We start from the raw sequence: 71,466 nt of genomic DNA on the forward strand, positions 1-71,466 counted from the left end.
AAGTTCAAGCTTTATCAAATGGATCTGAAGACTGCATTCTTGAACGGGTTTCTTAAAGAAGATGTCTATGTTACTCAACCTAAACGATTCATTGATCCACACTTTCTGGATCATGTGTTGTACCTCAAGAAGGCTCTCTATGGACTTGCAAGCACCCAGTGCTTGGTATGACTGGCTTACACAATACCTGGTCTCACATGGTTTCACAAGAGAACAAGCTGATCAAACTCTTTTTATCAAAAGGGAGAATGGTGAGTTGATAGTTGCTCAAGTCTATATTGATGATATCATCTTTGGGTCTACAAAGGATGAGCTTGCTCATGACTTTTCGAAGCTTATGCCTGAGTTCTAGATGAGCACGATTAGAGAGTTGAATCACTTCCTTGGATTGCAGATTCATCAACAAGAGTTAGGTATATTTATATCTCAATGTAAATATGCTAAAATTCTTGCGAAAAAGTTTGGTTTGGAATCTGCTAGTCCTATTAGAACTCCCATTGGTTTCCTTATCAGAATACAATCCCCACAAGCATGATCCTGTTTAACTGAGGAAACTTATTCTAAAGGATTTGCAATCTCTAATATCTATGGATTGTTGGGTGGATTTGATTTTGAAAATAAAGAAGAATCTAGAACTTTGGTAGGGGTGGTTTCAAATGCAACAATATCCCACTCCAAATTTGAATTTTGAATAGGACTCAAAAAGTTCGAAAAATTTGGCCCTATCAATTGTTTTGGGTTTTCTAGTTGTTCCTGAATAGTTTCAATGTTAGCTCTTGCGGTCATCAAAACAGTTGAAGGTTGATGGTGAATGATAATTTGTCGAGCAACCTCGTCGCCTTCATCAGACCCTTGAGCGTCCTCCTTATCATCCTCACTAAGTTTGGACTGGCCAGGGCTTCCTTTTCTTTGTGCAGTTTTTGGAGCAATTGCAGACATCCAAGGACCAAATTGAAGTTCACCCTCATTTGTTGAAAGACAGCCTTTATGTACCTTTCGACACTCCCGATCCTGATGACCAAGTATACCACATCCATAAGGTGGGAAGCCTTTCATACTTAAAGAAAACCCAACATTCTTCTGCTCCTTCAACATGAATCATTTTTCCTCTCATAAGAGGTTTGGTGACATCAATATCCACCCAAATCCTATGGAAAGGATGCCAAGCTAAACCACTTTTCGGAGCATCAATCAAAATTGGCACACCAATCTCATTGGCAATCCTAGTACCAACGACGGAATTCATACTTTTGATGGGGATATTGAAAACCCGGATCCAAAAAGAGGAGTATTGGAAGGAAACATTACCTGGACTGAGATCACCATTGAATTGCTTCATTAAAATCAATCTCTTGTCAAAGGACCAAGGACTTCTATCTAAGACCTCGGTCATGTCTTCTTCACTTGTAAAAATAGCCAAAAGGAGATTATTGCCAACCTCTTTAGTGGTAACACCATGTGACCCCTACCAAAGTTTCTGGATTGTAGATTTAAACACCTCCCTATTCAATTCTTTATTGATTTGTAACTTGAATAAGATACTGAATTTTGCTTGATGTTTAGATTTGATACATCTTGGGAGCTCACGGCCAAAACACCTTTTTCCTCTTCCGATAGCTTAAACTTTTTCCACATCTCCTCCATCACCATATCCATTGGGAAAGAAATTGTAGTAACAGAGTGAAAGAAAGAATTAATAGAAAGGAATTGCAAGACCAGAAAGGATAAGAAGAGAAGAAAGTAAGAGAAGAGAATCCCCTACTACAGTCAACAATGCAGACCGGAGAGGTTTAGATCTTGCGTTAGGGAACGCAAGTTTGTTCCTTTTACTTTCCAAGACTACAGAGAGCCAAGGAAAGAAAAGTTTACAATTGATAACATTTAAGTTACAACTTAAAGCACCAATATGAGAGAGAGAGCTTAACACCTTTTTTGTATTTTTGGCAAAATTATTTATTACAGGGAGAAGAGGACATGAGGAAGCCCCATATCCATCTTTAAAAAAGTACTTTTAAAAAGGTTGTCCTCTAATTTACGATCCAAGATTACAGAGTATAATTTTGTCCAATATATCACAATTATTATAAAGCAGAGAGCAATATCTACAGATGAATTGAACATACACTTGTCACCCCCCAAGTTCAAACAAGAACAATGGGATCAAGCACAACTCTAAAATGTATTGAACAAACTATACAATAACTCTGCATAAAGCCTTGCCACTTCCGATGAAAATACATAAAAACTGCACACATGTATATAATATATATCATACTCACAGTAGTACTAAAACACACTATCTGCAATTCCTCATCAGATGGGATTTGGGGCTTGAAAAGCTTTTAGCACTTGTGTTCTCAGGAAATTTCTTGTTGTCTGTACCCTTCCCAGGCGTCCCACATCCACTGAAATCGAGAACACGTTGCTCCGTCTGTGTGTTTACAAAACAAATATATATATATATATATATATATATATATAATAAATGTAAGGAATTGGAAATAGTAGATTCATTAAGAAACAACATGAAAAGGAAGGGCAGGCACGGCAGTTTATACTAAAACCTGCTCTACTAACTGATCCAAGGCACTCAATTTAGAAGGGGGTGTCTGCAAATATGGTTCAAATAACATCCTGTAATAATTGTGAGGAATGTCCATTTTATTTTGACCAGAATTAGTCCAGCACACATTAGTAGAAATGCCAATGGAAAAGACTTGTACACAACAAGGTATAAAAGCTACAAAAGAAGTGCTGATGGTAAATAAAGGAGCCCACACACACACGCACACGCACACGCACACTGCATTCCTTAGAAATGTTCCTTACCAAGAAACCGGGAGGCATATTCTCCTGGTTGTTATGAAGAAAACAATTGTCCAGGTCAGATAAATTCTTGTCGCTGGAGCAAAATGTCTTTGAGGGCATTTCAGGATCATCATTTGTCAAAACATCCAAGGCATTGGCATATGTAGCTGCAGTATCCTCACTTAGGTGTCTCATCAACCCAATGGCATCATAGCACCTCATCCCAGGGCTCAAGAAGTATCCCAAATCCTGCTGAGGTAATTTAATACGCCATACAGTTTACAGTCAGAAAATACAACACAATCAAGCATGACAAAAACAAAAACAAAAAAAACCAAAAAATAAAAATAAATAAAAACCCCATAAATTTACACAAAAAGTTACATTTTCTTTAATCAGGCGATCAGAATTCTCAACAATGAGATCCATAGTTCTGACCACTTTAATTTTTTTTTCCCCTTTTTTTTTCTCTTTTGGTAAAGTATGCTATTCACAACTCATATAGAATATGCATGTGCCATGTGATATTCAGATCATGTGTTGTGCTAAGAATATACTCATCAAACTGCATGAGCAAGAGATTCATGAGTAAAACAGATTTGTTTTTTTAAAATTGTTTCTTGGCCTGAAGTAAGCTGTTCCAAAACCAAGAAATTAGACCAGTAGATTCAGTGATTTGAGCGATTTTTGAACTTTTTTTTTTCCAATAAAATTTACAAAAGCGTTCCCATCCCAGTCAAGTTTTAGTCCAAATGACAACAATCTACTTTGCATTAGAGGTGCCCGATCATATAAATCTACATTAATTTTTTTCAAGATTTCATTCTCTGATTCTTTGGCTTTAGTTGCAAGGATTCCAATTTCAAGATTTTGGCCATATATATTGTGCTCCAAATTTTATGAGAAGCTAGGATTTATGGCTACAAGTTTGCTTAGTTCTCAGTGTACAGCTTGATGTCCACAGGGCTTAAAACAATTGTGCATTATAGGTTCTCAGATGTTATTTAACATCTTCTCAGAAAAAAAAAAAAAAAAGAAGTTATTTAACATGTTACCAAAATTCAGAAAACAAAAAGGAAATGAGGGAGGGGAGGGGAGTGTATGAGCAACTATTGGGCTTTAAATTACCTCAAGTGTCATGTCTGCATCAACTCTTGGTGGGAGAAAAGTACTTAAAAACCAAGGAGACTTCCATGCTGATGGAGATTCAATTCCTCTTTTTCTATCTGGAGTCTCATCAAATCTAAAAATTGAGGAATAGAAAATAGTAAAGAACAAAGAAATCTGATCAGGATCTCAGAATGTAACAAAGAAGAAATTTGTGCTGACAGAACTACAGGTTTACTCAAAAAGAGATAATAGAGCACATTAACTAATTTCAAGACTTTCAACCAATGAGACTGAAAAATCCATAGTCACAGAATGTTAGGGTTCTCTATTGTTCAACACTAGTGGAATGATTTTATAAAAGAATAAAAAATAGAAAATTAAAGGGTACAATAAATTGAGATTACATGCATACATATAAGCAAACATACATATGGGCTTAAAGATATACCCAAAATTAAATAAACTATATGTGAACAAGTTAAGATGGCAAGTCCTGCTCCATGCTTGATGTCAAAGTTCATGAAAATGTAATTCATGTAGATTTTCATGACCATACATGTGCAAGCACTTTTCTTCTTATGAAAGTGGACGGCAATTGCTCCAAAACTGTTTCACTAATATGTGCTTTGTATGGTTCATCAAAAAAATATGTGCTTTGTATGTTACAACAGCTAGAAAGGAAGCTAACCGAATTGCTTAATTTTACTCGTTATGCATATATCCAAAAAACCTATAACAATGTGCTCTGCTCGATTAAGAAAATTTCAGAAAGTACAAGTTTCTGAATTCTGCAACAATGATTTATCATTGCCTTGTATCTAATAATGGATCAAAGAATAAATGATATATAAAATATCGGTCCTATGAAAAGCCATAAGAATGTAACTTACGTGCTAAAGCTTTGAATATCAGCATTGTTCCCATAATTTCCACTGGTTTCTAGAGGCCTTAATGATGGTGCACATTCTGAAGATGTAGCTGGAACTATACACTTTTCATTTTTCAGAGAGGATGACTCTATATTGTCACCCTGGTATGACTTGGTGTCCAACCTTATAACATATTGGCCTTTGGGACTCAAAATTGCCATACTCAAGGCTCTAGTTGTTTGATGTTCATCTGTATCCGGAGAAAAGACCAGCTGATCATCTAAATTACGCTCAACAGGCAGTCCTGTAGGCTGTAGAAGCATTAAAATGATCCATATAAACCAGGAAGTTAGTAAACAAAACAAACATGGATCAACAACTAAGAGATGTCGCAGACCAGAAGCTAACCATTTGGTGATTTGAAACCTACATGTTTCTATAATACAAGTGAAAATTAAATTTACATGGTATTATTTCCAACTCAAAAGTTATAGGATCAATTGATAATTAATAGTACCATATGATGCACAAAAGAGTTTCTCCACTTAAGTTATACAAGAGAATGTATAAAATTGTAAAAAAAAAATTAGTATCTTACATAATGTGGGCTAAGAAAAATGAAATAATCGAGCTGATTACAAGACAAGAGGAACAGGATAAAGTGGAAAATGTGCCAAACGCCAAAGGTTTCACAGTTCAAGGCTAAACACCAAATAGTATAAACACCACTAGGGTCAAGCTCTTCCAAAAACATTTAACTATTCTTGGAATTGCATCTAACTAAAAAACAGATTTGTAGTAAAAAAAAAAGACCCTAATGCAATGAAAAAAAAATGATAAAACAACTCATGATTAAATTATCCAAAACAAAAACTAATGATTATGAAAGTTGTGTCAGCATCTACCTTGGCCTTAGGATCAATATTCAAGGTACCCTTCTTAATCTTCTCTAGAGAATTAGTGATTCCAACATCTTTCTCTAATATTCTATTTTCCTTTGCAATGCTCTCTTTATTCTCCTCAAAAGCATGGTCTGTATTAGCTTTATCATGCATTGATTCTGCAGTGTTCACTTTCTGGTCAACTACACAATCGAGCATCTCCTCAATAGAAGATATGGACATTGCCAAAGCCCCATTCTCATCTAAAATAGATTCCAGGGAAGAAAAAGGACTTGTCAAGCTAAATTTCTTCATGTTTTTGTCCTTTCCCAGTTTTTTGTCTCCCTTTGTTTCTTCAACTGGTGACAAAAAATCACGCAGTCTCTTTTTCATGATGGTTGGCGTACATGTAAAGCTCTTACTGGCATTCTTTAATATAGCTTCTGGAGTACTTTTGTGACTTGGTGAATCCCATAAGCTGCATGGTGAGGACAAGTTCATTGGACGCATGAGTAGTTGACGAATCCCAAGAGGGCTATATGCTTGCTGTATATCACCACCAGATGCTATGGGATCAAAGTTGAGAGAAGGAATATCTAAGCTTGGAAAACAAGGAGGCTCATAACACAGAGATCCTGAACCCCTTCTGTCTTTATATGCAGTAGCTCCATTCTCATCCATTGAGGGAAGGAGTTGCATAGAATCTGAGTTCACTGAACCAAACAAATCTGCAGGAGCCAGCTTTGAAGTAACCATTGCTTCATCTGACTTTGAAATTTGTTTTGCATTCTCATCATTGGAGGAAAATTTTCGCATAGAATCTGAGACCACTGCACTAAAAATATCAACAGGAACGAGCTTTGGATTATTCTTTGCCTCATCTATTTTCATAGGGTCATCTTTTTCATCTAAATCAATATCAGGAGAATCAACATAGATGAAGTCATCTCTTGAACTTGTAATGGCCTCGAATTCTGAAGTTCCTCCTTGTACATCCTTTAGAGGGTCACATGACTCCATAGCAAAGATTCTGGTGTTTGCAGAGTTCTGAGATTCAGATTGGCAAATCACTGAATTTTTTCCCACATCCAGGTTATTTGATCGTTCTGTCACATTGCCATCAAAAAAGAATCCAGGAATTCTTGTATCTGAGAATGTATTCTCAAAAAAATCACTCTCAGATATCAATAGGTTCATGTTTTCCATTGTAGCAGAAGTGTTGAATCCCACAGAACTCTGTGATAGAATAGAATGTTTGTCACAGATTTCATTTACACAATTGCTATGTTCAGATGTTCCAAAACCTGATGATTCATGCAAGTCATCCACAAAGATGTTGGGCAGATTATGGGAACTAAAGTGGTAATCCTCATGTCCAGGAGTTTCAGCTTCCAGTAATGAATATTTCTCCATAGTATGCCCCTTTCTACAACCTGTTTCCGCAGTCCTAAGATTCTGGGCTGCAATTTCTGTTCCAGAATCAAATTGAGAGCAAATGACAGCTATTGATCCTTGACTACAATCTGAATTTTCATCTTCAACCATATCTACTTGACACTGCTGCACACCCACAGAGGATGAACTTGGATTTCCTACATAAGGCAGACCTTGAAACTGTTCAAGTAATCCTGATGCCAAATAAGATTGCAATTTCTTTTTCACAGAGCTGTTCCAGTGATTTTTTATTGCATTGTCCGTCCTGATGCAAACAAGCACAATGATGTTTCAGAACCATTCTCATTTTTGTCAACATATATTTCTGAATTCATCGTAATATATATGCAATCTAAATTTACCTTCAATTGTGATAAAGTAGCAACACATTTCCACATAGATACAATGAAAATGTATTAAGCATTATGATTATCTAAAGAGATGCCTACCTTCCAGGCAAGAATTTTGATAACTCAGCCCACTTGTTCCCATAAATTTGATGAGCACGAATTAGAGCCAGCTCCTCTTCCTCTGTCCACGGTTCCTTGCTTATGTTAGGATTAAGATGGTTATGCCACCTGAAAAAGAAAAAAGAAAAAGGATTATATAAAACTAACCTACAATGGAGCACTGATTAAGGCCTATGCTTCAGTTGTTCTCCTAAACTAGTAGCTTCTTCTGTTATGATAATGGATTAGTTTGAAGTATTCGACTTTTATGCTTCTGTATGCTAGGTGTAAATAAGCCTTCATGAAAGAGTTCCAGTATACATAGTTCACTTATATTAAGATTATGTCATGAAAAAGACATATAAAAGGAAGCAACCTAGTATAATTCAATTCTTGCAAACATGAAGATAAAAATGTGCTAATGAAGGTCCTTACCTTAAAGATTTTGAAGAGAATGAGTAAAATGAATGAGCAAATTAATGATCATACCTTTCTCGACACTGCTTTCCAATACGTCCAGGCAATGCTTCTGCAATGGTTGACCACTTCTTTGACCCATATCTATTCACCAACTCGATTATTTTTTCATCCTCCTGTTTATGATGCAATGAAATCAGCCACTTATACAGTGTCACTATCTACAAACGAGCACTTTGAAGGTGGAACTGTAAAGCATTCTGACAATGTCGAAAGCAACTCACCTCTTTAGACCATGGACCTTTGAAGAGTTCAGGATTCAAGACCTTCTGCCACCTGTGCAGGCACTGCACATCTGTCCGATCTTTAAAACATTCCGCTGCATATTACACAATATCTCGCATGAAAAAATTATCTTTGCAATGGAACTATCTTTACATTAAAATTCAATGGCTAAGAAAGCTCCACTTCGTTTATCAGGGAAAGAAAATAACATATATTTGAATTTTATTTCGAGCTTCTTCGAGTTGATTATTTAAATTTATCAGAAGCAGTGGCAAAAGAGAGATAATTAATGGATGTGAAAGCATAAAAGTGATGAAGTGAGAACAAGCAACATTTACAGGAGTGTTGTCATGTTTCATATTACCTATTCTTTTCCAACTTTTTCCTTTATAATGTTCAACTGCCCTCCGCAATAGCTCATCCTGTATATAAAGATACAAACCGTTGTGATAAGTTGCTTATAAACGAAAGGACACATGTAAACCAAAATTTTCATCCCAAAAGTACCTCTTCGGCAGTCCATTTTCCCATTGTTGAGCGTCTTGTGGGGCCACTAGTCCTCCTAAAATACACATTTTTAGTACTCCATAAGAACCAATTTCTAAAACAAATGAAGCAATTCATTTCCTAGAGAGAAAGAGGGACATACAACCACTAGAAAGACGAGTATATTTCAATACCTAAACCCTCCCAACTAAAAAGTAATAAGAAAATGTAAATTTAATCATTTAAACCATAGTTTAACACTCACTTCACATGTGGGTCCATACTCCCAATTAAAAAGTACTCAAGTCAAAATCACTTACTTTGATACCATAATAAACTACCACTAACCCAAAAAAACTTAAGCCAATAAAAAGGAGTGAATTTAATTTAATCATTTAACCATTATACTTACAATTATAACATGGGTTACAAAACTACAAACTACAAAATTGATTAGGGAACAGTTTAAATTACCCAATAATAGGCCTCATTTTCTGAGAAGCATCAGTTTCTCGACCAGGGGCAGTAGTAACAGGAGGTCGAACTCGCTTACAACTTGTAGTACTAAACCTTGACATTGTTCTTTCCCAATGAAAGAGTGAAACCAATCCCCAAGAACATTATAATCCTTTCTAGAAGGTTCTAGTTGTGCAAACACCGTGACCAAATCACAGGCTGAAATGGGCAATGAAAAAGCAATTAACTTGGTTAATCAAAACAACCAAAAGTAATTCTTTGTTGAAATTAAGAACCCTAAGTAATTTGACTTGGTTAGTAAAGTGTAAACAGAAAATCCAAATTCTCAAATGAAATAGAAGAATTTTCAAAGGAAATGACTTTAATTTTTTTTTAAGTGACGGAAATGAAATGCAACTCCCAAAATTCAAATTCCCAAAAGAATTGGTACGGTATATACTCACCAAACAGTGTTTCAGAATACACAGAGAGACAGAGAGTAATTGTGTCTTTGGGTGCAATTTGCAGATCCTATCTACGAAACGGTGAAGAAGGACCTGCAAATGCACTAATAGTTCTTCACTGTGAGAGAGAGAAAGAGAGAGAGAGAGAGAGAGAGAGAGAGAGAGAAACGGTCGAGAAGAATTTGAAAAATGGAAGTGTATGATGATGAAGAAGGAGAACTTATATATGTGGGTTAAATGTCGAGCAAGTTGCGCAGCATCGAACGGTGGAAAATCGAGGGTGAAGTCTGGAGTCAAAGATGACTCCTACCCTTATATTTTAAATCCTAACGGCTCCTTCACCGGCCTTAGCCGGTAATGTATGTTTTCTATTTTCTCTTCTTATGTTTTTTTGGGGGGTTTTAACCTCTCACTTAAATCCCTTCATTAGTAATTGAGATTCAATTTTTTTGAGTATCTTTTCACTTATATTCTTACTAAAGTAATTGAGATTCGATGACGACAAAAACACTTTACTGATTAACATAATCAATTGCTACAATTTTTTTATTTGGTATAAAATTGGGTCTAATTTACATTTACACCATTTCATCAAGCCAAAAAGTATCATAATTGACCTCAAGAAGTTGGCTTAGTGATTCCAAAGAGCACTCATAGTAGTGGTGCTAAAAAGCCATATTGGTATATTTTAACTCCTCACACACAAAAAACTTGCTCCAATAGTGGAGCTATACTTATCTATAGATGTGCACTATAGCTTAGAGTTAAATATATATATATATATATATATATATATTAATTTTTTATTCTTGCCCCCATTAAAATATTAGCTCTCTCTCTCTCTCTCTCTCATTGCTGCCAACCCACCCCCACGCTGCCGACCCACGCCACTAGCTCACGTCGTAGACCCCGCCGCCGATCCACGCCGCCAACCCATCTTGCCCTTACTTGGTTTTTTTTTTTTTTGGCTGTGGGCTGTGGTGTGGTGGTGGTTGCGATTGTGTGGGTAGATCGGCGTCGGTGGGTGGTTGGGTTCGTCAACATCAGTGGGTTGTGGTTGGGTTTGTCGACATCAATGGGTGGCTCGGGTGGGTTTCGTGGTGGTGGGTGTGGGTGTTGCCGCCAATCAGCCTTAGACCCACGCCGCCATCCGCCTTAGACCCACGCCGCCAATCAGAGTGCTTGCTCGCCGATTGGGTGGGTTTCTGGTGATTTTTTTATTTTGTTTGGTCTAGGTTGAGGAAAAAAAATTGGAGATTTGGGTTTTTTTTTTTTTTTTTTTTTTTTTTTTTTTTTTTTTTTTAACCTGCTGTGGACTGTTGGTGGTGGTGGTGGTGTTGGTGTTGGTAGTGGTTGTGGCTATGGCTGTGGCTAATGGTAAAGGTGGTTGTGGCTGGTGCTGTGTATGTTTTTTGGGTAGTGAGATATATTATTTTATTGTGATGTTTATATTATTTTATTGTATTGAAAGATAAAATAAATTCACTGCTACAGCATGTGTGTAGATAAAATAGATAAAGTAACTTTTAGTGGAGCTAAAAAGCTAAATTTTTAGCTCCACTGTTGTGGATGCTCTAATACCTTATGATATCCATAAGTTTCTGGGATTGAAATTTCTTGCCAGCATCTTGGGGCTATCGTGGGATTCATTCTTCTCTGTAATAATCTGGTGTGATGGGGGGACTACATATACTTAAGGGAATAGTCAGATATTCGAAAAGGTCTAGAAAAGTTTAAAAATAATCTTGTTTTTCAAAAAAAAAAATATCATAATTATTTCAATTATTTTCTATCTTAAAGCTTGGACAAAGAAAAGTTTAAATCCAGTGATCTTTTAACGACAGAAAAATTTGCACCCACTAATAGTTTGTCTTTATGTTGTAGTAATTCCTCTCTTCCTTTTTCATTTGGGAGGTTTGATTCAGAAATGTATCCTTTGTTTCTTATTAATGAAAATTTTCATTTAGCCAAAAAAATAATAAAAAAGAAATCCTGTCGAGGACTTTGCAAACAATTTCTTCGTGAACATTTTGTCTACAATTCGGTTTTGCCAAATTAGAACAGGTAGCTATAATAGTGGTTAATTTTAAGCAATTTGGACAAAAAGCTTTGGACTCTAGCATATATGAATATATTTTGTTGAACTTCCAGTATAGTTGCACGAGTTAACGACTAGTATACTATAAAACTGAAGCCTTTGACCAATATTTAACTTTTTTTAGAGTTACCACATTTTTACACATCAGCATTATTTAAAAAAAAAGAAAAAACTATTTCTAACTAAATTGTGAAAATCAAACCCAATGCCAAAAAAAAAAAAAATCATCAAACCCAATACCCAAAACCTCAGTAATTTCCACATAAAACCTCTGATGGTGAGTTGATTTAAGTCAGATTCATCCATGTTAGCCATCCATAACTAGACCACGTCCAGACCACAAGGGGGACCAATGAAGAGAATCTTAAAAATGAATAAGGTTCAACTACAAAATTATGATCGTCCATGATAACCTGATCGTCCATGTCATACGAGGCTACAAACGATTGAGTAACACTTAGTAAATTTTTGGGTGTTTTTCTACAAGTTCTATGTAACTAGACCACAATCTATTGTTCTAGAACATGGGAAAAGTTCCTCATAATTTGCTCCATTTTCTCCATTAACTTTACACATCTCCCATGATGATAGTGGATCCGAACAAGTAGACCCACTTAAAACTCTCTATAAAAGGATCAAGTCTCATTCTACCGAGGTAAGTTCTACTATTCATAATTCACCATCCTTGTGTTCTAGAGAGAAAACTAACTTAATCGTTCGGAGGGTCCTTAGTCGATTCACACCGGTCACCCTTGACATTCTTTTTCTCTTCAGGTACTCAAACCATCACTGTAGTTCGGAGTATTCAGCCTATTGATTTTCATGCATCATCAACCTCAATATTTATTTTTTAGAAAAAAACTATTTTTTGTTTCTTATTTCTTTGCTTGATTTCTGTCCGACTATTCGCGTAAAGCTTCTCTCAATCTCTCGATTATTGTCATCCGTTTGGGGAGAGAAACAAAACCCATATTTCTCAGGTTCACTTTCCCTCATTGTAGTCTAAACTATATCCCTCACGATCCCAGTTTTTGGCCAATATCTTCGAGCTAAAAGATGACCACTTGGGACCAATGCCCAGTTTTGGTCTTTTCTTGGAGATTATGAGAAGAAAGAGACAGATTTTACAAATAAGATAACCAAAAATTATCCCACAATAATGGTTAATACAAGGAATTTCTGGTTCCAAAAAATGCCAACCCGATCCGATGTTTCGGGCGAGATTTCGGTGTTCTGGACGAAATTGATGTTCCGGACCGAAATTCCCTTTCGTCTTTGTTTGAAGTTGAGAAAAAAAAAAATGATGGATTTGAACCCTTCTTTGTTCTATGTTCTAATTGTTTCTCTTATGCAAACATAGGAGGAGAGAAAATAAGATAATGAACAAGATGAAGAAAAACATTGAAGCATAGAGAGGTGAGGAAGGAGAAGGGAGGATTAAGTTTCCATTTGGCAAAAATTATTTTTGTCAACTTATTTACTATTCAACTTATTTTTGTTACTATTCATGAGCCTCACTGCACTTTTTGGTACTATTCATAGGTCTCATCGTATTATTTTAGCAAACTTTTATTTTTATCTACAATACGTTCAGCAAAAAGTTTTCAATTTCAGTAAAATAAGCAGATTCCAAATAGATCATTGGAAAAGGCAAGAAGGCAATCATGTGGGAATATAAAAAGTGGGCCAGTAGGAAACTTCCAAGAAGGTTCATATTTTTCATTTACCCAACATGCTTTGCTTATTTACCAAAGGACCATACGGGATTTTTTTTTTTTTTTTAATTAAAAACTATTTTCTTTTTGCATTTCCTGTTTTTAACTTTATTTAATGTAGGACTCTTATATACAATAAAGTTAAAAACAAAGTAGAAGTCGTAAATATAATACTTGGTATAATCTTATAAGTTTTTTTTTTTTTTTTTTTTTTGAAATATAAAGCAATTTGTAGTTCTTAGTTTTGTATATTATGTCAAATTTATTATTTTCTCTAATGATTTACTAATTCTTTAACATACATCATTATTGTAAGTGATTTTTCACCTTATTAATGATTTTGTTAACTAAACATTTATTGAAAATTTTTGGATAATTTGTGTTGAAAATTATGTTATATGTTTCTTTAGTATAGAAAAAGTGGTGCATGGTATACAAATTACATTATATTGATACAAAATTTTCTTTTTATAGATGAAACCATAATTTATATGATTATTTAATATATAAATTTACTATCAATGTATTTTTTTTTTTTTCAATAGTGTCTATAAGGTGTTTGACAATAGGTCTCAGTGAGGATTCTGGGTATGGAGTGAAACTATGGAGGATTGTTTGGTAAATATGATGGGACATTAATTAAGAAATAATTGGGTACCTGAAGAACAAAAAGGTAAAGAATCTATAGAGAGCACCGGTGGGGTTCTAGCCAAAAACCCTCAGAAAATTAAGTCAGTAATAGAAGAATCTCAAGGACACAAGGGCTAAGAGAATTTCAATGTACCTTAGGTATGAGGAGGCTTGGTACTTATATAGTGGCAGAGGGCTGACCCCAAGATCCCATGAACGTAGGATTTTTTCTTGTATGGAGGATACAGAGTTAATGCTCCAAGATCTCAGGGCCTTACTTCCCATATTGGGAAGACACAAACATGGATCAGAGTCTTTAGGCATGGTGTGCAAATTATTTCTATGCAGGGGTTTATGAGTGGAGAACACGCAAAGGTTTATGGGGCCCAACATATCCAGCTATCGGGTTCACACAAACCCATCCGTCGGTCTAGGCATCATTCCCCTTTAGTGCTGTACGTCGCACCTATCTATTAGCTTTTGTGCGCTTACCACTCGTCAAAACCAACTGCTAGGTAACCGACGGATCAATCTCCATGAGGCTAACGGATCTTGCGAAGGTGGAATAGGAACTCTGTCCTGATGAACCATCGGCGAGGTGTTTTCGTCTTGACAGGTCAAAGTTCCTAAAAAATACTTATGTTGAAAATATCCTTATCAACTACCTCCTCCTTTCTTATTATTATGTCTTGAAGGAAAACAACAATTCTCAACTTTCCTATTATTTCTCGTTAATTTTATATATAAAAATAGCCAATGCTCTAAAGAAATAGTAAAAAGCTAACAATAGATTTGCTATGATTTTTTCAATTTTTCACTGTACAGTATAATAAAATATATTAATACAACAAATTAGCACAATATTTTCAAAATTGTTAAGGTGTCCTTACAAGTCAAAATAAAATAATAAAATCTTATTCTAGAACTAATCACAACTAAAAATAAAGGTATTGTGAAAAAAGAAGTGTTATATCCATAACATTTTTCATAACACTTTCGTAACAAATTATAGATGGTAATTGTTATTGGTTCTAATTTAAATTTTCCAATAAAATTATTTTTTTGTCCACCAATAACAACTTGTAACTTACTTATAATTTGTTGTGAAAATGTCATGTATATAGCATTTCTTTTGTGAAAATGTTAAGATATCTTGTTGCCTTCACAATATTTTTAAAACTACTAAGCTGTCAATTCTTTACAAGTCAAAATAAAATTTAACAAATTTATAAAGGTATTATAAAAATATTGTGCTATTCTGTTTTGTCAACTTTGTTGAGTCAAAATTTACTATTTCACATACAGTTTTCTTGGGTTTACTTTTTGTTTTTTTTGTTTTTTTCTTTACACACCATTTTAAGTAAAACCACATAGTTTTACACACAAAAACAAAAACTTAGGATAAAAACACTTTTCATTATTTATGATTGGGGTTGTTTACAATTTCTCCTTAAACTTTAAATTCAAGCAATTTTTCCCTTAACATTTGGAAAAGAGCATATAAGTCATATGTTATTCTCTCAGTTAAACCCTAATGAAAACTTATATTTCTTAAAATATTTTATTGTATAATGTCTAAAATACTCCCACTAAATTTTAACATCCCAAAAATTTTCTTCACATATTTTGAGTTTAAGATGGTAGTAATGCTTGGAAAGTTGGAATGATGATATAAGGTGTTTTATTTGTTTCTAAAGAACATTGATTTTATTGATTTAAATTTTTGAAACTTATAATTTATCTAATGGAAAATTCGATGACACATGCATTTTGTTTTTTTTTTTTTTCTTTTGCTTTCTTTTCTTAGTAAAACTCAATTGTTTATTGTTGGAAGATGATAATATTCATTATCATTTTTAGAAGTTTTTAGTGAGTGGATATTTTGCCTTTATCAAATAGGAACTAAAAAACTATTATATTAAAATAGATATTTATATGTTAAATAGTTATCTTAACTTTATGTGTGATCAAAATTCTTATACGAATGAGATTAACTTTTTATGATATAATTATCAAAATTCTTAAAATTAATGTCTCTTTTGATAAATGTAAATCTCTATGTACTTTAAAAATCAAATGATTTATATCTTTGTTTTGTGATGTAAATAAAATTTAGAATTAACTTTAATCACTATTCTTGTTCCACGGCAAGCACGTGCCTTGCACATGTTGCCCTAACTAGTCTAAACAAAATGCGTGAATTTATTAACTTAGCTTTCAAATAGAAGTTATAGTTCAACTTTTAAATTTCAAACAAGTATTAGGACCATATGTTATTTTTTATTTTATTTTATTTTATTTTTGCTGAATAAGGACCATGAATGGTGTTCACCACTGCAAGCTGAAGTTGCAGCTGTGCTCTGGGTAATCCAACTAGTTCTAAGTGAAAACTGGTAGCATATCATCATCGAAGGAGATGCTAAGTCCTGTTTTGACCCCTTAACCACATCTAAATTGTAGCCTAATTGGTCCATTGCTACTATTATTAATAATATACTTGATCTTCGTAAATTCTTGCTGAATTGTAATTTTAGTTGGGTTAGAAGATGTTGCAATACTGCTGCCCATGGGTTGCAAAGTATGCAATCAAATTTTGTAGAGCAATTTGTTTCAATAAGTGTAGTCTTCTTGTAGCAATTGCAGATGCTTGTAAGGCTGTCAGCCATTGTTTTTGCTGTTGATTGATAATGTTGTTGTCTAGCAAAAAAAAAAAAAAAAAAAAAAAGGACCATATGTTATTTATGTTAACAACGAAAAGAGTAAACATAAAAGTGGTGAGGATTCTAATGGCATTTATGACAAACAACAAAAGTTTAAAAAAAAAATTAATTAAATTAAACTTAAAAAAATTAAATTAAAAATAAATAAATAAATAAAGCATTGCAATGCTAGCTGCAAGAGTCCTGTGACTGCATTTAAAAATGACATTTGGGTAGCTTGGCAATTTTATGCTACCCAGTACAGTAGTACCCCACTGACTAATGTACGTAGTAAACTTCGTGAAAGGTGAATCTCGTATTAATAGTTTATGAGCAAAACTTTCCTCTGCTACTCCGGGACATTATATTAAGATACGAGATTTTAGAACATGTATATATATATATATATATATATATATTGATATATTGTATCCATTGTGTTTCAGGGCCGGTTAAACCATATAAGTAATTGATGCAATCGCCTAAGGCCCCCAAATAAAAAAAGGCAGCTATTTGTAAAAAAAAAAAAAAAAAAAAAATTATATATATAATATTTATCTATATATTTTAATTAAAAAAAATTAGGTATTTTTATTGGTCAATAAAATGTATTAAGAAAGCCATATTGTATCCTAAAATGCAGAATACTACACAATAATAATGCACATAACTTGATAGGACAAGACTGCACAATGCACATAGTATTGTCTTGTCCACAAGCCCCAACACATCACAAGACCTAAGTTAAGCTAGCCCCCACACGACCCCACAGTAATTAATAAGTTATCACATTTTTTTTTAATGCAAACTCTTAGTTTATCAATTATTATAAATTACCACACCAATTAATAATTTGATGTATATTATATCAACTCATTTGTATTATAGTCATACTAATTTATTGAATCATGTAATAAATTGATTTTTATTTGTACAAATTTAGACTTTAAAGGTTTTTTTTTTTTTTTTTAAATCCACTTACAATTTTCGCCTAAGGCCGCCTAAATTGTTGAGCCGGCCTGTGTTTAGTATACAAAAGCACTAAATAAAATATAATTCTAAACCCAAAATTATTATATATTTTTAGAAATAAGAAAATTTTGATAATTTTGGACAGAACCTGCTAGATGCTTTCGTATTCATTCGCAAAGAATATATGTTTGATTCTTGAAATTTGATCAATTTTTATTTTATAATCACTAAACTGTAAAAGATTAATTTTTTTTTTCTTGCCTTAAAATGTTCAAATGCACCAAGTTATTAGCCATTATATTCCCCTCCATCGATCCCCCCCTTCCCAACATGTTACGTATATATATATTTTTTCCTTTCAAAAAAATAAAATCCATACAGGTATCTGTTATGGTTTGAATTCGAGGCTTTTGCAAACAACTACTTTCTTGTACATATATGCATTATGATTCTGACAGACTGACATGGAATTGCATTTAATTCCCATGAGTTCTATACATTATGGGATGTGAGGGTGGATTGACTCCATAAGTAAATGTTGGTAACCAATAAGTGAAAACTTGAAAACGATAGGACAGATGATGTCCGGCTAGTTAGTAAAGATGTACTTGCAAAGTAGGGTATTTATGGATGGAGGTTTATTAATGTTGTGTCCAATTCCTTTTAAGATTCAAAATGTATATTACTACACACCCTTAAAATGATGATCATTTCGCTTGTAGGATGTAAGGGATAAGGGCTGAGACATAAGTCTTCCGAAGAGAGTTTTCACACACATATATATTTAGATTAGGTTAGAATAGGATTTCTATCTTGTAAAAAAAAAAATCAAATTGTATGGCCTATAATAAAAAATAAATTGCTAGTTCCATTTTGTTCTTTGAAAACATTCCAACTTTTAGGTATGTTATCTTTTTGTTTAGTTGAAAAGAAACAGGGGTTCATAAAAATAAAAATAAAAATAAAGGAGCCAGTAGACAGCACTTAATATATTTCTTTTCGTTTGGCCTGATAAACAATTTAATTGAAAATGATACGAATCAGTGGAATTTTTTTTTTTTTTTTTTAAATTATATACAAATTACAAAATGAGGACTGTAACAACTGCCGCTTCGGCAAGTCACATGGCTTCGGATTGAGCAACTCCTACCTTAACTCCACCATAGACCTATCCCAAATGATATAATATAAATATATATATATATATATATATATATATATATATATATATATTTGAAGTTTGATGATTTCATTCCAAAACTCACGCCATAATCTCTCTCACATTTATTAACTTTATAAGAGCATTCGCACTGGGCATGCTAAATGCCAAATGTAAGCATATTTTAGCATTTAAGCCCAAAATCCTCACTCCATCAGAATTTGTAAAATCCAAGTATTACAAAAAAAAATTGGGATTGTGCTATAGCCCATGGCCCACAGACCGACCTAGAAACCCGACAGCCCACTGGGCTAATGGGCGGCCCGGTCCGTTGTTATTGAGGCCCATGGGTAGCCTACTAGCCCAGTGGGTCAGGCCGTGGGCTAGTTTTTATGCCCATGGGTACCCGGTGGGCTAGCCCAGTAGCCCAATCCGTTGGCCTAACCCGTTGGCCCAGCCCAATAACTCATAATTCATAATAAAAATATATATGAAGTGTATGAAGAATCAATCTTGAGATATTATAGAGGAATTTCTTAAGAGAACTCCCTCAACCACTAAGATACTCAAAGTAATTGTGCTAAACTTAGTTTACTAAATATATATTTTTCTAGTAGTCTAGCAAATTTGAATTAACCATTTGACATTTTTTTTATTAACGATAAAAATAAAAAACTATTTAAAGCCTTAATAAAAAAAAACTTAAATACGTTTCCTTCAACAAAACAAAAAATTAAATAGATTTGATTGTAAAAAAATTTGTAATTAAGTATTAAATTCAAATAGATTGATTATTCCCTTATAAAAAAATTGATTCTTTCCTTATAAAAATAATAAAATAATATGCTAATACAAGTCCATAGGTAGCCCATTAAGCCCAACTCGATAGCCCAGCTCGCTAAAGACAAAATGGGCATTGCCCATGAGCAAGGTCATGGGCTGAGGTTTTCTCTTTTAGCCCAGCCCGACTCGGCCCATTAACTAGTTAATAGCCCATTATGCCCAGCCCATTGTGCCCATGGACCAAGTAAAAATGGGCTAGGCCGGCCCATTGACGACCCTTAGCTACAGTGCAATTCCAAAGGTAGAATTGCACTATAGCACTATTGTAAAACCAAAATATATTATTTTATGCTCACAGTGTTTCTCATTTCCTCTCTCTCTCTCTCTTCTCACATCTCTCTTTCTCGTTCAAGGCTTGCACTAGAGTTGGGTTGGGTTCGTGGTTTGATTTGGGCATGGTGGTGGGTTGGGATCGGTTGATGGTGGGTTTGGATCGGCGGGCTGGGTTTGCTGGTGATGGCTCTGATGATTTGGATCTGTGTGGATCGGTGATTTTTTTTTTTTTAATGGGTTTGCTGGTGATGGCTCCGATGGCTTTGATTTGGAGCTTCGATGGCTCCGATAGTGATTTTTTTTTAATGGGTTAATCGTTGGGTTTGATGATTTGATGGGTTTACTAATTGATTTTGGCCCTGGGTTTGGGGCTGAGTTTCAATGGTGGATCGTGGTGGCATCAGTGTGGTGGGCCGTGGGTTGTGGTGGCACGGTGGTTCTGGGGCTGAGTTTGGTGGATTTGCATGGTAGGTCAGGTAGATCGACGTGTGTTGTTGCAGGTGGATTAATGGGTTTTTTTTTTTTTTGGATTTTTGATAAACTGTGTTGATGGTGGATCAATGAGGTTTTTTTTTTTTTTTTTTTTTTTTGATAAATTGTGTTGGGTTTTTGGGTCTTTACAGTGGTGACGGTGGTGATAGAGGTGATGAGAGAGAGAGAGAGAGATATTTTATTGTGTAGAAATATTATTTTAATGAGTAAAATAGGAAAATAAAAGTTGGGATGTTGGGAGTGTTGAAAAATGGTATGGTATAAATGATAAAGTGAGTTTTGAGATGGTAAAATAGATTTTTTTGTAAATTCCGGATGCGAATGCTCTAAGGCACAAGCATGATTTAAGTCAATAGCTTACTGATTAAAATCTAATGTATATATTCATTTAAAAAAAAAAAATCTATATAGATTATTCCTGTTTACAATGTCTCATTTCTTGTTAAAACCTCAATTTATATTTTCTTAATTGGTTTCCCAAAAATTGGACCCATTTGTGTGCTAAAAAATTTAAAGCAAATGTAGCATATAGCATAAACACACACATATATAATATAGGAAAAAAGCTTAGGTATAGTACCTTAGGTGTTGTTCTTTAGGCTTCCCTATTAAAATTCTGTCATGTGGCTACTTAATTAAAAACTACACTTTCATCCCATGAGAAAGAATCTACATGACAGAATCTTAAAAGGGTAATTTAAGGAACAGTACCTAAGTACTATACCTAAGTCTTGCTCTATAATATACATATACTATATACTGGTTTTTTTTTTTTTTTTTTTTTTAATTATATAAAAATTAGTTCATATGTGATTACATCTATTGGTAACAATCCTTCCTACATTTGGAGAAGTATAACGACAGTTCAAAATGTGGTAAAATAGGAGATGAAATGATAGGTGGGAAATGGTTTTGATATTCGGGTGTGGGAGGATAAGAGGCTCAATTCTCACTTTTCATAACTCAATTCCCAAATTTCGTAGGCCCACCCCAAGGCAGCTTGTTTGGTTTAGTTTTTATTTTCAATTATCATCACTCAAAAATCTGAGTTAGAGTGATGGAAACTGAAAAAATAAATAAATAAATAAATAAATAAAAATAATAAAAAAAATTGAGTTTTCAAGTTTTGAGAAATGAATTATAGTAGCAATATTGTAAAACTAGCCAAATTTGTTGGCCCCGTTTCATGACCTATCACCATCAAGTCAGACCACAGTTACTCCACACACACGACGACTTTTTTCTCCTTCCTTTCTTTTTTTTGTTTTTGTTTTTGTTTTTGCTGAATCTCCTTCCTGTTTTTTGAGTTCCATTAGTACGACTCTCACAATAGCAGTAGAAAACCCCAACAGCTCTTTGATTTTTATTTTATTGAACAATTTCTTGGCATCCAAACAGATATCAATTACAAGATATGAACATTTTTTTCTCCTAATTGATAACCCAAAAAATCCCCTTTCACTAACCCAGGAAAAATCCCTTTTACAAACCCAAAAATCCCTTCTTAACTCATAGAAAACCAATCGTAAATAAGCCAACAACAATTTTGATAAAGTCTTTCAAATTTATCAAAAACCCAAAACAAATATAGCAAACCTATCTTATATTCAATCCCGAGAGAAAGAGAGAGAGACAGAGAGATGAGAAGTAAGGAAGGAGAGCAAAACATGGGCCTTAAGATTTACCTGGACTTGGTGGGGTGTTGTGGCTATGACCGGAACTAATGACATTAGTTACAGCAGGTGAAGGTTGGTGGTCGTGGGGTGGGATGGGTCAGTGGTTGTGGGTGTAGGGTTGGTTGGTGGATTCGATCTACCCTCTCTCTCTAGGCTCTCTTCTTTGCTTCTCATCTTCAACCAAAGGTCCCAAACACCAGCCAAGCCTCCATGGCTAGATCTATCATAGCCACCATCAGAGGTGGTTTGACCACAATCTCTATTTCTTTTCTTTTTTTCCCTTGTTTTTTCTTTACCTTTGGCTGAAAATCCCTCTCCCTCTTGTTGGTTATTTGTGGGTTTTGGGATTTGGAAATTGGAATTTTGATTTGGGTATTTGTGGGTTGTTTGTATATTTGTCTCCTTCATTTGTATGTTTGTTTCCTTCATTTGTATTTGTCTCCTTCATTTGTGTTTCCATATAAAGATAGATTGATCTTCTACTTTTTGGTGTTCTTGAATTGTTTTTGTTGATGTGTGTACATGAGAAATCTCTATGTTTATAAGCTGGGTACTTAGGTTTGATTTAGCTTCTTTCTTTTGATGCATGGGGGAGAGAGAAATGAAAGAGGAAGATGACACTTTCTGAGAAAAATGAAAGAGGAGTGAGGACTGCGGGTTGTGGTTGTTACTGTTTTGAATAAACAATAATGTGGGCCCCCACAAATTTTCAGTTGAAGTTGAGTTTTAAGCCAAAAACAAAACCCAAATATTTGAGCCAAACAATCTTGAGTGAGTTAAGAAAAAAAAAAAAAGTAGAGAGTAAAATATGAGATATGAGAATCAGTTTTGGGTGATGAAAATCAAGATATGAGAAGTGAGATATGAGTGATGTGAGAACCAAACAGGCTATAAGCGGCTACCAAATTCTTCTACTTATAAGGTGGTTTCTCCTAGAAATAATGCATCTCCAGATCTTTGAGTTTCTGAGTTGATTGATTCAACTAATGTTTGCTAGAATTCAGTGCTACTTGATTAGGTCTTTTTGCCTTTTGAGGTTTGATGCTATCAAGAGCATTTCCTTGAGCTTACAATTGCTAGCTGATAAATTGATATGGGCAGAGCCTCTATTTAATGTCAGAAGTGCATATAAGGTAGCTTTAGAGTTATCAACAGCCTCCTCTTCGGGCTCTAGTTTAGATGATAGCAATTTGAAAAGATTTTGGAAGCATATATGGAAAATACGGGTGCCTTATTTTGGTCTTGTTTAAGAGCTCAAAGAGTTTGGACCTGTTTTAGAATTTTTCAATCTAGCTTTGTTGGTTTATTCCATGCATTCCTGGACTTGCTTTGGAGATTGATGATGACTGATGATTGTGAGCAAGATAGTATTGCTTTCATGGTCACTATTGCAAGGAGCATTTGGGGTAATTGTAATGAAGTCCGAAATGGGGGAAAAAGAAAAGTGAAATGAAGTTGGAACATGGGGCAAGAGTTTTTCTGCAGGAATGTACTACTGCAAATTTGGTTTCTGCTAAGCCAGGCCAGAATCTAATAGTGTTGGTCCCCGCTGTTGACGGCCAGGCCTCGAACGGCTGGAACATCGCTGTCAGGCCTTCGTTCAACCACCCACCATGTCGACGCTCTCGCACGCGCGAGGCTCGTTGGAGGCCCCTCTCGATAATCGGTATGGTTCACGTGGAGTTTCGGGTGCTCTCTCTCTCTCTCTCTTGGTGGAGGAAGGTATTTGTCTACCTTTGGAGGTACGGCAAGGAATCTTGGACAAATTTTAAGGGAATTACCAAAGGTAAGTGAAGTCTCCACCAATCATTGGGTTTTTCTAAGGTGTGATTGGTCACCTATTTCTAGTTGATTTTATTACCAATCCTAGGCTAAGAAAAAAGAGCATTTTTCCTAATCTAATATAGATGGAAAAAAATCTTGATTCTTGAATCCAGAAGTTTGGTTACGTGTGGGGAAGTTGTTAGGCACCCCACAACTCCTATCCAAGGACAATCCTTTGTTTTGATAAAACCTTAATTTTAGGAAATTGGGAGTAAAAAACATGATTTTGGCACTGACTTTCAGAGCTTTGAGTTTTGGCTTTTGAATGGGTGTGGACCAATCTATGCTTTCCTAAGGCATTCGAGCATAGTACCAAATTTCCACGATGAAAATCCGACAACATGTCACCTTACTTTCGTGGTGGAAATTAGGCATCGCTTTGCCTTAGGTGACATGGATTGTGACAATCACATCAAAAAGGGCGAGCAGGTATATATATATATATATATATATACACACACACATCATGCACAATGCAAGCACACAGAGCAGAAAAGTAAATGCCAACATCCCTAGAGCATGCCCCAAAATATAGGTGTAGGAAAGTAAACAGGGGTTGCTATACTCTAGAGATGAGGACAATGGTACATGGCATGATATACCTAATACAACCCTTCTAAGAGAGAAAGGGGGGCGGGGGGGAGGAAGAAAGGGGGTTAAAAGAGTACATAACCAAATGGGAGAGGCTAGACCCCTAAATATACTAAACATAACTGCTTGGCTCATATCTACATGCTTGCATCCACGCCCTTTTTGCTTACGCTTGGGAGACCATGCCCTAGCTCCGTGCGTCCTCACTCCATCTATGTCTATGCAAAGGCAAAGACAAAAAACCAGCAGACAAGCAATGGAAAGAAAGAGATGCGTAAATAATGCGCAATGGGCACAAAGCAAACAAGCATGCAAAAGAAGCAAGCATAGCATATGGCAGGAGACATGACAAGCAACAACATAAGCAAGCGTACCAAAAGGCAAACAAACAAGGAAGCAAGCAAACAAGCAAACAAGAAAGAAGACAAACAAAAGATGGTGTCCGCGGGGAGACAAATGTAGGTTTGGATCGAATGTCTATGACTTCATTGTGTTGAAGTATGGACAACACATTAGCAAGCAAGACTCATGCATGAACATGTAAGCAAGCGTGTAAAGATGCATAAAGAGCCAATGGGTAGCACAAACAAGCATGGTAAGCAAAGCGTTGCGCAGAGCAGAAAATGGAAGGGTAAGCATAGAGTAACCCGACATCCGGAGATGCCTCCCCAAATGGTTACATCCGAACAAGGCCTCATGGGCGTTGGATGTAACCACACAAGGTCAAGCTCATGAAGGGCGCCAGACATGGCAAAGGCTAGAACAAGAGAGGTTAGCACAAGCATAAAACATAGAAGCAAGCAAGCATAGACATGCGAATAGGGATGATCCAAACCTTTGATGTGGGCCTTGGTGTATGGACGATGACAAAGACCATAGGGTCTAGATCGGGTCCTAACCATTAGGCCAAAACATAAGAAAATGCGATAAAATGAACAAAAGGGCTACAATAGAACATGGTATGACAAAACAAGGTCTAGGCCTAAGCACATAAACATGGCATAAAGCAGGCAAGCACATAGATGATGGCATAAAGTATGTATAGAACATCAATCTAAGCATGTAAACACACCGATCTACACATATAAGCATGGAAATGCGCATGTAGGCATATGGGTATACATCTAAGCATGTAGATATAAAAACATAAAGGCATAGGAGAATGCAAACCCAAGCATACAAGCATGTGAAGGCATAGATATAGGCATAGGAGCATAGAACATGCATACAAACATGTAGATCTAAGCAAGGGATAGCTGGAGACATAATATCAAGCATGTGAACATACAGTCCCAAACATCAACACATAGGAAAAAAAGGATCTAACATGGAAAACATGGCACAAAGCATAAAACATGTAAGAAAAGGGTAACTAACATGTAAAAAAACATGGAAGCACATGGAAAAAAAAAAAAAAACCAAGAACAAGCTAGAAGTAAGGTAAAGTAAGAAACATACTAGACAAAGCAATAAATCATGTTATTAAGGCAAGAGAAAGCAAGATAAATGCTAGGGAAAGATGTAGAGAGCTAGGGGTGTGGATAGTAGCTAAAAATATACATCCACACCCCTAAACCCCAACTCCAAAGTGTAGAACCAAGGAGAAGAAGAAGATTGGGTATAAGAACAATACCTTGTATTTTTGGTGAAGAAGGAAGAATCAAGAGGCTTGGATGTGTTTTTTATGTGTTTTTATTTGTAAAGATGTGTTTGGGGGAGAGGAAAAATGTGCAAAAAACATCCAAGCAAAGAGCAAAACCTAGAAAAGTTCCTCTTTTTTCTGGTCTAGAGGTGTTTGGGGCCTTTTATAGCCCCAGCACGGATTACGAGGTAGTGACCCTTCAAGGGCTGCGACCTTCAAAAGGTCTTGGATCAGGTTGATCTTGACACCCCTGGATATATCTTGACTTCCTGTTTCTAAAAAGGTATGGAACTTGAAATTCCAACCATCGGATCAAAAGTTATGGCTCTCGGAAGTTAATGGTGCATCGATCGGTGCGTTAACCAGTTTTCATGATATCTCGGCCGTTCTAACTCCGATTTCGACCCATGAATAGTCGTTGGAATGAGAATTTGATTGTCTTCACAATGGCATTGGTCTCAACCTGTTTTGACGACCGGGTCAAGATTAGGATTTCCGAGCCCCATCGGGAGTCAACTCTGAGTTAAACTTGGTCAAAGTTGATAAAAATATCCAAGTAGCTCAGGTTTGATATAAAACCATGAAAAATGTTGTTTTGTGATGATTTTGACATTGTCAACCCAAGGTTGACCAAGGGCATTTTGGTCATTTTGGCTGAAAAATGCACTTTGAGCGCTCCAGTGTCCGAATGGGTTACGCCACACCATTATATATGTTCTCGTGACCCCATGGAGAGAAAATGATATTTTTGGGTTTTTTAGGGTTTGACACACAAATCTAGGGCAGATAAAATACGGTATTAACACCTACCCCCAAGAAATTTGTACATGGTTAATGTTGATGAGGCAGTTTTTTGGCACAAAAGGAATCAGATATTGGAATTCTTATCAGGAATGAAGGTAGTTTGGTTGTGGCTACGATGAGTAAGAAGGTAAAAGCGCCGCTTGGTCCTTTGGAAATTGAGGTAAAAGCTTTTAAAGCTGGTCTACAGTTTGCAAAGGATGTGGGATTACAAGAATTTATTTAAGAGGGTGACTTTCTAAATGTCTATCGTGCTCTTGCTGGATTCTCTCCTCCCTTTGCTGTGGCGGCTCCTCTTGTTTATGGAATTCTTGACTCTTGCCAAGAGGTTCGTTGTGTAAGGTTCGCTCATGTGCATAGAGAATGAAATAAACCAACTCATCTTTTAGCTAAACATGTTGTTGGCATTGTTGATTATTTAGTGTAGATGGAAGAGAGTCCTTATTTTTTAGAACGAGCTCTTCATCATGATGTATTGTCCTTTGTTAATTAATGAAATGTCTAGTCTTCCTATAAATAAATAAAGTCTATAAAGAAGGCATAACCCTCCTAAAAAGTTGTATGTTTCATAAGGTGTAAAGGATGCACATTAAAGACCTAAATATAGTTCAAATCCTAGAATCATTTGTTTGAAATTTAATTATTAAACTATATAAATATTCATATTTATCCTAGATAATTTTAAATAAAACAAATAAATTTTTTTACAAAATAATTAGTATGGGGGTGAAAGGCCAGGGAGCCCATATCTATGTATATATTGGGCCAGGAGCCCAATCCGAGGACGTTAAATAATCCGAGGACGGGTAAATACTTTCAGAAGGGTCTGTGTTAGTAAGTGAAGAAATGAAATCCGATTAGAGCCACCCCGAGGGTGGTCTGAGGAAGAACCCCTCCTTTGCTGGGCAAGGCCGAGGATAGAGGGTATAGTTTGCCATCAAGAGCAACATTCCAGACCATTCCATGGAAGATGATAGGTATTAAGAAGGAACAGGACAAAGGAAGGCCTTGAAATATCTAAGAGAAAGCTGCTACCATCGCATTGAATGCTCTGCAGCTAACTGAACTGTGCTTTTCAACCTTACAGCTACTCCCAAAGACTTTAGGGAGTGGCTGATGGGACTAGTATCAACACTATCAATCTAAATCTACAAGTGGACGATGGAAATGAAAGAAGGAGGATAGTATAAAATAGAGGAGAAACCCTGATAGTGGAGGATCGAATAATAAAAGAAAAAAAAAACACCATAACAACCTGGGAACCAGACCTGTAACAAAGCTTTAAGAGCAATATTTAAGAATCAGTCTCCTAGGACTAATCCGAGGACATTTTTCATTAATAAACTTATGTTATCTTTCTCTCTTTGTCATCAAAATCTATTGGACTGTTATCTGATTCACTAAAGCCCAGTTTTCCAACTCATTCTCTACAAATTTATTGTTTTGGGCTTTTTTGGGCTTAAGTCCATATACTCGTCGGGCTAGGAGCTTAAATCAGGTCCTTACAATTGGCGTGGTCTGTGGAAAATTTGATGTTTTAGCGAGTTTAACGCTCAACATACCGAGGCGATGCAGCGGGATATCAATCATTGGTGGAGGAGACCATTTTGGCAATGGTGCATGCTACGCGGAGGATTGCCATGTGGGGTACAATATTAGGAGCTTTTTGTATCAAATACATGCCTCGCGCCTCTATGAGGGGTGAAGTCCTCACTGATCTGGTGGCTGAGTTCGCTGAAATCCCATTCTTAAAAAAAAAAAAAAAAAGTCGATAGACAAAACATGGATGGAAAATTAGTTGGCATGGTCTCACTGCACAGGACCCTTTGTCCAGAAGGGTATATGTTGATGGCACTACAAATCAAAGGGGATCTGGAGTGGGGCTAGTTCTAGTATCTCCTAATAAAGTGATTAAACAGAACCTAAGGCATGCCTAGGTCCTCGGACCAGATGCTTGGGGGAAATTAACACTATGACATCTCTATAAAGTGATTAAACTGAACCTAAGGCATGCCTAGGTCCTTGGACTAGATCCTTGGGGGAAATTAATACTATGACATCTCTATAAATTGATTAAACAGAACTTAAGTTATGCCTAGGTCCTCGGACCAGATGCTTGGGGGAAATTAACACTATGACATCTCTATAAGTGATTAAACAGAACCTAAGGCATGCCTAGGTCCTTGGACCAGATGCTTGGGGGAAATTAATACTATGACATCTTTATAAATGTTGAACAGAACCTTAATACATGATAGTCCCCTCGGATCACTTGCTTTGGATTTAGCATTCTCTGATGGTTGCACAGTTCGTAGTATAAGCACATGGTCATTTTCCTTATTATTTCTATGTAGTTAATTTATTTAAGTTAGCAGCCGTGCGCCACTATTGGCTTTGATAAAGTCAAGGTGACAACTTTTCATTACTGTCAACAACATCAATTCTAACTCCCATTAGAGGGAAAAATAACAACACCACCATTCATAAAATAGTTATTGTAGAGAAAGGAAAGATTCATAAAGTAAAAAGTGCAGTCCTTTTTTATTAAATAAAGGAAAGGTACATTATACATAACGACAAACTTCCACTACAGAAGGAGAAGGTCAGGGTGATGAAAAGAAAGAGAAATCACTCATTGAGACCCCTTTTTTCTCCTAACTACAAGATGTTCTACTATCAAGGTTGAAAAATAGGAGACCTACCTACCATTTTTCTCCTAACTACAAGATGTTCTGCTATCAAGGTTGAAAAACAAGAAACCTATCTATCCTTGTTCTTGTTGATTTGCTTGATCAATCTTGGATCGTTTTTACATTTGTGCACACATGATATATGTTGCTAGGTGAAACCCAAACTTTGTTGCACCAAAAATCTAATGCGATCTACATTTGCCTTGGGCCTTGGCTGGAGGATGAGGGTTTTCTTTCTTGCTCGGTTGAAAGGTAGGAGCATCTTTGGCCTCTGCTTCCTTCGCCTTGATTGCATCATCCTGGGCCTTGGCGGCATCCTTGGTTTCTGAGAAGGGCTTGGTTTCCTTGCCCTTGCCTTTATCCTTGGCCACCTCATTCCCTAGGCCTTGATCACCATCTTAGCTGGGTCCTTTGGAAGCCCTGAAGGGTTGAGAACTTGATATTTCTAAAGAACTCAAAGATCTGTAAAGTGAGGAAGAATGATAGGTATTAAGAAGGAAGACAAAGGAAGGCCTTGAAATATCTAAGAGAAAGCTGCTACCATCGCATTGAATGCTCTACAGCTAATTGAACTGTGCTTTACAGCTAACTGAACCGTGCTTTTCAGTTTTACAGCTACTCCCAAAGACTTTAGAGAGGGGCTAATAGGACAAGTATCAGCACTATTAATCTAAATCTACATGTGGACGGTGGAAATGAAAGGAGGATAGTATAAAATAGAGGAGAAACCTTGATAGCGGGGGATAGAACAATAAAAGAAAAGAAAAGTAAAAAGAAAAAAAAAACACCATAGCAACCTGGGAACTAGACCTGTAACAAAGCTTTAAGAGCAATATTTAAGAATCAATCTCCTCGAACTAATCCAAGGACGTTTTTCCTTAATAAACTTCTGTTATCTTTCTCTTTTTGTCATCAAAATCTATTGGTCTGTTATCTGATTCACTAAAACTCAGTTTTCCAACTTATTCTTTACAAATTTATTGTTTTGGGCTTTTTTGGGGTTAAGTCCATATACCCGTCGGGCTAGGAGCTTAAATCAGGTCCTTACAATTAGCTACAAATTATCTAATTTCAAAACTATATTCTTTCTATTATTAATAATTACAAGAGACTAGCTGGACCAATTAATATAATTAATTATTTGGGGGGTGGGGGGTGGGGAGTACCCCAATTTTAGTTGGTTGGTTGCATTACTACCCCTAAAAAAATTAAAATTAAAAATTAAAACTTCAAGCTGTAAATATTAATGAAGAAACGATCCAAACACTCCCTTACCAAAAATAACAATAATAATAGTAATAATAAATAAATAAAAAGTGATAACTGATAAACTTAACTACCACGACTAAGAGGTAGTTTTCTGATCAAAGCCATCAAGGAGAAAGCGCTCCTCTCCTCGGACCTGTGCCACATTTTGAAAGATATCCATGCTTACCTCTTAGCTCGAAGATCTTTTTGTAATCCTCTGTTAGTATGGATGGAGGAAGTGCCTCCTGACATTGTGGATGTTTTCAACCATGATCTTCTTGATCTTATTCATGAATAAATTTCGGCCTTCATTTGTGGGCCGGTTTCTCAAAAAAAAAAAAAGGTAGACAGACACACAGTACAACTTTGTTTTACCTTCCCTCCTCCTCATGGGTTTTGAACAGTTTTTGCTTCTTTGGCACTCTGAATTCTGAAACAGACGCGTACGGCCAAAACCAAAATGCTCCCATTAATCACGCATGAAGAATCTCTCAACGATTTCCTTGTCCCATAAAACCCAATAAACAAACATAGATATAGAGCAACAAATTAAAGTTGAGACATCAAAGTTGGTACAGTTGCACTTGCACCCAAAGTCAATGCACCGACTCTTCTCTTGTCCTGCCCTGTGGATCTAAAGTCTCTCCAACCTCACTTCCAGGTGAGCTTCCTTTGAAACTTTTTCTGGGTCTTGACCAGCTTTGCTAGTTTTAACTGTTACTTATGAGTTATGATAACATTTCTCATCTGGGTTTTGTATTTGCTCTTGTTATCTTTCTGTTTATTTGGTTGGTCACAAATATTCTAAGAAAAAAGGAGCTCTGAAGTCAGGAAGATATGCATGTATTCTTTTCTTTAGGTAACTAATTATGATATGAAATTCGGTTCTGCTTTTTACTTTGTTTTAATGCATTTTCTCATCTGTTTTTGTATTTTCTCTTTTTCTGTCTTTCATTTTGGGTTCTTGGATAGATGCTAAAGCAGAAGACTTTGGGTTAATCAATGTTTGGGGAAAAACAGTCTAAGAATTCAGGTAAGTACGCATAAAGATTAAATGGGTTCATCACAACTATGCTTTCAATTTGAGAAGTCCTTGTATATCTTCAATTGTCTTTATGTTATAATTCAGGTTTTTATGTGTCAATTCTCATAGAGAGATATTCATGGTTTCAATTTGTTTTCTTCTTTATAGTCTGATAATTTTCGTTTAATTTTTTTATCAACTGGTTCAAGGATCAATTTGGTTGGGGAATAGTGAAAAAAATAGATGGAAGATCATACCTTCGACTTCATGATTGAAAATTTCAGGAGAATGATTAATTAATTCTTTATTGACATTGATTGTCGTTTATTTTGGTAACAAATCATTATTTGTTTCTCTGTTTTGTCCATGACAGACAACCTTGCAAATGATTGGTTAGAATACATCAGACGAAGTAATTATTCTGTTAGAATTTTTATTTGGATTGATGGATTTGGTTCTTAAAGTATTAGCAGTCTGACTTTGTCAATGTAATGTTCTGCTCAGTGCTGCAGAATATGCCTCAAGATGGTCTAAGATCAGTTGTTTATAGATCATTTGTCACATGTGATGATTCAAAAGGAGTTGTGAATTGTAAGACAATAAAAAAATCAAGGACTGGTTCTCAGCAAATGGACCACAAGAACGAAAGCCAAAGGACACGAAAGAACTCAAATACGGCTATGGCATACTACATGGAGAGAGAGGACATGGTCTCAAAAGGGTTTACAGAAGAAGTTCATAGTCCATCTTCTTTTCAAGTCATGGAAGTCTCTAGAGGAGCCCAGAAGCTGAACCAGATGATTGACTCATGGTCTAAAGGAGTGATATTTGATGGGCAGTCTAAAGATATTGCACAAGATTTGTTGAAAGGTGCTCTTGATCTCCAAGAATCTCTAGTCATGCTAGGAAAGTCTCAAGAAGCTTCATTGTATATGTCTTAGGTAAGAAAGAAGCCGCATGAGAAGTCAGAAAGCAGAAGAATTGATGAAATGGAGATTAGGAGAACAAATTCTAGTCCAATTGGGGATCAAAATTGCTCAATGGGATTTCAAAAGCCTAGAATTTCTACTGATGGCTCTTCAAGGAATCAGATTGAAGAGCTTAAGAAAGTGTTCAGAGACAGCCTTGCTAAGCAGAATCTATTGCCAAACCTAACCACTCAAGAAACAGGATATCTTCATCAAAGAGATTTGAGCTCAGCTTCAGAAATTCCTTCCACAAGCTCAAACCAGTCTTTGAATGTTGATGCATATGATTTTGATTCTCCTGACTCCTCTCTTTCATCAAAAGCTCCACAGAAGAAGGAGAAAAAAGGCCCAAATTTGATTGCCAAGCTAATGGGTCTAGAAGACCTCCCTTCAAAAACATCACAGAACACTCTACAGAAACATTTAGAGAGGGAGAGAATTTCAAACCAGAGAAGACCTATAGTTGACATTGATATGCCAAAGGGAAGGAAGCCCCAATCTATAGCACAGAGGGTGAATCCAGAGCGGAAGACATTGAAGGAAATACTTGATACCCTGCAATTCAAAGGACTTCTGAGAAGCAACTCTATCAAAGAGCTTAAGCCTCAGTCTGATCATTCCGACAATTCCCATTCCAAACAAAGGGTGATTGATGAGATACCACCCATTGTTCTTATTAAACCTTTTCGTGTCCCACGCCTGGTGGACCAGCTTCACACAGCAGTGCTTCGGGAAGAGAAATCTTTCAACACAAAAAAGATGCTGAGAAAATTGACAATAAAAAGAGAGCTTTCTTTCAACACTCACAAAGAAGGGGCTTTGAGTTCCAAGAAAATGCATTGCAAAATGGAAGTAGAAGAAGAAGAGACTCCTATTAAAACACTTAGCATAGAAGAAGTTACTAGGGAACATAAAGAAGTAGTTAGGAAACCAGAAGGAAAAGAAATCAAGCCTAAAGAAAAGGTTTCACATAAGCTAAAAGCTTCTGTTCCTGTAGATCACAGACTGCAGACAAAAGAGGCAATTGTCAAGAAACTGAAAGCAGATCGATTTCAAAATAATGCTTCTGCTAGCAGGAAACCGCTGAAGATGGAGAACAAGAAAGGTAAAATTGTCTCAAGATGTAAAGATCAAGCTACAGTGACCTCTACAAAGCCAAGAAAGTCTGGAAATGTATCAAACAGTTGTTTAGTAAACAACCAGATTTCCCGAAAACCAAGTACCACCCAAAACACCAGCTCAAAACATGCAACAAAAACTATAAGTTCCTCTGATCAGAAAAAGAATCAGATGAAGAAGAAGAAGCCAGTCAGGGAGCTTACAGCAATCAAATCAGTTATGAATCTTCCATTAACTAGTCTATATGATTCAGTTCTAATGACTTTCTGAAGCTACTATATGTTCTGTAAAATCTAAAGTTCAGCTGCTATTTTTCTAAAAATCATTGGAGTAGATTTGAAATTATGAAAACTATAGCCTAGTAACTGAACTTCTGCACATGAATTGACTTATTGATGAATAAGAATTTTTGGTTTGTGAAAATTAATGCCATCTTCTTCTATGCAGATTGAAAACTTTGGATCCAAAGAAGATGACATGAGCATCAATTTTAAAAGTGAAATTTGCTCTCCACTGATAAGAATTGACACTACTCTTGCGGATCAATTCCCTGTAGATGAGGAAAAGGATGCCTCTGAATCTAATATTGGAGGTAACATGTTATATCTTGATTATGCTATGGATGATTCCGATACCCAACTATGATGAATCAATGATTCTGGTGATAAGTTTAATTAAATGGAAACTATGAAAGCTGTTTACAAGTACATGCATATTGCATTATATGTGCTTGTTTTTATGCACCTCACTAGTCTTGATAGTAGACGTGGATGCAAACATTGTTAAGAAAACTGTTGCTTCTTTTTGTAGTATTGTTATCTCCTGCATCCAATCATAACCGGATAAAGCAAAATGCTTGAAGTACAATATCATGAAACTTTTATGTTTCATTGAAAAACTCCAAATTTACTTATAAACCTTTGCATCTTTTCATTATAGCTACTCTTGTGTTATGCAATGGAGGTATGATATGATTCTAATATCAAAGTAGAAAGTCATAACTACTGACAGCAGAAGCAGTCAACACTTAATAGAGCCAATATCTGCATTTTCTACCTCAATAAGTCGATAAAAAAATTATAAATACATTCTTTTTCTGGGTAAAATAAAATTTATATATTTTCATGTGCCCAACTGAGATGTTTATGTAACTTTATTTTCTTTTTAACTGTAGAGCATTGCAGTAATAGCCAGAGTTCTCTTTCTGATGTCACACCAGTGAGTCCCAAGCATGAAATGGATGAGAAAACTGTGGAAGAAGCTTACGATTACATCCTTCATAGTAGAAAAGATATCAAAAGCTTTAAATCTGGAAATAATCTCATACATTTTCTCTTGAGCAGTCCATCATTCCTTACTCATGCAGAGGAGCTTTTTGATCTTGATGTGTGTACTCCAACAATTTTACTAACATCTTGCACCAGTGATTTCATAGAAGCCAATGTGAGGCTCTCTTTAGAATGTGCAAATGAACTAATTGAACGTAAAAGCCTTCGAGGTTCACAAACAGTCCATCCTTTGTTACTTACACATGAGGGCAATTTGAGAGTATGCACCTCAGTGGACAAGTTATTGGAGGAAGTTTGTAGTGTTGTTGAAAGTCTTAGAAGATATAGCAAGTTTGGTGGTGAGCTTCTTCCTCAAGATAGTCTTTATTCAATGTTAGAGAGAGATATAAGCTGCAATGGAATTGAAAATGGAATCTGGGATTTTAGTTGGAGGTATGAATTTTCTGCAGATGATGCTGAGCAAGTGGTGACTGAGATAGAGAAGCTAGTTTTCTGTGAGTTGATTGAGGAGGTCCTCACATAAAGGCTTCAGCATATTATCCATGTTTGTCTGGATACATTAGTTTGAGAGGTTAGTATAGCACTATTACTTTCTTCTGTATATATAATGGCGCTATGGAGGAGGGTTGAAAATGTTAGCTAGTGTCACAACTCACAAGGTTATGATCATTTTCCAATATCATGTTTTTAAGCAGTCATATGAATATCTGCTAACGACTTTAACCTTGACGACTAATACTAATTTGGAGCCTGGAATGTGTAGTGGAAATGTTGAGAAAAAAGAACTACTTGAGTATATTTAAGATCATTTTGCAAACTTCTATATATTCAACTCAAGGCGATTATTTCTCTTGAATATTCTTGAATTCTGCAGATCAATTTATTCATTCTGTTCTTGGTAAGTTCAAATAATTTGGATTCAGACTTTCTTCAAGTTCGAGGAATAATGGTTTCTAAAACCAATATTTCGAAAATATAAGTGAGCCACTTTGTCCATCTTTATTTAAGGCATGCATACCTCAAAAGAAATTTTCTGGCTAAAGTCAAGATTTGGAATTTTCTTTCCATTTAGCGTTAATTTTCTAATAATATCGTTAGTTGTCCTGTTGCAAAACAAACTGGAAAACTAGCATCTCGAGTTTTTAAAACTCGAGATCTATGTTAGAACTCGAGTTTTTAAAACTCGAGATGCAAGAACTCGAGTCTTAGAAACTCGAGTTCCACCATTTTCTTTTCAGATCAGCTCTTCATCTTCGTTGTCTTCTTCTTCGGTGGATTTCTTCTTATTCCCCTGTTCTTTCGGTGGATGTTCCTCTGTTTTGCTTCTAATGTTCTTCAATAGATCTCAAACCAGATTCTTCTTGCTTCTGATGTGCTTCCAGATTCTTCGCTCAGCACCAGTTCTTCAGTGGATCTCAAACCAGATTCTTGCTCTGTTTCCAGATTCTTCGTGCTTCCAGATTCTTCGCTCAGCACCAGCATAAATCGAGTTTATAGAACTCGAGTTACAAATCGAGTTTTAGAAACTCGAGTTACATATCGAGTTTCTAAAACTCGAGACGCTACTTTACAAAATCCTTTCAACCGTTTGTCAACTAATTATATTGTTTCCCCTCAGCATGCTAGGCTGCAAATATCCCCTCAAGATTTGATATGGATCATTATGCTTTTATGTGGAGAACACTTTCTCAGTTTCTGAATGAGACAGGTCTTTACTTTTGTTTAGAAAAATTATTCAGTTATCCTTGCCCATTCTGATGGTTATTTAGAAAAACGATCCTAATCTTTTTTTATAGTAATGAAATAGCTAGCCCTAAAGTCCTCTCAGTCAGCCATTACATTACACCTCCATATGTCATTCTAAGATTATGTTTTGAAAGGACACGGAAGCTCATTGTGTCTTGTTCCTTAGCTTTGAGTCTTTGACCCGTTGCAATGACTTCTGGGTAATGACAGGCCAGCTATTGAAATTTTAAAACAACATATATATATATATATATATATATATATGGGTCAGAATTTTCAAGAAAAAGATAGTGAAAGTTACAAGCACAGAAGATTCAATAGATTCCCTCAGCACATGGTGCCGCTGATCATAGTCATGAATTTGAACTTTGACTACAGAAAAGTAATAGTTGCCGTACATTTAGAAAACGAAAAAGTGGAGAAATAATTAAGAGGAAAAAAACATACTAATTAATGGAAATTAAAACATATAACAAATGATCTTTAGTCCTAATGTGATTTTCATAAACTACAAAGAGGCATATTTGAAGTACAGAGAAGCTTCAACTACTACTCTACCATTTATACACCACCCCTAACACCATCATACAAAATTTGATCACATAAAAGAAGAATCCATTAATCCTATACCACACAATATGATGTGGGTGCCCCTAGGAGGCTAGGACTCTCTCTCTCTCTCTCTCTCTCTATATATATATATATATAGTGCAGCAAATTTAAGAAGTGGCTCCCTTGAAGATAAGGAAATTGAGGGTTTCCAGTGCAAAATAGATGAAAGTCCCTGGTGTATGAGTGAAGAAACAACCAAAATTTGAACCCGCCACAGATTGCCATCCACTCCCATACATCTTATCAAACTCCTGAAAAAATAACACCCAATTTTTTTTTTTTTTAATTAAACTACAAAATGCATATAGAATTTGCATATTTTAGCTTGTTCAAATTAAAATGGGAAGCACATAATAATTCTTTAAAAAAATTAAGAAGAGAAAAGAACTCAAAAAACATGAATGACCTTGATATGGGCAGCAATAGATATGCAATCAAAAACATCAAAGAGATCAAGGGCCTGAGCAGCACAAGCCATGGCTCGTGTCTGCATCTTCACTGGGATGTCAGTTTCCTCAATCCTAGCTTTTCCTTCTGACATCTTTTGGCTCTAGTTTTGGAATCCCAGAAACGGTTCTCTCAATATAGTGATATATGTGCAGTGCAATAAAGGAGGAATCTATGGCTGTGATTCTGGAACACAGCCTCTGCCAACGAGAAACTTCCTATCTGTCCCTAAAAAAAAAAAAAAAAAAAAAAAAAAAAAAAAAAAAAAAAAAAAAAAATTTCCCTGTCTCCCATCCTGTAGGAGCATAATCCAAAGGTACTTATATGATTGAGGACAAAGTTTAGTTACAAAATTGGTTGTAGGCTAAACCTACAACCGTACTCAATATAGTAAATAATATTTGATTAATACAAAATTTGACATGTTTATTAAGAGTATAAAAAACATGCAATTCAACGATTAGATTTACAAAATATGTAGTAATGTTTATTTTATTGAATAAGATTGTATCCTTATGTTACAACTAATTTTGTAACTAAATTTTGTCTTTTGAGCATTAGCATTAGGGTGTAAAAACCCTCCCGTTGCTATTTTAGCCACCAAACCCATAAAATCATGCTCCATCCAGTTGCTATTTCTAAAAAAACTTTCAACTCAGCTACAGTGAGGTTGTAAATTTACAACCTCATTGTAGTTGGGTTGCAAACTTGTTTAATATTTTTTATTTCTCACCCAAGCCCACATCTCACTTTATTCTTTGAAGTCTGATATCTCAGACTCACCTTCTCTCTCTTTCTTTCTTTTTTCTCTTATCTCTTCCTCTCTCCCCACTCTCTATTTTTTTCTCTCCTATCTCTTTCTTGGTCCATCTCTCTTAGATTAGCATGAAGGGTGTGGGTTTGTGGGGATCAGCGTGGTGGAGGGTGTGGGTTTGTGGAGATCAGCGTCTGTGGTGGACATCGGCATTTATGGTCGAGGTTGAGGAATCGATGGTTGGGTTATGGAAATCGGTGACTTGGTTGTGGGAATTGGTGGCTGGGTTGTGGAGTCAGTGACTAGGTTGTGGAATCGATGATTGGGTTGTCGGTATCGATGACTGGGTTGTGGGAAATGATGAGTGGGTTATGGGTTTAGGTTTTGGTGGGTCATTAGGTGGTGGAGTCCAGTCTGTTTGGTGGTGAAGTCCGGTCTGTTTGGGTTTGTGGGTATGGATTTGGTGGTGGTGGTAGTGGTGGTGGTGTTGGATTTTAGGTGGTGGTGGGCCTGGTGGCGGCTACTGTGCTGTGGGTGATTTTTTTTTTTTTTTTTTTTTTTTTTTGAGATTGATTTTTGGACTGATTGTGGTGGCAGAGGAGGTGGTTTTGGTTGTGGTGGAGGGTGGGTGTGGTGGTTGGCTATGGTTGGGATGTGGTGCTTGTAGTTGTGGGTGAAGAGAAAAAGAGACCAGAGAAAAGAGAGAGATGATTACTTTTATTTTATTTTAATAAGTAGTTTATATTATTTTATTGGGTTGTATCTAAAAATAGAAATTGGGATGTAGAGTGAGTTATAAAATAAATTAGTAAAATAGATAAAGTGATGTTTGAGGATGCAAAATAGACACTTTTTTGCATCCCGGATGCTAATGTCTCTTATAATAAGAGAACATTAAGATTGTCACATAGCACAACTTTTTATGGTTTTGGTCACTTTTTTCTTTTTTATGGAGCAGTTTTTGAAGAGGCGGGAGAGGCAGGGATAGGTGTGGTGGTGCGAAATGGAAATGGCGAAGTACTTGCTGCACTTCAGAAAAAATACCTTACCCCGACACAGTGGAGTTGGTGGAAATCCTAGCTGCAAGAAGGGTTGTCCGGTTCATTGTAGAATTGGGCATGGCACAGTCAATATTTGAAGGAGACTTAGAGATTGTTTAAAAGGCATTGAAGTCAGGTGATGTGGGTCACTCCTCAATTGGTCAATATGTGAAAGACATAATGTCTATTTCTGGTTCGCTTCGAACTTTCTCTTTCTCTCATATTAGGAGGCAGGGTAATTGTGTGGCTCATGCCTTAGCAAAGAGAGCAAGATTTGCATTTCCATTGTTAGTCTGGATGGAGCATGTTCCGCCGGACGTGATTCCTTTTGTACTTTCAGATCTATAGTTTTCTAATAACATTTTATCATATTGATTCTCAAAAAAAAAAAACTTCTTTTCTCTCTATAAAATAAGAGAAAATATATAGTGTTTCGGTGTTACCAAATCAGTACTTGGTATTTCATATCCAATAGATGATTAACAACTGGCCATTGCAATTTACTCTGCCAGCACAAACCAAATGACAATTTTGTCCTTAAAATTTTTCAAAACCCCGCCACTTTCTATCTTCTCTTTTCTCCAAAAATCTTTCACTCCTCTCTCAAAAATTTTCAAACAGAAGTCTTCTCTCTCTCTCTCTCTCTTCCCCACTAAAAACTAAAAGCCAAAATTTCCCAAAATTTCACATTTTCCATTACCACCAACCATAATCCCTATAACCTTTCATCCCCAAGTCCCTAACTAGCACCGCCCACCCTCTCCCTCTCTTTACTCTGTCTCTATCTCTCTCTCTCTCATCTTCTGTTCTTTACAAAAAGCTTATCAGACTCCAACTCAAGCCAGTGCAGTATGAAAATCTTACAAAATTTCTCATGGGTATTGCTTGTTGAAAATTCAGAGTCTTCTTTTGAGGAAATCAACAGGTATTTTATCAGCTTTGGCCTTTCTAAGTTCTTTTCTTTTTTCTTAAATTGAATTTTGTGTTTGTTTCGCAAGTTTTTTTTTTTTTTAGGGGGGGGGGGGGCAGGTTTAGCTTAGGCCATTTTAAAAGGTGCTATATTTTTTGAAGTTAGGTTGTGCTAGTAACATGCTAGAAAGCATTGGTGCAGCTCTAGGGCAGCCGCACCTGCACCCGATGCGCACCGACGCGGTGTGCAGTGCGCAATGCCATTCATGCAGTGTCGTTTTTTTGGATTCGGGCCGATTCCCGCCAAACCGAGCCGATTTGCGTCGATTCCGGCAAAAACGGGCGCCGAAACGGCTCAATTCAGCCCGAAATGGACGCCAAAATGGGATGCCACCATGTCGCTAGCCTCCATTCTTATGCTTCATGTGGCCGAGAGAGAGAGAGAGAGAGAAGGAAGAAGAGATAAGGACAATACTGCTTCATGTGCACTTACTGGTGAAGGCAAGATTTTTGAATAGGTGATAAAGACTTGAAAAGTCAAAAAGATAGAAAATGTTAGAACTAGTGAAAACAGTAAAAATACAAGTTTTGATTCTTTGATTTTATCACCTTTACCCATTACTTTTTATTATTCTTTAATACTTTGATTTTATAACCTCATTACTTTTTTTTTTTTTTTGAAGGAAAATAATTTAATATTATAAATATATTATTGGGCTAAAATTGGGGTTGTGTAAACATTATAATAATATATATAAATATGCTTTTAAATTTATTAATATATGTTTACCATTATATATATATATATATATATATATGCTTAGGAATATCTAGAAAATATAAATAAAATTTTTTTAAATAATTTTTTAATCGCCCCACCTACACCCTACTTTTTCAAAAATTGCCAAGTTTCGCACCCGCATCTACACCCGCTTCAGATTGGAATATTTTAATTGCAGGCTATAGCTTTCTATCAACGTATTTCAGATTTCAAAATTTTCTATTGCTTCTTTTCGTGATTGCTAATAAACTTGAGCAAGTGGACGGAAATGGACGTTCAAATGTGATGCTCCATCGGATGTTACCATATTGGTTCAAATTTGCTTCTATTGGTGGGGTTTTTCTTTTTTTCTTTTTTTTTTTCAACTCTGCACGGTGACAAGGCCCAATCCAGCTAGTTATCTCTTTGTAATCGGCCATGCCTATTTTGATTGGCATCATATTCAAGATAGCTAGAAGCTGATTTTGTGTTGAAATATTTGATAGGGCAAAAATGTATTGACTCGTACAAATTAATTAATTACCCAAGTTAATTAAATTATGTTCAATTACATGCAATAGCATGGTAGCACAAACAAATCACCGACTAAACTAAATGCAGTAGAAATTAAATTTGACACGGTGATTTTTTTACGAATGGGAAAAACCACTAAGACAAAAGCCCCACCAAGTGATATTAAGGTCACCATTCTCAAGAATCCACTATTATTAATCACAAACGATTACAAGTATAAGGAATCTTACCAAACCCTTTGACCTATCCTAAAATACTAACTTTTAGTTGAACCCTTATCCCAATACCCAATTAGACTTGTATTGTAGCGGCAATCTTTCCCTTGATTCACGAATCCTAGTACGTGATAAACCAATATGCATGAATCCTAGTACGTGACTAACTCCTACAACTTGAAGAGGTTGTTGGCTGCAAAGTTTTTCAGTTCATCAACAATGAAGATCAGAAAGCTTATTGGTTACAAAACCCTTGGCATAAAGATGTAGTAGCTTCTTCAGAGAGAATAATGAATTGGGGCACGTTTTGCATGCGCAAAGGCCTTTAAAATAAGTCTTATATAGGTCTAGAGTTGTGAAAAAAGAAACCCAACCCATACACATCAGCTTGGGCCGAAAATCAGATCTGGAAATTCTAATTCCGTAAGTCTCAACAGATACAGCTTGTGTCGAGCTTCAACTTTAAACCTCGATAGATGTCCTTTTTATAGAGCTTCTATCGAGCTTTAATGAATAGATCTTTCTTCACTTGTTTCTTGGTCAAATCTTCATGGGTTTAACACTTGACTTGAACTTTTGTTTTTTGAAGTACTAAATCCATCCTAGATTTACCTAATTACAAGTAAAGTGTATTTTGTCAAAGGATTAGCCAATTACATAAAATATGTCCTTAACCATATTGTTGCTAATTAGATACAAGAAATGCTCAAGAAAAATTATATATAGTTGTTTTACAAGTTGATTTTGTTTGATTAACTAGATATTGAATTGCTTAGAAAGATTGTAGTTGTGTTATGATTAGGGTCTAGTTTGTAATAACCTACCCAAACCATGTAAAATCTTCTCTTTTTTGAAAATGAGAGTATATTGTGTTTCAATTAGTAAATAAATTGTACTGTACAAATGAAATTCACACGGTGTGGGTTTTATATTTTGGTTGTAATGGTGATTGATGGAATTTGCAAAAGATTTCAAAATGTTATTTGATTAATAAAAACCATAAAATTGAAAATTTCTAAGATATTTTACTTACTCATATGTCCAATGCATAAAAAAAAAAAAAAAAAAAAAAAAAAAAAAAAAAAAAAAATCATTTTTAAGTATTATTCCTCCAACAAATGATGTCCATTGTTCTATTGAAGCTAACATATTGAACCTAACATATAGTTTCATTAGTTACAAAAATTTGCTACAATGCTTAATTACTCAATCACATGCTTAATACAACCTACTGAGCTAATTGGTACACAATCAAGTACAATTACTAATACCCTAACACAATCAAGTACACACTAGCCACTTAGTCAATTACATTCAAGTAATAGTAGCAATAAGCTCAAGCCTCTGAAGTCTCAACGCAGCAACTCAAGCATAATAGGCACAATAGCTCACAAAACCTAACTCATCAGTAGATCATCTCAGCAGCACATATGTACCAGCATGTTTTCCATAATGATCCTAACAAAACAACAACTTGAAATTTAACTATAATAATTTCCATAATAACTCAACCAACCATGAACTCATGCACACTCAACTAGATCTTATACCCATTATTTGAATATAATAATTTCCATAATAACTCAACAAAGCTTACACTAATAAAAGAAGAAAGAAATACAATGAAAACTTCTACCTTAAGGGCTTGTTTGGGTTGAGGGGGAAAGGAGGGGGAGTAGAGTAGAGTTGGCTAAAAATAGGTTAATTTTTGGCCAAATTTACTCTGCTCCTCCTTCCTCCCCCTCAATCCGCTATAAAGGAGACTTGGGAAGACACTATTTCATAGAATCGATTCAAATTGATAGGGATCAAGTTCAGAAATTAAGAGTATGAACTATGAACACAACCTACCGCAAGCAAGGAAAATAATTATTAGAAGGACCAAAATTTGAAAATTCCAACAATGATCAAGAAATTAATATGTACTAGAGCTGTTTTTGTTCCTAAAGGACTTAATTTATCAAATTGCATATAAGTTCATGGCCAAGAAAATTAAATAGACCACAACATGACTGAATCATGGTTTCAATTAGCACCAAGCCACAAGTAGCCCCGATAACTAGCAGTTCCTTTACCTTAAAAAATTAAAAAAACCTAGATAAAATTGAATAGGATTATTTATGGTTCTTTGTAGTTGAACAATAATGAAACAACTTTTAGCAAGTAAAAATTAGAATACACCTAACATACATGTGGTGAATCTGGTATCAGTCAGTAATTATTATTTCCCATTAACATAACTGATAGTGAAAACAGAATCAACAAGAAAAAATTGAAAAAATATAGTAAAAGAAATGTAAATGTATCCTTACAATTCCAGATTTGATTTGATTATTTTTATTTTTTATTTTGTAACTTCTCAATCTTTTGATCCTCCAATACCATAAAATGATCTACTAGTCTAATGGCCTATTTGGAAGTTTAGAGAGGAAGGAGAGTAGAGAGGAGTAGAAGGGAGGAGAGTAGTAGGGAGGAGAGTAGAGGGGAATGATTCCCCTCTACCTTGTTTGGATGTTTTTAAAATTAGTAAGGGGGAAGGGAGTAATTAACCCTTCCCCTTGTTTGGATGTTTTAAAAATTAGGATGGAGAGGAGAGGAAATGATTAAAATAGACAAATTTACCCCTATTTAAAAATGGACTTGCAACACTGGTCTATGATTAATTTGTTAGAATATTTTTTTTTTTGATAATTTTTTTTATGTGAATTAAATAATCAACATTAGTCTATGATTAAATATTTTTTCTACTTTTTTATTATACTAAAAAAAACCATCTTTAATTGATAATAATTAAAATAAGAAAAAAATGTTTGGTTTGTTTGTTTACTGAAAAAATCAACAAAATATTGAAATTTTGAGTGTTTCTTTCATTTATTATTATTATTTTTAATATATTTTTTTTTCTTAGTACGTGAATTTAATTGACAACACACTTTCTTTTTAAGTCTGAACATCTCTCTGACTCTGTGTTGTAACTTGTAACTTTCTTCGAAGTTTGAACCCCATGGAGCTAGTGCAGGAGCTCATGGTCACAGCCTCTCTCACTCTCATCCTCTCTCTCGTCATAGCTAAGCTCAATTTCATATAAAGTTCAATTTCAACAAAGCCACATGGGAGGAGCATAGTATGACCTACAGGCTACAATAGCATTGGTAGTACAGCCAATTTTTGAATCAAAGGCCTCATATGACATTGCATCATGCCAGACAACTAAGAAGTGAAAAGCATAAAAATGAATGTAAGCAAACAAAGTTTTCAAGCCACAGAAAAAAGGACAGTGTTACAATGAGCTATGACCGTATCTGTAATTGCCAATAGACTTGTTTTAGAAAGAAAAACTAAAAATAAACACAAGCTGGTGCCAAAGAAAAATTAATCCCAAGAGTTTACAGTTCAATGATCAATTGAAAAGGTTTTTAGAAGCTGAAATTGTCTTGGAACATTACTTGCCTAACTAACATAATTGTCAAGTTTCCTCTTTGCCAGAACTTTGAGCTCGGATTCAGAAATCCAACTATTATGAATATGAGACTTTCCAGCCCACTTAACTAAAAACTCATAAGATACCTTCTCTCCATCAACACAAGCAGATTCAGCCAGGGTGGCTTCCTGAATTTTGTTTTCTGCAGAGCTTCTCATTCCCATTTCTAAATCCACTTCTTTATCGTCTTTGGTTTCATTAGAGACGTTTGTTTCATAAATTTTTGGAACTTCATCAATATCTTGATTTCTCAAACTGACATCAGTATTCTCCTCCGTAACCATTCTTTCATTTGCCTTTTCAAAATTCTCTGTAGTTACAGCAGATTCATCTTGATCTTTACCATTCATAGCACAAGAATTTGAATCCTTGATATCTTTTCTTAAAAGATCCATGGCATTTCCTTTTTTACATTCTTTGATTGCAAATCTTCTGTATGCATGTATTTTATCCACTTTTTTTTTTTTTTTTTTTGGTTGAAAGGGAAATTCATTAACAAACTAAACAGCAAACACAGGGGCAGGACAGAGCCTACTTACAAACAGCCCAACGGCATCAGCCTCCAACAAGCTAGTTAAATCCACAGGTGGACTAGAAAACACAACAAACTCACTGTCAAGCAGTAATCCTAATCTAGCCAAAAAATCAGCACGTATTTTATCCACTTTCATTTCATTCTTCATGCTTTCTTCCCTGTCAAAACTCTTATCAATATTCTGACAACCCTCAGTATGATTTTCAGCAGCTCCTACATCTAAATCAGTATCGCAAGCAGAATTTTCTTCTGAGAGTCTGTTTTGATTTTCTGAAATTAGTAAGTCCTCAGAACATAGGTCATCAGCTACATTCACAGATAAGTGACGTGAAAGGCCCGTGTAATTGCCTTGAACTCGACACCCCAGAACCCGATCAACCTGCATGTAGACATATAAGAAATACAAAAATATGTCATGATATTCACAATTGACCCGCATAGCCTATATTTAAGACGCTAATACAAGAAATCTAACAAACTTTGTGCTGAAGAGATTCATTTACCTGCAGAGTCTCAGTGGCAACACTTTCTCCACAGATTACTGTTTCATCAACATGACCTTTTTTGTTTAACTCATGTGATAGGTTTGTTGCTTCCTGAGGAAGCTTCTGCATCAAAATAAATATATTTACTAATCATATTCAAAGACAAAAACAACAGAAAAATTGCAGCAACTACCATTTTTATTCTCCATGCTTTCAAGTGTCCAGGGGTTTCTAATCTTTTCTGGAAAAGACAGTTAACAAAGCTGTGGAAACCTCATGGTTGATAGACTTACGCTTCTGCCGTGATTTACTAGTTACAAGGCTGGCAGTATTTGCTTTGGATTTACGTTTCTTAGAAGAACTAAGAATAGATTTTCCCTTATCAATCCTATGCTTCTTTTGACTGTCTTCATTATTCGATTTTGGTTTTTTTTTTCTATGTTCCTCAGTGGCAGCACTAATTGCAAGAACCAGAGTTCTTCCCGGGGAGACATTTTTAAGGACCAGACATCATTATTTTCTCAGCAACCAAACAACAGGGAAAAATGAAAGCAAACACAATTTCAAGCTAAAAGCTAACAGTTTTCTCAAAACCCAAATGCCAAAAACATAAATCAGATCCATTTTCCAGTTCAAACTTGAACATCAAAAATCTGAGAGAGTACCATTTTGGTTGGGGCTTAGGAGGAGCCAAAATAGAAACCCATTCACAAAAAACAAGAAATTACCCAATAAAAATAAACAAGAAACACAGATTCATAGCCAAAATATACAAATTTATGCAAGTTCACAATCTAGACTCACTCAAGCACTTTATCAAACACATTATGAGCAATACTTTGAAACTTTAAAATTTAAGAAAAAAAAAGCCTTCAGATTAGAAACTCACCCACAAATAACATGTTATTACCGCATAAAATCACAATTAATAAGAAATTACCCAATAAAATCACAATTTTAAGAACATACTTATTTGATTCAACTTAAGAAACCCATGAAACAGAAATTAAAACAGAGTTTACCTTTGTGAGAGAATGCTAGGTGTGTGGGAGAAGAGTGAAAGATAGTCCAAGAGTGAAGAAGTCGTGAGAGACAGAGAGAGCCAGCGTAAGCTGAGAGAGCTGAGAGAGCTTGAGAGAAAATCTTGGGTTACAGAGCTGAGAGAACTGAGAGAGCTTGAGAGAAATTTTTGGCTAAGAGAGCTGAGAGAGATTGTGGTTACAGTGTTTTTTTTTTTTTTTACGTTAAAATGCCTTGTAATTTTTTTAATATAATAAGGGTAAATTAGGTAATTTACATATTTAATAATTTATGTGCTCTACTCTCCCTCCAAATCTCTCCAATTTGGGGGAATTAAAAATGAGGGGTTGGAGGTAGTTGAAACCCCTCCAAATCCCTCCCCTTCCTTCCTTAAAAAACTCCCAAGCAAGGTAATTGAACTACTCTCCTTCCCTCTACTCTACTCTCCCTCCTTTTTTTAACATCCAAACAGGCCATAAAGTTCAAAAAAAAAAAAAATCATTCATATAATGGGTAAAAATAATACATAAGCATAGTAATTTCAATCTCGGGTGATCCAAACCTTTAACCTACCCAAAAATTTTATTTTCTTTATCCATGGGTTGAGTAAAAAATGGATGTTGAGGTGGGGACGAGATGTAAGCATTTATGCATTTTTTTTTTTAATAAATACAATATGAAAAAAGTACCTAAAGGGAGAGAAAATACCTAGAGGTTGTCGGAACCAGAGGTGGGGCAGTGCTTTGCAGTGTTTAGAACCAAAATAAGGTCCAGGGAAGCGCTACCATGGCAAAAGAAGTGGTGCAGTGGCAGTGGCAGGTGAAAGGGAGTGTATTTGAGAGAGAGAACTTCAGTTCTAAAAATTTTGGGAAATTTTGGCTTTTAGGGTCCGTTTGGATGGAGGAGTGGAAAAGTGGGAGGATGGAAAATATTTAGTTTTCCCTCTTGTGTGTTTGGTTGGAGGGGTGGAAAAGTGGGAAAGTGGAAAACTCTTTTGTTTGGTTGGAGAGAAAAAGGGAATGATGAAAAATGTAATTTATATAAATTGACTATTATACCCTTGTTACATAATATGTAAGAAATAGATTTATTTGTACTTATTACATAATATTAAATTTATCACATCATATATATAAATTTATATTAATATTTTTATTATTATAATGTAAAAATTAGATCAGGTCACGTTGAAAAAAAAAATGTTCAGGTCACATTGAAAAAAAAAAGAACATTCAGGTCACGTTGAAAAAAAAAAAAATTTTGGGAGGGCATTATGGTAAAATTGCACTGAGGTAGTTTTCCCTCATTGCTTTTCCTCCCGATTTGGGAGGAAAAAATTTGTGGGCCCAGAGAAAAAATTTTCTCCCTGGTTTTCCACTCCCCCTATTTTCTTCTTATTCCCAAACAAAGGAAAACTCAATTTTCCACTCCATTTTCCTTCTTACATTTTCCATCCCTCCTAAAATCCACCCAACCAAACATAGTGTTAATTTTTAGAGGGGAAGAAACTAAGAGAGAGAAAACTTATGTTTGAAAATTTTTGGGAGAAAAGTGAAAGGTTAATTTTGGAGAAAAGATACGAAAGAGAAGATAGAAAGTGGCGAGGGTTTGAAATTTTCAGGGCAAAATTGTCATTTGGTTTGTGTTGGTAGAGTGAATTGCAATTGGTTTGTGTTGGTAGAGTGAATTGCAGTTGCTTTTTTTTAACAGATGTCAATTATCTACTGGGTATGAAATACCAAATAAGGTACTAATTTGGTAATACTGAAACACTATATACTTTCTCCCATAATAGTCATGATTATCTCTCCTTTGGTATGAAAAGTGAATCAAATGTCAAATAACACAAAAAAGAATATGGTTATTGAATTTTTTTTTTTTTTTTTTTTTTTTTGAAAGAATTGAATTTTGACAATTAAGACTTCAGTAATTTAGCAATTATTTTTATTGCTAATTCGAGAATTACAATGAAAGATAAGTGATTTGAACTTCCAACATTTTCCTTGGAAATATCAAAAAGTAGGAGTTGCTGGATAATGATAACATAAAATTTTGTTAGGATAATTTTTCACCAAAAAAATTACTCAAACTAGATGCTTATCTATTTGTCTTTTCATTTTTCCTTTTTGGACATAGTTATTTGTATTGTTCACATATATAAATGTCAACGCCTCGCGGCTGCTCGACCACCCATCATGGCGACACTCGTGCAGTTTTCTATATCTTGGTGTGAGAATCATATGGAGGTGTGTCATACCTTGGGTGTGTGACTGGAATCTCAGTCAATTTTAAGGAAATTACCAAGGATAAGTGAAGTCACCACCAATCATTAGATTTTTTTCTAAGGTGTTGGCCACCTGACTCTATTCGATTTTATTACTACTAATCCTAGATTAAGAAAAAGGTCGTTTTTCCTAATCTAATGTGGATGGGCAAAAAATCTTGATTCTTGAGTTCGAAAGTTTGGTTACGTGTGGGGAAAGTGTTAGGCACCCCACAATGCCTGTCCGAAGACAATCCTTTGTTTTCGTAAAATCATAATTTTTGAATATTGGCAATTGAAAACAAGTTATTGGCATTGGCTTTCGAGGATTTATTGTGTTGGGTTTTGAGGTTTGGTTTCGAAATGGGTGTGGTCCCAATCGATGCTTTCCAAGTATGTTTAAAGTCGCTACCAAATTTCCACGGCGAAAATCCGACAATATTTCACCTTATTTTTGTGGCGGAAATCCGGTAGCGTGTTGCCTTAGATGAGTCATAGCACACCAAATGCTATTCTCACTAAGCTTTCAACGTAGGAATAGGGCAATGGGGATTCCCCATTTTCATGGCGAAAATCTGACAGAGTTTTGCGTTTGGTGTGCTACGGCGAATCGCAGGGTTTCGCGTTTGTGTATACGGTACGTATCGACATACTCACACCATGATGAGCCGAAGCCCTCCAAAGTGTTAGAACTTGTTGATACGTGTCACCTATACATGGAAACCAATGTCATTTGGTGACATGGATCAAGACAATCACACCGCGATGATCATGCACACAATATAGCATGAATATGCACCTACGACAATCGCCTTGAGCACATACCCATACTACAAGGTCAAGAGCTCTCATGACTAGAAAGGGCCGCTGATATAGCCACAAGAGTAGATCATACAAAGTGTACAATCACCCATACATAAGCAAGCAGATATATATACATATATATATAAAGCATGCATCATGCACAATGCTATCACATAGAGCGAGAAAATAAACTAGACATTGCCATGCTCCAAGGGTATGGCCTAGCAAGGTCTAGAAAATGTAAAACAGACATTGTCATACCTAGGGAATGAGGCCCAAGCAAGGATCAGGAAAATAAAAAGGGGGGTACATGGATAGGGACCCTAATACATGCTCTAGAGAAGAGGCTTAAAGAGAGAGAAAGAGAAGACCGCTCTGAGGGGCACACAATCACACTGCGATGATCGTGCTCACAATATAGCATGAATATGAACCTACGACAATCGCCTTGAGCACATACCCATACTACAAGGTCAAGAGCTCTCATGACTAGAAAGGGCCGCTCACATAGCCATAAGAGTCCATCATACAAAGTGTACAATCATCCACACACAAGCAAGCAGATATATATACATACATACATACATACATACATACATACATATATATATATATATAAAGCATGCATCATGCACAATGCTATCACATAAAGCGAGAAAATAAACCAAACATTGCCACCCTCCAAGGGTATGGCCTAGCAAAGTATAGAAAATGTAAAATAGACATTGCCATACCCAGGGAACGAGGCCCAAGCAAGAAGTAGGAAAATAAAAAGGGGGTACATGGATGGGGAATACATGCTCTAGAGAAGAGGCTTAAAGAGAGAGAAAGAGAAGACCGCTTTGAGGGGCTAGGCCCTCTAATCTACTAATCATTACCCTTTGTGGGCTTTTGTCCTCTTACTTGCATCCTTGCCCTTTTTACTCGTGCCTAGAAAGTTGCGCCCTTGCTCCAAGCGTCCTCACTCCATGTGTGTACATGCAAAGACCAAAGAAACAAGCCAGGAGACAAGCAAAGAAGCAAACAAAAGAAATAGGGAAAGCATGCAAAGTACAAGCTAGCAAAGATGCCAAACAAGGGCAAACAAACATGTGAAGCACATGAAAAGGGTAAAGAAGCATGTTATCAAACAAAAGGGGGTGTCCTAGGAGGACAAATATAGGTTTGGATCGAATGTCCATAGCTCCATTGGATTGGAGTATGGACGACACACAAACTCATGCATGAACATGTAAGCAAGCATGCAAAGAAAGCATAGAAACCAAGAAAGCCAAAAGGGTGGCGCAAAGCAAGCATATCAACATCGCACGGAGCAAAGAAAGTTGTATGGCAAGCACACCGATACCATAGAGGTGTATCTTACAAGTGGTTACATCCAAACAAACCCTAGGAGGGACGGATGTAACCACACAAACACAAACCCACGGAGGGCACAAAGCATGGCAAAACCTAGATCTAAAGAGGCTAACAAGGAGATAAAGCATAGAAGCAAGCAAACAAACAACGACATGCAAAAGGAAATTATCCAAACCCTTTAATATAGGCCTAGGTGTGCAGATATAGGCCTAGACCATAGGATCTAGATCTACACCCCACCGGAAGGGCCAAAAAGCAAGAAAGAAATATATCAAATGACAAAAAGGGCTAAAGTTGCATATGGCATAGCAACCAACATAAATCCAAGCACACAAGCATAGTACGGAGCACACAAACACATAGATTTAAGCATATGAACATAGATCTAAGCACAAAAGCATGGCGCGGAGTACATAAACACATAGATCTAAGCATATGAACATAGATCTAAGCATGCATGGCGCGGAATATATAAACACATAGATCTAAACATATGAACATAGATCTAAGCATAAACATGGCAAAGAATACAATAGGCATGTAGATCTAAGCACAAACATGAAAAGTAGGCATATCCTAGCCCAAGAAGACTAAGCCAAACAACATCAAAGCAATAAATCATGGCAAAAAGAAAGTAGATGTTAGGAAAGCTATAAAACATGCTAGGAAGCTAAAACATGCTAGGAAAAGCAAATAAAGCATTTTATTAAGCAAAAAGAGCTAGGAAAAAGCAATAAAGAGAAAGGGATGTGGATTGTAGCTAAAAAGCTACATCCACACTCCTAAACCTCAAATCCAAGGTATGGAACCAAGGAGAGGAAGATTAGGTGCAAGAACACTACATTGAAGATTGTAGAGGAAATGTGAGAATCAAAGGTGTTCTAAGGTGTTTTGATGTGTTTAGGAGAGAAATTAGAGAGAGAGAGAGAGAGAGAGAGAGAGAGAATTTTCCCCAAATTTTTTATTTTTTTTGGGGGCAAAATGAGGGGTTTGAAGGCTCTTATAGCGAAAAAGTGACACTTCAGCTACTGGCGCACCTACAAGGGCTGCCGGCCAGCTTGCTAACATCAGCAATTTTGGCCTTATCCCAGTTCCACTTCGAATGCATATTTGAAGGCCTTCCTAGACTCGGATTAAGCTAATCTTGGTGTCCTTGGAAATCTCTGGATGTATAGTTTTTAGAACACTAAAGAAATTGAAAATCCAATAGTCGGATCAAAATTATGGCCTTGGAAAGTGTGCTGATGTGCTTTTACAGTTTTCTAGATATCTCAACTGTTTTAACTCCAATTTTGACCCATGAATAGTTGTTGGAAAGGGAATTTGATAATTTTCGCAATGGCACTGGTCCCAAACCGTTCTAAAGGTTGGATCAAAATTAGGATTTCTGGTCCCTCTAGGAGTCAATCTCGGGTCAAACTTAGTTAAAGTTGAAGAAAATCACAAAGTAGCTTGGGTTTGATGTAGAAACAAGAAAAATATTGTTTTTGGATGACTTTGACCCAATTTTGACTTTTGGTCAACCTAGGGTTGACCAAGGGCATTTTGGTCAATTTGGCTTGAAAATGACACTTTGGGTGCTCCAATGCCTGAACTGGTTGTGCCACATCAATCTAGATGTTCCTGCAACCCCATGCAAAAAAGATAATATTTTTGAAATTTTCGGAGTCCGGCACGCAAATCAAGGTCAGACAAAATATGGTGTCTACAATAAAGATTCAAGATTGAAAAAAAAATTAATATAATAAAAAAGGAAAAAATAAAATAAAATCATTAAACCAATTAGTGGTGGCAAAATCTAACACGATATGACACGAAATTAGTAGGATATGGGTTAAGACTTAACGGGTTCATGTTATATTTGGGTTGGCACTACTGACGTGTTTATTAAACGTGTCATGTTCGTATTTAACTCAAGAAACCTAATTGACTCGTCTAACTCATTTAAGTAAATATTATTTTACCAATATATTAATCAAAACCCTAGGTATATAAACTTATTTTCTTTCCTAGTTACATTCTCCTAAGCCCCATGACCACCTCTCACTCTTAGACCTCAATCTCACTTCACATCACCTTATTTTCTTAGTCACCATCACATTTCTATCACTGTAGTGTCAAGCCGCCCTCATCATTCACTTCTCTCTCTCACTCAAAACCCTAATCGTCGTCATCCTTTACTTTCATCTTTGAACTCTTTGCCACCATCATATTACTGTTGTCATCCTTTACTTTTACATTTATCTTTATCTATTTTTCTTAAATTAATTGTTGGGATCTAACATTAGCTATTTGTGGTTTTTTGTGTGTGTGTGTGTGTGTGTGTGTGTGTGACATATTGTGGTTGATTATTTGTGATATTAAGATATGCTTTAGTTTGAATGATTATTTATAATGCAATTATTGTGTTAGTTTTGAATTTTATATATATATATATATATATATTCAATTTTTCATAATTCAAAACAATTGAATTAATACTAAAATTTTTATTTTTTCACTTTGATAAAATTTTATAAACAGGTCAATGCAATTAACCCATTTAATAAATAAGTCGTATTAAGGTTGAGGAATCCTACCCCGATTAATAAACATGTTGGGTTAGTGTCGACTTATATAGTCAAATATTTATAAGTTGACATGACATTAACCTAACATGTAAACACAAATTACCACCCTTAACATGTAAACACAATGAAGTTTTATAACGGGTACTTATATAATTATGGAAACTGAAAAGAAATGGAAATTTGACTAGCAAAAGAGCAATTTTTTATGTCATTAATTTGTTTAGGATTAGAGCTATTAGCACTAGTCATCTTTTACTCAACCAGGATCATATACTAGCATTTAGTGAATCTACAATTCCTAAAATATGATCAGTTTGATCAATTCCTTACAATTCCTAAAATATGATCAGTTTGATTAATTCCTTATTTTGAGGAGATACGACACTTAAAATGCATCATTAAGTTATTGCAGCTTTTCTCATGTGAAAATACCTAAGGGTAATTAACTTGCACATGCCCTTGCTCAAAAAGCTGTTATATGTGTGGATAGAAGATCTCCTATTTGATTTGGACAATGTGTTCCAATACAATTTAGTTCATTAAATTACTAAGTATTTTAAATGCTTAAATATCAAGCCTTTTTGTTTTGATTGTGATATTGTCTTATTAAATACTTTGGATTATATTATTGAGTCCTTGGCAAAAATTAGTTTTTTTTATTTTTTTTAATGTGATAATTTTAATTGCAATTTCAAGTGTAACTTATATTATTGTAACAAATTTTATAAAAATAAAATAAAATTTTTAATAGGTGTGGGATGGATTAACACAAAGGTGAGGTTTTGTGGGGTGGGATGGGGGATAGGGCAAGGCAGCTTGCCCCAACAGGTGGAGTGGGGCGAGGACAAGGTATGGATGGGACACCCATGATCCAACCCCTCTTCACCTCATTGACATCTGATTAATAACCTTTTTAGTTTGTAGGGTAATTTCATGGCCAAGGTAGAGTCTTTTAAATTCTATCAATACATGGTGAAATAAATCAATTGTATTTTTCCACATCATTACAAACAATGATTAACACTTATAATATGTCAAGTCTAGAATAGCATAGTGGAATGGGAAAAATACATAGGTAGTTCTGTAGGATTTTAATCACTAACTAACTATAGTAAGGATTTCATTAAAAAAAAAAAAAAACTATAGTAAGGATTTCTATTTTTTGGATGAATATAGTGTGGATATCTATAGCATGTGCTTCTTTTCTATGATGATTTCACGGATATTCATGTTAGAAGCTCGGTTAAGTTAAGACTTGTATGATGATTTCACTGATATTCATGCTAGAAGATAGGTTAAGACCATTACGGTGTCCCTAGAGTTCCCCTATCATGGGGTTTGGGACTCCAAATTTTTTTTTTTTTAATTATTTTTTAAAATGTATACACCAATCTCTATTGCATCTAATGAATCAGGTCTTCGTCCTGATACAATGCTTAGCGCCTAATACCAAAATTTCCAATAAAAAAATAGAACCAATCATCAGTGTGTAGTTTGATTCTCAAAAAAAAAAAAAAAAAAAAAAAAAAAAAAAAAAAAAAAATCATCAGTGTGTAGTTTGACAAAACCCTAACTGTAAAGGTTTTTGACCCTAAACCCAAAGGCAAAAGTATCCATCCAACAACGATGGAGCTCTCAAACTTTGATGCTGTTATCGGAAATAAATTTGGTTGTAGATAGACAGACAGACTTGAAAAAGTTCTTCGCACAACATACATGGCACATGTAAAATGGGTGGTTACCGACAAAAAGAATCTTTAGAAACTAGTATAACTGTTCAATCAGTAGTAGTCATGTTAAGATTCTGATTGTTGTTGTTGCCTTGCCTCAACATTAGATGACAAATTTTGATTGTAAACCTTTCTTGCCTCTCTCGCAGTTTAATCCCTCCTACTCCTACATCACAGTTTCAATTTTATTCTTATGCATTTTAATTGCTTTAATTTCTTCTTTCAGCTTTCAATATTCATGGTCTCTTTACTATTAATTCTCAAATTTATCCCTCAAAATCAACTGAATTTTCTCTCAAATTTTCCAAATCAAGTCAATAAAATCTTTAAAAGTTGACTTTTAATTCATAGCAGCTTTTAGAAATGAAAAACAAAATTGCCACAATTAAACGTGTAATAACAAAATTGAAATAACCCTCATTATTGGAGGACCAAAGTAAGTCTTTTATTTATTTATAAAATTTTAACTTATGACGTTTGCTTTTGTGATTTTATTTAAAAAAAAATTTATTATTTTTTATTATCAGACCAAGACACTAGTCAATTTTTAGTGTACCTGAGGATTGAGTCTCAAATTTATTATTTAACAATTAAAAATTTTATTAAATGAGCTAACTGGAAAATAAAAATCCTTTCTATTAATCCCGAGGAAAATCCCATCAAAGGAAAAAAAAAAAAAAAAATGAGGATTACATAACCATATGTAGACACACACTGAAGCGAATTAATAGTTAATACGCCCCAAGGTCTTGTCCTACAAAATGTTGGTGGCTTGAAGAAAATTCAATTGGTTTTGATTCTCTTCACTTCTAAAGTTCATACTTGTTTGATTATTAGCATCTCAAAAAATACACTTGAACATAGAAAGAACATGAGATCATTTACTGAACATTCAACACGTACTGCTATCTTCTATCTACAAAATCGAACTTATGTCCAAGGAAGTCAAGGCGAATATCCTCCAATAGCAACTAGGGTACGCACTCTCATCTCAAAGTAAATTTAAACAAAGCAATTTTAGCCGTGGGAAAAAAGAAATTTAAAGACAAACAAATCTAGCAGCCTGTATTATAAACTAAACTATATTTTCAAGCAAACACTAGATTCTATATGCTACATGGTGACCAATGTTACATATGTCATCAAAATAGGACACTTACAACCACCACAGATTGACAATCTAATTCCAACACCTGCCTTACCACAAGACCGATTCTGCTAACTGAATTTGATCCAAGGCGAAAGACAAACAATGCCACTACATCTAACAGCTTCACTTTCAACTTCTTTCAGGTCTACTTCTATCCACTGGCATAGCCCGTGTATCCAAAGTTGACAGGATCTGAGGCATCGACATGCCACCAGACACAACAATTTCTGCAATTGAAGAACGAGGAGAAATCAAGTCACCTAAATTAGATGATAAGTGCAATGGATGAGACTTTTCTTCCTCTTATTTTTTCCCCCTTTCAACTCATTGTAGGACCCTTAACTATATTAATAGGGAACCCCTCCTTAACAAAAGTACCTAGAATTTCAAATCCTTTTTTGTTCATGCTGCAATGAACAGCATGAACTTTCTAGTACCATTAGGCCATTAGGAGAAAGCTCCAGATATGGTCTAGTTACAATAAAGCCCAGAAGGAGATACCAGGCCAAAAGCAATCACCCTCTCCCTGTCTCTGCATTATTAACATAAAATAACATCTAAGAAATGAATCCTCACCGATTCCTTCACGGACTGATAAATTTGGTCTAATAACATCCTTGGTATTGACCAAAAATATATCACCAATGTAAAGATGGTTTGTTGGAACATAGACACAGCATAGCTCCTCCTCTCCAGAATAATTCTGCATTAATTGATTTAAAAAGGAGATCAGTATAGATCCTATTTGAATTTCTGATAAGCATAGCTCAGCTTGCCAATTATTCAAGATTCAATTCTCCAACAGCTTTCAATTTGTGTAAGGCATGTTTAAATCACACAAGCAACCAAGGATCAATAACCAATTTTTTACAAGAGAAGCTTCAATCATTGACATATCCAAGGTTCACAAATATATAAGCTATGTTCAATATGAAATACTAACTATACTCCTAGATGCATAAACTAACAGTTCAATGTAAAAGGGGGTTAATAATTGGGGCAAAGAGAGTTAAACTAAAACCAATTACAGATATTCAACTCTCAGAATTTTCTGTATGTGAGATTTGTTTTCTTAAACCAGAGATGGTGACATATTTATAGGGGAACCTTCAAGGGATGCATGCAAGCCCTGTCAAGAGACCATTGGGTTGCCTAAGCCAAAAAAAAAAAGGTTGTCACCCTCATGGAGTAATAAAATATCCAAAACTCACAACAGTATAATAACAACAACCACCACCCCCTCTCTCGGGGGCCCAATGAGGAGACACGGCATATTCAAGCACACTCATATGAGTCTTTTTGAAGAAGAAACAATGGTCAATCATCAGTCTGGAATGCAATGATTTAAAAAAACAAAAAACAAAAAAAAAAAAAAAAAAAAACAAAACAAAAAACAAAAAACAATGGAGAGTAACAGAATCAAGCCTAAGAGATTCAGTTGGGCACTAGAAGTGGTTTTGCTAGAGTAGAGCATGGCAAGCAACAACAATTCCATACATTAGTACAGTTTTTGCAATTATATGCAAGAGTGTATGCAAGCAAAATATGTGCCACAAAGATAAATCGTTTGAACACACAACACAATTAATAACTAATAGGTCATACTGAAGTGAAGAGCCAGGCTGAAAAACACCTCAATCCAAATCAACACAACCCAAATTGATTTGGTCTGTTGGGTTTGCTTCTTCAGGTTAACAAAACCGAGTTGCACCCTCAGGCCTAAATACAGTCCCAGAGTTGAAGTAACAAGAAGCATGTGTGCACACAAATTTACAAGGATTGTGGTAAATGTGAGGAAATAATAGTTTCACTACTAACGGATGGTGTTCAATTGAAGCAGTGCCATGATAATCTCATTACATATATTGTTTTCAGACCTGGAGGGTGACGGCTGAAGTGATGAACCCAAATGCATATTCACCAATACGTGGGTGCCTTATTATGGCTACTTCCTTAAAGGCCTGTGTGTTTTGATCTGTAATAATAAACAGATACAGGATATAAATTGGCCCATTGAAACTTATTACATTAAAATATGGGTGTGAACAAGAGCACAAACCATACCTGGTGATATGGCAGCACTAATTTGCTTAGAGGCATTGTATATATGACGAACAAATGGCATCCGTTTGATAAACCACTCCCCAAGCCCTAGGACAGATGCACCCAACCATGATGACATGAACACTCCAACCAAGAAGATGAATGTTATCGAAGTTACAAATCCAAGACCTGTGGAAGAAATATGAGCGCAAGTAAAAACTTCTATAAGATACAGTATATATATACGAAGAAATTCTGTTTAAAGCTCATGTTGATAAACATAGTGAAACCCGTAGAAGTATGTTTTCAGATCCATTAAAAAACTGCTCAATGTGTGAAGCTATTCAGCCACCTCACATAAAATAATAACAACATAAGAACCCTTCAAAGGTACATGTTCTACTTAGTTAAGTTCTGTAACCCCTTAACTACCCATAACAATAAATATGATAGAGCAAGAAAAACTCTCTGTTTCAACTCTTTTTCTTTTACCCCACAAAATACAAAAAAAAATTTAGCAAAAAAAGATCTCACAGGAAAGAGAATCAATGTAACCAATATTGAAAAACTAGCATTAAAATTAGTATCATGTTTTTTGAACTTAATTTCAGAAAATAATATAACAGCTGTCAAACATATCTATATAATATTTTATAGAAACTTAATTTAAGAAAAACAATATGATGGTTGTCAAACACAGATATATAATATTCTAGAAATTTGTTCATAAAATAGTCTGTGTGCACTCCATCAACAGTGGCATCTAAGAGCAATTGAAAACCAATGGAACTAGAAACTTGCATTATCTTAAAGGGGAAATGGTTTTCTCTGTAATCTTCATATTGCACTAGCCAGAGAGGGCAAAACAAGGTATGCATCTGAAAATGATGCCACAGAGAATCAATTCTGAGGGGGATTGATTAATACATCTCATACACATTTACCTATGCAAGGGATGGATATAAATATTTATTTCTGATTAACAGTATTCTTACCAAAAATATTAATTCCAAGTTGCGCATAGATTGGGGAGAAGAAGCCATCCACAAAGTGAATAAACCACCACGTTATGTAGAAAGTAATTGCTATTGGAAATAGAATAACACTGCAAAACAGCTAAGATAAGCACATTGATAAAAGCAAAAGGCATGATAAGCACAGCCATCAAAATATAGCTTCTTATGGCTACCACATAATTAAAGAATTTATAAAAAGAACAACACCACACTATACAAAATTTTCCAAGTACAACTCTGTGAACTCCAGTTTAGTATCAGAAACAGAAACTAGGAGTCTAGGAAGTAGGAGGATCCTTAGTTCATCCGGTAGGACAGAATCCTATTTATAAATGAAAACATTTCATCCGACTATAACAGACTTCCAGATTTTTTACTGGAGGCTAAAATTATCAATTTCTAGTTATATTTTCAAAATAAAAACTCTAGGTTATATTCAAAAAATTCAATCTTTCAATACAACAAAGTTAAGCAAGCCTCAAGACTTTTCATTTTCCCTTTTTGATAAGTACACAAATAAATGGACAAAACCACCTTCCGGGGTTGCACCAGCCAGTTTGCAGAACCGGTCAAGACATTTAAATTTTTATTATGATAAAATTGTAAATTACAAAAAACCAACTCTAGGTGACAACCTGGAAACTCTACATTTCACAAGAACATGCGTAACACATTTTCCACATTCTCATCTTTGAAAACATCCCAACATACATACACACATGCACACACAGGCCAATCCAATGGAAGATCAATAGCACATGAAAAGCCGATGGCTAAAAATGTAGTGGCTGCTGCTGCTTACTAGCAACCAAAAGGAACAACTATAAAGTGAGGCACATCCACATTGATCATTTAGAACCATTAGGTAAGGGTGATTATCAATTTATGAAAATAGTTGGAAACATTCTTCTTCAAATTCCAACTTTTAAGCAAAACACTTCAAATTTTGAATATTTGGAAGCTTTAAATGCAATTTCTAGTTATATTTTCAAAATAAAAACTCTAGGTTATATTCAAAAAATTCAATCTTTCAATACAACAAAGTTAAGCAAGCCTCAAGACTTTTCGTTTTCCCTTTTTGATAAGTAAAATTACAAATAAATGGACAAAACCACCTTACGGGGTTGCACCAGCCAGTCAAAATCAAAGATTCCATCTTTTAAACAAAACACTTCAAATTCGGAATATTTGGAAGCTTTAAATGCACCCAAAATGCTCAACAATGCCAAAACAAGGTAAAGATGCACAAATACAAAATCAATGCCAGTTCCAGAAGTCCCAAGGGGAAAGTACCAGATGTCTCTTAAAAAGAGCAAAGAAGTGATATGCTGTCTTTTTCCCACAGTTTTAAAAGAGGTTTGAAGTACCAGATCATCTTGTGCTGGAACTCATTTGGCCCATCCATGGAGTTAGACAGGATATTTTTCAATAATTTGCAAGAATATAATCTGAGTTAGGGGTCCAAACACTATCATCAAGAACGATACCCAAGTGATTGTTCTTAGTGAGATCTAATATCTCCATATCCATATCAACGAGGTTTCTTCTAACTTCCAGATTCCAAGATAACCCCTCCAAGGACAAAATTGCAACTTTAGAAATGAAATAGATGAAAAGCACAAGGAAAAAAGTGCAAAAAAGAATGCCAGTATGCGCCACCCCCACCATATAGTAAAAAATATATATATTATGTACCCAAACCAACAATGAGATAGTTAGAAATATATACAATAATATACTGCTAACCCCGCAATTCAAAGCCCTCCCCCTGAACCGCTAAGCACTTTGTGCATGGAGAGGTGCTAATTGAGCTACAAGGCTCTTGGCAGTACCCAAACCAACAATATATGTAAGGAGAAGAACAGTTGGCAAGTTGAGTTTCCCTTAGGAAGATAGGTCCAATTGAATATCCTACAGCCCAAATCTTAAACAATCACTTCATGCCAAAGATTCTAAATTCCATAGGAAACCACTAAGTCATTTAGAACTAATTCCCAGAACTCACCATCTGTATAATTGATGTTCAAGAAAGGAACAATTCATATGTAATCATGGATAGTGTTTGGAATTCAGTGGGTTATGCCACAGAGGGTTCTTGATTTGTTAGCAACATGGCACAGTGATTTTGGTAGGCATCATATTATCACTTTTTGGAGAGCAGTGCCTCATTGCATAATGTGTCTTTGGCAGGAAGGGAATGCTAGAAGCTTTGATTGAAGCGAATGGTCTATTCTTGAGATTAAATATTTTTTCTTTCATACATTGATGGATTGGAGTATTGTTTTTCAATCTGTTCATGTTTTACTTTTTTTGATATGTTAGAGCATTGGAATATCAGAGTTTGATTGTACTACTCCCTGAGTACACCCCTGGCATACATAGGACTGTTTTTTGTTATGTTTAATAAGACTTCCGTTACTTATCAAAAAATAATAATAAATAAATAAAATCATGGATAGTTTTAACATAATACTATGATATGAAGAATTACTCCAATTTAATTAACATTTGAATTTATACCAAAAAAATTCTTTATTTGTCAAATATTACCAAGATGAACCAACAAGAAGAAAAACTTCCACATTATTCATTTGTTTCAATGTATGTGCTTCTCTACATACATAGGAATGTATGAATGTATAACCAAGCAAATATACTGTGTATAATGTCCATGTCTTGAAGCAAAAAATAAGGAGAAATAAGAAAGAAATGCGTACCATCCGGTCATGAATTTTTTTGATGCCCAGCTCCTAACAACTTTGTAAAAGGTCTACAAAGTGAATACAGAATACAGCAATTGTCAGATGAATGTTAATGATATACAGGAACATAAAGATGCAGCCATTCATGATTCATAGCACTTAGACCACAAAAAATTTTTGATGTAACAACTATAATTATGAAAAGTGAATTTTTGGAACCCATTTTTTACCCAAACAAAGTTTGTAAAGAAAAGGAGGAATCTTAAAACAAGAAATAAAATAGGCAGAGCCACACTAACCATGGCGGGATCAAGTCCTGCAAGAATAAAAGACTGATGGTAATCTAAATTGATGAAACAACATTCACGGCAGTAAATCAAAGTATTAACAAAACGCCAATGAGCTCTAGGCCTTTTAGCTCAACTGTCATCTGCCCTCCTTGTAAGTTGTAAGAGCAAGGTGAATGGTGAGGTAGTTGGTTCAAAACCAACCAAGTGCATGTGTAAGATACCAATTAAATAATAATAATAACAAAAAGAAAAAAAAAAAAAAGAAAGCTAGGACTACAAGTATCTTAGAAAAAACAATTTCAGTGTATCTTCTATATTTTTAAACTCAATCACATGATGCAAACGAGTTTTCTAACATGACTGAGACCCATTACCGCCAGAAATGTCTGTAACATTGCCTAAAAAGTGCCTATTCAATCTTATCTTGCTCTTTTTTTTAAAGGGGGTTTTGTATGATTCTAATGCAAAGCATAATAAAGTTACTCAATGTCCATTGAATTTGCATACACAGCCTGTTTCAGTTTATAATCAAACCCATTCTACCCATAAATAGAACAAAAGTATTAAAACATTAGTCATTCCATCCTATTCAACTTAATCAACTAACTAAAGCACTTAAAAATTTTCAGTTTAACTCGGCCTTAAACTTAGTTACCAAAATCAGCCATGAAAGAAGCTATTCTAATCTAAAACATATTCAATTCGCAGTATTAGAACAGGTCAACAGGGGTTTTATATAAATTAAGTTAGAGAAAACCTCCACAGACTGAACAAGAATATCAAAATTTCCATCGTTTTTTTCTATGAGAGCAAACACAGAGAGAAAAGTACCCAAAAAAATAAAAAATAAAAAAAAAACTAGGGCAAGAGAGAGAGAAGACCTCTCGGCCTGAGTGGTGCGAGGAAGATGAAGAGGAGGAAGGCTTGGAGGAGGAGGAGGAGGAGGAGGAGACGTCATCATCGGCCACCGGGATAAGAAGCTCTCGATCTTTCTCTCTTTCTCTGCTGGCCATCACGATCGCCGATTTGTCATCGCCCATCACAAACGAAGCGACGTCGTTTTCTCTTTTCTTTTCTTTTTTTTTTGATTTATTTATTATGTTGTTGAAATTTATCGTTTTGAGTTCAAACTCCTCCACCGCAAAGAACCGAACCAGTCAGTCAGCCCAATCGATAGAGAAAGAGATAAATAGGTTCCCAAGTCTGACCTGACCTCCTTCGTTTTTCTTGTCCAATACAATACTACTCTAGTATTTTTTTTTTTCTTTTCTTTTCTTTTCTTTTTTTCCTTTTCGTTTCAAAAATTTTTTTTATTTTTTTTATTATTATTATTATTTTTTTTATGTGGGTGTGTGGGGACAGGTGTCGTGGAAAAAAAAAAGATGGGATGTGATGTGTGAGGAGTTCTGTGAAATAAAATAAAAAAAAAAAAAAAAAAAAAAAAAAAGGGCGTATTAGGCAATGCCGCAGTGCTTGCTGCTGCCTGCTGTCTACCACCTAATAACACTTTTTTTTTTTTTTAATCTCCTAATCACAGACTGTTTGATTCACATTGGGCTTTGAGGCTCAGGCATGTACCGACCTGTCTGTCTGGTGTGATTAATGATCTGTCACCAATCATAGGCTGCCAGCGGTTTTGGGCCAATCGGATCTCATATGATTTTTTTTTTTCTTTTTCAAATGATTAACTATACTATATATATCTTCTTCTCAACAAGAAAAAAAAATTAACTATGTATATCTTTTTCAAGTATCCATATCTTTTAGATTTCTAGGGGGTATTATACCACATAAAATTCATTAAATAACATAATCTTAAAATAATTATTAAAAACACAATAACAAAAAAAACTCAAATTTATCAATTTTATATGGATTCTATTAACAAATATCCCAAGAGTAGCATACGTTAAAAATTAATAAATACTTATAATGCATGCTTTTCAAAAAAAAATATACAAATTTTAATAATTCATTGATTTACTTGCACAAATCCATCGTAGTTGCGTATATTTTTCGGATATGTGTACAAGTTGACTTTATTTTAAAAAAAATATATAAAAACATTAATTAATAAAGAATTAAATACATTTTAACCACTACCCTAAGGATATTTTTAACAAAAAAAATCCATTTTATATTACACCAAACAATATTAAGAGACAAAAAATCCAAATTCTCAAATACTGCAAGTCAATCCTTCCCCCACGCATAGCATTGTACCACAACGATGCTATATTCTTAAGGATGAAGATGGCAAACAAGACTAATAAATTAATTTGGGAGATATCAAAAGCTTTGATTAATAGGGATCCTAATATGTATATCGTCCCATCTATTATTCTCTTTAAAGAAAAGTATTGAATGAAATTGTCCTCTTTTTGGTCTTCTTTCTATTACGAAAAAAAGTATTTAGTATTAAATAATACCACATTAATTGTATCAAAATTCAATAATTGACAAACGTGTGCAAAGTAATCATATCACACCAACTAGCTACTGGATAAAGATGGATAAAGAAGGATGAGGGAGGGATTGATTATGTTTTGGAAATCTTTTAGGTTGTTTGCCTCTTGGAAATTGCATTTTGGTTAAGAAATTGTGTTTTGGGTTTTTTATTTATTATTTATTTATAAGTTTTAGTTTATATATATATATATATATATAATTCATTATATTAGGACATGTGAGCTATTTCTTTTAATCATTAGTTTGCACAGTTGATTATATGCTCACTAATTATGCTAATTTACGTTAATAAGGAATATTTTTTACTAAAAATTTTCTAACTCCCTTGACTCTTCAGCCTATAACTACTCTTCGGTCTCCAATGGGTCATCAGTCAATAAACTCCTTTCGAGGTCACAATGACACGATGTCAGTCCGGGCCCTTCACTCATGGGCATCATCGGGTAGCCACTATACCAACGATTGTTGATACCCATTATTGTAAATTTGCATTCAAAAGTCCATGAGGAGAAAAGCCCAAGAAAACCTTAAGAGATGGGTAGTATGAGCAAAGAGATAGTAATTGGGCCATATTCTGAAGGCCCAAAGAGAAGAGAATACATAAATAAGGTCCAAGTGATGGCCTAAAACGAAAAAGCATTTTGAGAATGAAATGAAGCCCAATAAGTGAGGCCCAACAAAATTAAAGGAAGAGAAAAGAAAGCAAAAGGATCAGCCAACCCAACCTAATGTAATGAATAAATGAAGAGAAAAGAAAGTAAAAGAGTCAATAGGCCCAATCCAATGTAGTTAGTAAATGAAGAGAAAAGAAAGTAAAGGGTCAACAGACCTAACCCAATGTAGTGAATAAATGAAGAGAAAAGAAAGTAAAAGGGCCAGTAGGCCCAGCCCAATGTAGTGAATAAATGAAGAGAAAAGAAAGCAAAATGGTCAGCAAGCCCAACCTAATATATATGGCAAAAAGCCCATAATGCCCTTGTATAAGGGAATAAGGATAAATTCTGATTTTGCGAAAGTAAAGCAAGGTAAAACCGTGCAAAGCCACAACGGCAAGAAATGCATGAAGAAACAAGACAAAGCCATAATGGTAGGAAATACATGAAGGATAAACAAGACAAAATCAAAGGCAGCAAGAAATGCATGAAGAGAAAACAAGATAAAATCAAAGGTAGCAGGAAACACATAAAGAGGAAGAAGCTAGAAAACAAGAAGTGGAGCAGTTGGAGCCTCGTCAACCTACAACCCAGCCAATGCAAAGGAGGAAAGGCCCACAGCTAGAGAGGAACAAAGGGCGTGGTTTGGTGGAGGGGGGAAAAGACCTAGTTTTGGTATCCCACGAGGACCCCTTTTCGGATATGCTCTATTGGGAAAGCATATTTACCAAAATGGGTAGGAAATTGGTGGGAACCATCTAATGCATGTTAGGGAGTGAGGACAATAGACAAAGAAGTTCGTTGCTAAGCAAGTAGTGGGACTAAACACACTTCTAGCGACCAGAAGGTAGTGGAATTGAACCCACCTACACATGACTAGAATGGTACATTGTGGGTGTTGGTAGAATGCTTACAACAGACAAAATGGTCGGTGGAAAGCAATGGTAAAGAAGGGAAATCACCTAGGCTTGATCTTAGGTATAAAAGGAATAGTACCCATGAATATGAGAGGAACACGAAATCATTAGACAATGGAGAGAAACATCAACAATGGTGTGAAGAACACAATACCCAAAAGAATTAGAACAGTGAGTTGAAAGTGAAAGAAAAGAGAAAGAGGAAAAGAAAGTGAAACATAAAAGAGAATAGAAAGTTGAGAAAGTAGAGTATACACGGCAGACTTAACATGCCTCACTAGGCAACCTTTTCCCTCCCTTATACAAAACCATACTCCTTGTCACCTCAATCTAGATGATAGCTATTTTGACCCATTCTCCAAACTACATAACTTTATGGCCTTGTAGTTAATAAGGTTAAGTAAGTTGGAGTTTGGGCTATTTTTAGTATATATCCTGCGGAGAACCCTTTTACTTTTGTTATTATGTTTGTTGTTATTATTATTTATTTCTACTGCTAACATTCTCGGACTAACAGTTATTCTATTGTTACTATATGCATATACAAATATATATATATATATATATATATATATATATATTTGGTCTTGTGCACAGACTGGTTCCAATGGAATCCTACAGAGAGAGCTAGGCCTAACTTCCCTACCCTCTGTAGAAAACGTTAGCCCAATAACACAAAAAGGCACCCACAACGTTCAATTACACTTAGTCTCACACCATTTGTGTATTCTCCATTCATGCATCCCCGTATAGAAAAAACTTGCGCACCACGTCTAAAGATCCTTCTACATATTCATATTCTCCAAATATAGGAAGTAAGACCCTGAGATCTCAAAACATTAACTCCATATCTTCCCTACATGGAAAGATCCTACATTCATGGGATCTTGGTTAGTCCTATACCACTATATAAGCACCAAGCCTCCTTCACTCCAAGGTACATGTAGTTTCCTAGCTCTTATACTCTTAGAGTTATTAGAGATTGATCTTTCACTGACTTAACCTTTGGTGGGTTTTTGGCCGGCATCCCATCTGTGTTCTCTATAGGTTTTTTATCTTTTTATTCTTTAAGTACCTTCAATTACCATGTGTGTTTGCGATCAACTCAACTATGATTTTGTGCATCATTAGTTGGCATCGTTTGTGGGAAGTGAGTGATTGGCCATATCAACGCTTATAAGAAAAAGAGTTGTATGGTCTAGATGCAATCAATTACTACAACCAACTTGGAAATCGAAAACCCCTCCAACGCCATGGAGAGGTAAGTGCAAACCCTCGTCGCTGCCATCGAGTGACTCACCTAGCGAAACTAGGAGTTCAAACAACAGATGAACCTAATGCATGAGCACTATGATCAGACCAACAATCAACATGATGAATAGCACAATGATGAACACGATGACTGCCACCTCCCGACGGGTGACCAACATGAAGGGGAACACTAAGAAGAAAGCAATGTCACCAGTAGACGCAATAGACGAGAGGGCACTAATCGTCAATCAGAGCTGGAGAGCAGTGTAATGTGCATGACACAAGATATGCAAATGATGAAAGACAAGATGGACATGATGATGAATGCCATAAAAGGGTAGGTATCCACCAACTTGGATGATCTTGTCCACTGTACCAATTCTCCTTTCACGGCATAAGTTACATCTTATCCCATTCCTTCCAAGTTTCAAATGCCTCAAGTTGAGACATACAACGGGTCAAAGGATCCACTCGATCACCTAGATTCCTTCAAAACTCTTATGCACCTACAAGGTGTGCTTGATGAGATAATGTGTAGAGCATTCCCAATCACTCTTAAAGGACCAAGTAGGGTATGTTTCAGCAAGATCACTCCAAACTTCATCTCAACCTTCAAGGAGTTGAGTGGGCACTTCATTAGCGGACAAAGATACAAGAGATCATCGGCAAGTCTCCTGAACATCAAGCAATGAGAAGATGAAAGCTTGAGATTTAATGTGGCTCGATTCAACAAAGAAGCCCTCTTGATTGATGAAACGAATGACAAGGTCCTGGTCACGTCCTTCACTAATGGACTCTACTCTGGAGAATTCCTCTTCTCCATCTATAAGAATGACCCAAAGACAATAACGGACACGCTATATAGGGCTATAGACACCACATTTTATACCCCTTACGACTCAGGCCCCTATTCCCCAATGATGCTGAAATTCTAAGACTCAAGGTTGGTTTAGGGCTTAATCAAATGTTAAATTGACTTGAGAAATGTTAAAATAGAAAATATAACTTTTAATAAGCAAATAAATCATTTTTGGAAAATTAAAGCCAAGGAAACCCTTGGCTTGCGCACACAGCCATGATGCAAGCGCACGCACGCACAAACCTGAAGGTTCTAGAAACTATGAAAGATAAATTTTATGCATTAAAGATTGAGGTTTGGAACAAATCTCACATTATTTGGGAGACGTTCCAAACCCCCATTTTCATGATATAAATAGCCATACATGGTACCTTTTCAAAACACATAGAAATCCTAAGGGAAAACACTAAGATTCACTAGAAATAGTGAATCAAAGATGGAGTTTTTCACAGAACATCCTCAAGTCAATTTATTTTGATTGAGGCCTTTTCTGGCCTTGATTTTCGAGTTTAAGATTACTAATTACTTTTTCATTGATTGTGAATAGATTTGACTAAGGAGAACGGTCAAAAATCAAGCCTAGGAGCTTTTGTTTTGATGTATTGAGTTCTAAGCTCTTTTCTCCCTTTTCTATTTTAATTTTTTTCTTAGTCTTGTTTCTTTGTTTGTTTTATGCTTAGATAGCTTAGTTTTAGTGAGCTTTTGTATTTCTAAGCATGTTAGATTGTTAGATTTATTGTTTTAAGTGTTAATCTGTTCTTTTGTGTTTTCTGCATTCTGGGCTAGGGTTTCTGAGCCAACCTACGAACGTGAGTCAAAGTTTGAGCATGCATGCATTTGACCTGCGCATGCAAACTTTTGCATGCGCGTGCATATCGCTGCCTAGAAACCCTAATTTAAGTTTTCTACTTTGCTTCCTTCATTTGTTTCACATGCTATGCCTTTGTTTTGATTCCTTTTTATAGATGTAAGTCCTTGTTTTCTATTTATTTTTTATTTTCCTTTCGCATGTTTAAATGAAGGTTTATCTTTTGTTTCTTTATTTTGATGCCATGAACACGTATTCACATGTTCATACATTGATGCCATAGGTGCTGAGATGCAGTAAGATAAGTAAGGTAAGCCATGCATTCACTTGAACACGCATGATGTATGTTTAATGAAAGATTCGAACATGTTTGTTTGGATGAGTTATTCTTAATGTATAGATGCAATCACATGTTATTTGGATCTTTCTATGCTTGTGTTTTCACCATGATTGTTTGCTACTTATGTTTTTGCCTCGGATGTGATATGATGCTAGATGAATGCTAGGTTGATATGAGATGCCATGTATGCTAGGCGTGGGTTGTGATATGCCATGATAGATGAATGATTAGGTTTTGGGATGATTGATGCCATAATTGTATGTTTAGATGTATACTAGTGTGTGTGTGAGTATAG

General features: G+C 35.4%; 6 protein-coding genes across 9 annotated transcripts; 2 read left to right on the forward strand and 4 right to left on the reverse strand.

The window, feature by feature from the left end:
- Window positions 1-1,976: 1,976 nt before the first annotated feature.
- Window positions 1,977-9,853, reverse strand: LOC115975678 (transcription factor MYB3R-4-like). Of its 2 annotated transcripts, none has more exons than XM_031096561.1 (12): window positions 9,660-9,853; window positions 9,214-9,414; window positions 8,761-8,815; window positions 8,618-8,675; window positions 8,253-8,347; window positions 8,041-8,144; window positions 7,552-7,680; window positions 5,693-7,367; window positions 4,809-5,098; window positions 3,937-4,051; window positions 2,830-3,057; window positions 1,977-2,431 (listed from the first exon to the last, which is right to left on the reverse strand). In XM_031096561.1, exons 2-12 carry the CDS (start codon window positions 9,315-9,317, stop codon window positions 2,297-2,299), a joined length of 2,988 nt encoding a protein of 995 aa, XP_030952421.1. In that variant the 5' UTR covers window positions 9,318-9,414; window positions 9,660-9,853; the 3' UTR covers window positions 1,977-2,296. The 2 variants fall into 2 exon arrangements, with proteins under 2 accessions (XP_030952421.1, XP_030952420.1); XM_031096560.1 differs by having other exon boundaries at window positions 1,981-2,431; window positions 2,830-3,060; window positions 9,660-9,852.
- A 22,601-nt stretch (window positions 9,854-32,454) lies between these two features.
- LOC115975683 lies at window positions 32,455-33,001 on the forward strand. Its single transcript, XM_031096568.1, has one exon. The coding sequence runs from the start codon at window positions 32,528-32,530 to the stop codon at window positions 32,975-32,977; it is 450 nt and encodes a 149-aa protein (XP_030952428.1). The 5' UTR covers window positions 32,455-32,527; the 3' UTR covers window positions 32,978-33,001.
- LOC115975680 lies at window positions 32,549-40,304 on the forward strand. Of its 3 annotated transcripts, none has more exons than XM_031096564.1 (4): window positions 33,016-34,339; window positions 34,571-34,715; window positions 35,298-35,983; window positions 39,930-40,304. In XM_031096564.1, the coding sequence occupies exons 1-3, from the start codon at window positions 33,026-33,028 to the stop codon at window positions 35,933-35,935; spliced, it is 2,097 nt and encodes a 698-aa protein (XP_030952424.1). In that variant the 5' UTR covers window positions 33,016-33,025; the 3' UTR covers window positions 35,936-35,983; window positions 39,930-40,304. The 3 variants fall into 3 exon arrangements, with proteins under 3 accessions (XP_030952422.1, XP_030952424.1, XP_030952423.1); XM_031096563.1 differs by lacking the exon at window positions 39,930-40,304 and adding an exon at window positions 36,795-37,143; XM_031096562.1 differs by lacking the exon at window positions 39,930-40,304 and having other exon boundaries at window positions 32,549-34,339; window positions 35,298-36,262.
- LOC115975685 (dynein light chain LC6, flagellar outer arm-like) lies at window positions 37,543-38,392 on the reverse strand. The gene is made up of 2 exons (XM_031096569.1): window positions 38,177-38,392; window positions 37,543-38,021 (listed from the first exon to the last, which is right to left on the reverse strand). Exons 1-2 carry the CDS (start codon window positions 38,309-38,311, stop codon window positions 37,878-37,880), a joined length of 279 nt encoding a protein of 92 aa, XP_030952429.1. The 5' UTR covers window positions 38,312-38,392; the 3' UTR covers window positions 37,543-37,877.
- A 6,106-nt stretch (window positions 40,305-46,410) lies between the features above and the next one.
- LOC115965010 lies at window positions 46,411-47,323 on the reverse strand. Its single transcript, XM_031084226.1, has 2 exons — window positions 46,949-47,323; window positions 46,411-46,824 (listed from the first exon to the last, which is right to left on the reverse strand). Exons 1-2 carry the CDS (start codon window positions 47,057-47,059, stop codon window positions 46,411-46,413), a joined length of 525 nt encoding a protein of 174 aa, XP_030940086.1. The 5' UTR covers window positions 47,060-47,323.
- Window positions 47,324-57,553: 10,230 nt separating this feature from the next.
- Window positions 57,554-65,132, reverse strand: LOC115975686 (protein CONTINUOUS VASCULAR RING 1-like). The gene is made up of 7 exons (XM_031096570.1): window positions 64,756-65,132; window positions 63,600-63,652; window positions 60,862-60,971; window positions 59,888-60,055; window positions 59,701-59,798; window positions 58,400-58,526; window positions 57,554-58,050 (listed from the first exon to the last, which is right to left on the reverse strand). The coding sequence occupies exons 1-7, from the start codon at window positions 64,912-64,914 to the stop codon at window positions 57,953-57,955; spliced, it is 813 nt and encodes a 270-aa protein (XP_030952430.1). The 5' UTR covers window positions 64,915-65,132; the 3' UTR covers window positions 57,554-57,952.
- Window positions 65,133-71,466: the final 6,334 nt, after the last annotated feature.

Source organism: Quercus lobata, chromosome 2, assembly GCF_001633185.2.
Source record: "Quercus lobata isolate SW786 chromosome 2, ValleyOak3.0 Primary Assembly, whole genome shotgun sequence".
NCBI classification, from domain to species: Eukaryota; Viridiplantae; Streptophyta; class Magnoliopsida; order Fagales; family Fagaceae; genus Quercus; species Quercus lobata.

Coding starts and splice junctions, on each gene's coding strand:
- LOC115975678 (XM_031096560.1), bottom strand. CDS start 9,317: ATGTCAAGGTTTAGTACTACAAGTTGTAAGCGAGTTCGACCTCCTGTT. Junction 8,145..8,252: donor AAGGTCCATGGTCTAAAGAG/GTGAGTTGCTTT, acceptor CATCATAAACAG/GAGGATGAAAAAATAATCGA. Junction 7,681..8,040: donor GGAAAGCAGTGTCGAGAAAG/GTATGATCATTA, acceptor TTTCTTTTTCAG/GTGGCATAACCATCTTAATC.
- LOC115975683 (XM_031096568.1), top strand. CDS start 32,528: ATGTTCTGCTCAGTGCTGCAGAATATGCCTCAAGATGGTCTAAGATCA.
- LOC115975680 (XM_031096562.1), top strand. CDS start 33,026: ATGGAGATTAGGAGAACAAATTCTAGTCCAATTGGGGATCAAAATTGC. Junction 34,340..34,570: donor AGCTTACAGCAATCAAATCA/GTTATGAATCTT, acceptor TCTTCTATGCAG/ATTGAAAACTTTGGATCCAA. Junction 34,716..35,297: donor CTCTGAATCTAATATTGGAG/GTAACATGTTAT, acceptor TTTTAACTGTAG/AGCATTGCAGTAATAGCCAG.
- LOC115975685 (XM_031096569.1), bottom strand. CDS start 38,311: ATGTCAGAAGGAAAAGCTAGGATTGAGGAAACTGACATCCCAGTGAAG. Junction 38,022..38,176: donor CTATTGCTGCCCATATCAAG/GTCATTCATGTT, acceptor TTATTTTTTCAG/GAGTTTGATAAGATGTATGG.
- LOC115965010 (XM_031084226.1), bottom strand. CDS start 47,059: ATGCAGAAGCTTCCTCAGGAAGCAACAAACCTATCACATGAGTTAAAC. Junction 46,825..46,948: donor TTGCCACTGAGACTCTGCAG/GTAAATGAATCT, acceptor GTCTACATGCAG/GTTGATCGGGTTCTGGGGTG.
- LOC115975686 (XM_031096570.1), bottom strand. CDS start 64,914: ATGGGCGATGACAAATCGGCGATCGTGATGGCCAGCAGAGAAAGAGAG. Junction 60,972..63,599: donor AAAAAATTCATGACCGGATG/GTACGCATTTCT, acceptor GCTGTTTTGCAG/TGTTATTCTATTTCCAATAG. Junction 58,527..59,700: donor CTTCAGCCGTCACCCTCCAG/GTCTGAAAACAA, acceptor CAATTAATGCAG/AATTATTCTGGAGAGGAGGA.